This window comes from Aedes aegypti, unplaced genomic scaffold (assembly GCF_002204515.2).
Source record: "Aedes aegypti strain LVP_AGWG unplaced genomic scaffold, AaegL5.0 Primary Assembly AGWG_AaegL5_hic_scaff_1497_PBJ_arrow, whole genome shotgun sequence".
Taxonomy (NCBI): domain Eukaryota; kingdom Metazoa; phylum Arthropoda; class Insecta; order Diptera; family Culicidae; genus Aedes; species Aedes aegypti.
Window position 1 is genome coordinate 1 of NW_018734940.1, and position 72,089 is coordinate 72,089.

The 72,089-nt window shown below is 35.8% G+C and overlaps 1 protein-coding gene across 1 annotated transcript; it reads right to left on the reverse strand.

The window, feature by feature from the left end:
• Positions 1–7,996: 7,996 nt before the first annotated feature.
• Positions 7,997–57,148, reverse strand: LOC110680496 (nuclear receptor subfamily 2 group E member 1-like; the record flags this gene model as incomplete). The annotated part of the gene is made up of 6 exons (XM_021856296.1): positions 56,368–57,148; positions 31,110–31,190; positions 22,879–23,040; positions 8,459–9,225; positions 8,296–8,394; positions 7,997–8,219 (listed from the first exon to the last, which is right to left on the reverse strand). Coding segments are annotated over exons 1-6 (1,342 nt in total), but the record flags the coding sequence as incomplete, so codon positions are not given.
• Between the last annotated feature and the right edge of the window lie 14,941 nt (positions 57,149–72,089).

A 72,089-nucleotide genomic window follows, 5' to 3' on the forward strand; every position in this document is an offset into this window, starting at 1 on the left:
AAATATGTATATATTGTTTTATATTACGAAATCGTTCGTTTGAACCACGAAATTATTCGTTGTTTACTGTAACGAATCAGTTTCGTAAAATGTATGCAACAAGCTTCGTAATAAAAATTAAGCTCCAAATCAAAACAAACAATGATTGTTAGTATGTACTAAACATTTCGTAATCGAAATTCGTTTATTTCGTATTGAGAACGAATATTTATAAGCAACGCATGAATCATTCGTAAAAAGAGCTAGAGCTTTAGTACATTGAAAGAAATGGGTTCGTGCATTTCACAAAGTACACAATTTGCTGGGATATATGAAATATTTGCTTCTTGTACTTCAAGTCAAGTTGGTAAATATTGATCAAAAGATAAATTGAATTTAAAATACTTACTTATTAAAGGAGGTTTATTATTTATGAAATATTTTGCAGTCGATGTATCATTTGATAGCTTTTAAACAACTTGATGTTAAAACAGTGCACTGTACGTACTGTAGTCATTTTATAGTATTTTTTGTATTTTCTCCACCTGCATTTCGGTCTACTTGGGCATTCTTCTTGGGTTCATACAAATATTACGTAACACAAAATTTGTCAATCTCATACCCCCTCCCTCTCCCACGTAACAGCTTTTGTATGGGAAATTTTATTTTTTTGTATGGACCGTAACGCCATGCAAGACCCCCTCCCTCCCCCTGTTGCGTTACGTAATATTTGAACGATCCCCTTGGGCTTCTTTATAAGGAACTCGGGCTTCCTGCTTTCAGTGTAGTAATTCGTATTGCGGTGATATGGAGATGAGTTGATAATGTGCCATATTTTATGAAGAAGAAAGCAGAAACTGGCGACTGGAAGCCCTAGTGATGTTGATACTGAAGTAGTACTTACTGGGGATTTGTTTGAAGTTGTTAAAAGAAACTTTATTAATCTTCATACAAAATGTATGACATAATGTTTCCCGGTAATTCAAATCATGTTGTGTCTGAGAATGTAGAATAGGAATAATTTGAAGTGATGAGGATAATTCTCGATGGAAAACTAGACGTAACCATCAAGAGTTAGTACCAGATGTACAAAAGAAGTAAATTTTATGAAGCAAAATAAATACGGCAGACTTTAGTGCGCTGATCGCTTAGTGTTGAAGTCGAAAAATAAGATAATATTCAGCATTGAATGTTTCACCTGTATCGAACATAACATCATTATTATATTGAAATTTATTTCTTTGATTTATTTCTATTAAAACTAAGCTTACTGGTTTAAGTCATATAAAAACGTATTTAAGCCACTCTGGCAAGTTAAGTCAGTTGTAAATATTCAGCCATTCCATGAAGAACCGATCTAGTGGGGAAATAAGAATACACGTGTTTTTTGGATTTTTTGATTAGGGTGACCATTTCCGAAAAAGGGTGACCAGAAAAAAGTTATTTTACAAAATTTTTATTTAAAAAAATATTATAACCGATTTTCAATCTTTTGGGACAAAATGAAAGCTAAAGACTTTGGAAGTTTGTTGTTTTGTAGTGCTCTAGTGTGCTGGTTGTTGTCATTATTTCCAAGCTTCTGTAAGGGACAATAAATCTCTAATGTTTCTGTGTTTTTTTACAATCGAATCCTCCAAGCCTAAACTTTCATCTGATCATAATGGTTTTGATATATCTTATGTACTGTTGTGTAACTTGTTTGAAAATCTCAAGTTGTGTGTTTGTCCAATCCGGACCTTTTGATATGGGTCAATAGGGACCTCTTGATTTTCAACGAGCACTCGTCTATTCCAAGAGCTCCATCCCATAAAAGTCTTCTCGGCTTTGTAAATAATCATAGAAGTAGTAATATTTATCGATGATTTCTTTATTTCTGGTGCAATCAAGAAAAAGTCTCCGAAAAAAATCTAAGATCACGGTAGACCACCAACAAATAAAGAAATCAATAAACCAGTTACTTGAAAAGCTTCTCCAGCCTATTTTGGATACAGCTTCCCAAAATAGTTTGACAATACGATACAAAAAAAAAAGTTTACGAGTGCTGAAAACAATACACTCAACTTTCCCTTACTCTATATAATGTGTTTTGAGCTTGAAAATTTGGAGTTTGGCTTCGTTTTATAATTACTTTAGTATAGTTACTTTGACCCTAAAATGTAAGTCGATACTTCTTCAACTTGATGTCCCCGATGGTGTCTCTTTCAGGTTTCCGTACAAGTTCACCTTTTAAACCCAACTGTTTCATGCAAAGTTTTGATATGTGTTGAAATTTAACTACATTCAAAGCTGAAATGATTTTTTTATGTATTTTTGCCAAAGCTCCAAAAAATGTGTTATCCTTCTCCCATACACGACCATTTAAATCGAGTTACAGAGAGTTGACTGTATTTAATTTTTATCAGTTTCGGATTTCACCCTAGTTTTTTTTTTTAGAAATTCACATTTTACTTGAGCTAGTTCTGAATTGAATTATATTGAATTTTTTCACGTATTTAGTTTATTTTTTATATTTGAGCTTTCAGAAGAAGTTCAATAAGCTTCGATACCAAATAAATCGCAGTTTTTTTTTAAAACTACCATAGCAAAAACAATCAAGCACAGGGTGGTCCTAATTAGAACATGGAGGGTCCGAATTAAAATAGGTTTGGACCTTCTGCAGAAAATTTGTGCAAACATGTCCTGATAGGAAGTATCACAAAACTCTCTGAGAAAAAAGTGCGTGCGCTTAATCAGGCTTTTGGGAAAATATTTCATGCCGTTCATCGTGCTGAAAAGATGTGGTCCGAATTGAACCATGTTTCCCTAAGCATTTCAAAATTCCCGAATTTTGCACATCCCCGATTTTGTAACATAAAAATCACGCATTGTTGCCAAAATCGGAAGGCACTGTACTTATCAACGGAATCTCAAAATACTTTCGAAACTCAATAATTATTTTATTATGGGAAGTAATGCACTTCAACAGAAAAGTAATCGCCTATCTCGATGTGTGGGAAATTTCTTGCGAGAAATGCTCAAGAAAAGCATTTTTTCTTTGATTGCAGAACGCATTTGAAGAGAAATGTCAATCCAAATGGAGCTCACTGTAGAAAATTTCTTGACCATTTCTATGGCGCTCTGCACAAAAATCATTTGCTCTCTTTCACCCCTTCGTGAGATTAGTAAACAACAAGGTCACTAGACGTCAAAACCCCATACAAAATCAAAACAGTGCAGAGCTCTATACCTCATAGCAAATACCTCGAATGACATATTTCTGCCATTTGTGTGGTACTGGGGGACGATTTTCAGCCTTGTTTTTATACGATCAAAAGTGCGAAACAATTTCACCTTCAGCAAACCAGCCAAAATAAGAACCAATTCTCAAATTATCACCTAAATCCTTTGTTTTATGCCTAAGCTCAATAATCGACGCAATATATAAATATGATTTTAATTCTTTCTACAGAAACCGTCAATTCGGTTACATATCGATGTGTTGCAAGTTTCAACCCTGCACAGTGGTTTAAAACTCAAAAAACACGATCATTAGCTTTTTCAGTTCCAAAGAGTGAAAATATTGCTATACTATGTTCGGCAAAGTTACTGCATATGTTAAGCGGCAACTTTTTACATTTTTGACAATTGTCTTTATTATTTTTAAAGATGACCGTATAATTCGTAGTTGCTACTCCGTGATTGACCAGAACAATCGAAGTTGCACAGGGAATTATTAAATGGGGCTTGGGATTAGCTTACCATTTTTCAATGTGCACAAATCGAGAGCTCACATAACTCCCATACACCTAATTTGGCCAGGGCAGTCCTAGTTTTGACCACTCTCATGAGAAATCAATGCGATTGGCCAATTTAGGAACCAAAGATAAATCTCTAGCCGAAACTGGTTCCGTTGGCCTATATTGACCTACGGGATTTTCAAAGCGAAACAATGGTTATAGCTCTGATATTTACACACATAATATGGATTGAAACCTTGCATTTGACATATTTGTAGTATAATTACGGCTACCCATTTAATTTTTATTGACATTTTCTCTTAGGCTGGCCAAAACCGGTGCTTTTACGCTACCTATATTTTTTTTTCTAAATTTCTGGTATTTCAATATTTACATCATGTGCTAGCAGAGATTTGTCCTTTTAGATAGCCTTTCATTATCTTCAACGATTGTAGAGATCATCTCGTCGAATAGGTTCTGAGCAATCAAAGCAGGCCGTAGGTTCGTTAATTACAATGAAATACAGCGACTATGGGGCTCTGCACTGTTTTGATTTTGTATGGGATTTAGACGTTTACTGGCCTTGTTGTTTACAAATTTTATGTAAAAGTATAAGAGAGAGGAAGATTGTTGTGCAGTGACCCATACGTTGTACCACTGGGACCGCGTATTCGCGACTACGAAGCAAAAAGAGATTCCACAAAGCACACGCACCAACGGAAATCCTCGTAAGGAACTGTCATCGTATGCGTGAAAAAAAATATCTCTCTCTTTACATGTTTTTAATTATGAATCGTGGTTTACGGCTAATCAGCCGAGTGGAAGTTTAACAACTACCGAAGCTAAACATTACATATATTTTGCAATTGGATTTAATGGACAAATTTTTGTGAAGTTTTGCGAAAAAAATACACGTCTTCTCAGTGAGAATCGAACTCACGACTCCCTGATCTCCCTGAACGCAGAAGTTAACCTGAATTCGATTTCAGCTAAATCATCACGTGGTCTTTTTTCGCAAAGTGCACCTTTTTTGGAAGAATTAGATGCACATCCAAACACAACGCTTTCTATACATTCCCGAGGAGGAAAGAATAACTCGCCAATAACTTATGAATACCATATTTTGGTATCATACCACAATAGGGTATTGTTCAGTTATCAATACCTCATTTTGGTATTGTAGTGGTATTTGAAAAAAATATTTAAAACAATTTAAAATAATTCATTTTGGTATTCGACAGCTATTGAGGACTGCTGGAAGTATTGAACTAGTATTGGAAATTTCACTTTTATATGAAAATCCATCAAGTATTATTTAGGTATTACAATACCTGATCTAATTATCAGCTTGGTATTTGTAGAATATGCAGAAGGTATTATTTGAGGTATTTTACCTTTTATGCAGGGCTCATTCATACCTCATTCAGGTTGTAAGTATTGGAAATTATCTGGTATGGAATACCTCAATTTGGTATTCAGTAGTTATTTTCTTCTGCTCGGGTATCCAATGCCTAGTCCGAGAGTGCATTATTTTTTTAGGTGCCGTAAACCGGGGTAACATTGATCATTTTTTTGAATATTTCTTAAATATTTCGTTTGAAAATGCATATGTTGCATGTTTTATATTTTTAAAACAAGTACTGCCAGCCATAGCTCGTGACTACATACTGCATTTTGTTTTTTGAAAGATTTAATCATGTTTAAAAAAAATGTTTTAAGTAATTTTTTGGTATAGTCGATATGGGGTAACATTGATCACCTATGTTAACAATATTCGGTATTATTGAAAATGTCGTTACTTACTGAAATCATGGCTCCCGAAGCCGAATATGAAGGTCAAACGTTTACAAGTCATTTACTTTTTGAGTTATTTTAAAATTAAAAACACCCCGACCTAAAAGTAGGCAATTTCCTAAGGAAATTCTATATACTTTACAGTAATTCGTTAATGCTGCCTAATTGAGCATACTTATGATAGTTTTGACAACGGAATCGTTTTCGGCGATGCCATTTTTAGTAAGAACCGCATTTTCCTTGCTCATATCTTTTGCAGAACTTATGTAAGACATGAATCTTCGTAGTGTCATCCTTACCCATTGAATTAATTGTTTCGAAAAATTGACAAATTTACGCACAAGGTAAACGCAATTTCCGCAAAAATCTTCACTTTCATTAGCTCATGAATACAAGAAAGAGAAGCACCATTCATGATTTGGAAATGTTCCATCAATAAAAGATGATACGAACATTTTACGAGATGCGTCATTCCGATCAATGTTACTCCGCTGATCAATGATACCCCGGATTACGGTATTGAAATTGCACACTACACCAGCCAGCAACTGTGTTGGCTGAGGTTTCTATTGTGTGGGCTTCCAATGGGTCGCGAATGTGTTTACTATGTAGCAAACACTCATACACATGCAAGATAGGGAAAGTGTACCAGTTATGGCCATAGTGGTTCCCTATTTGGCGATATGTGAAATTTTGATTACTTTCACATTTTAAATCGTTTTGAATGTTTTAACATCAAGATATATCTTAAATCTAACTACTACAACGCACAAAAGTTTTCAAAATTTGAAGACATTAAAGTAATCACGTATGGCGAAATAGGGAACCACTATGTCCATAACTGGTACACTTACCCTATAGGGCGTCCCAGAAAGTATTTTTTTTCTATCTTTATTAACGAGATTTTTAGTCCTGGGCTAGTTCATCTCGGGACCAACGGCTTTACTTCCCTTCCGAAGGAAATCGTCACTGAAATTTTTAGTGACTATCTCGGGGATGGGATTCGATCCCAGGTCCTCGACGTGAAAGGCGTGTGTTCTAACCACTACACCAGGTCCGTCCCCTGAAGTATGGGCACAACTTTGATAAAGAGAATCACAATAATTTTTCAAACAAATAAATATTTTTATGTTGTTGTATTTTTTCTTGGGGCATTGCAAATGCTACCTGTTGAAGCTTTGTTTGATAAAATAACTTTTAACATTAAAATTTGTGATTTAAAAAAATCAATTCCTATCTAGCCAGTACAGACTCTATTTTTGTGTTTTGTTGGAACTTAATTAGTAATGAATGTTTTTATGAAAATCCTGCGATGTGGTGAGTTCAAGCACATTGTATCTAACATGTTCCACAAGAATTTTTTTTTATTTAGTTTGGCTTTGCTAGGAATTTTTTGATAAAATGGTAAAATTCTAAAAAAAAATCGTTAGTTTTGCTCTTCACATAAGATAACTTCACGAAATCATAGCTTTTCAGGTATTTTATGTCAAATATATAGACTCTTGGATATTGTTGCCTAGATGTTATATTTTTACATGTTTTAATGGATATATGTATAAGGACTTGGTTTTGACCCTTTTAAGAATCGACCACAGCTGATAACGGATTTGAAGTTTCTTTTCGAGTTTCATATACTAAAGTTTATCATTTTCAATAAAATAAGCGATAGTCTGATCATTTAGCGTATCGGCAATAACAAATATACTTTGTCAGATTTTTGTTGAACGTACCTAGCACAAATTTCGTACAACAAAGACACCCAGATTTAACGCGGTTTGTGAAGAACTGATAAGTGGAGCTTCCAGAGATATAACACCATCAACAAGCAGGTAGCGGAAGAAATAGTCCAAAATTTAAAATATGCTTTTGATAAGTGCCTGAATTAAAATGTGTGAAAATAAGATTTTATCTGCACTATTCTCGAAATGGCAGTATGGTAAAGTCATGCCCATACTCTATGCCCTGGGTCGACGTGATTTGAGTCCATGATCCTCTGGTTGGTTTTGCTGAATAGCTATCCGTTTAGCACTATGGCTTTTTGGGTCCCTAAGATGCATATCTGTTCTATGCTAAATAAAAACATAGATTCATGAAGTATTTATCTTTCTTCATAGTTATACATTTCCCGCGTTAAACTTCGGTCATTTGAATCTGTTTTGCTGAGCTACACAGCTAAAAATATGTTGTAAATTTAAGTTTATTTTCATGTACATATTTGGAGCATCGAAATAAACGTAAATTTCAACGACCAATCCATTATTTTTCAATTGAATTCACTTTAAATTTACACGATCATATAATTTTCAACCATTTTTAGTTGAAAATTGAATGTATATTTATTTAAATTTACATGATGCTGTAATAACACACGAATTTGATTTATATTTACAGTAGATTTCAGTTTAAATCACATTGAAAATTAAATATTTTTTTCTGTGTACGCCTTAGTATTCTGTTCAACCATCAAATTGTATATGTCTATTAAACTGAATAAAGTATATACACACCTGGAGAAAATAGTATCACTGCCTTCATGCAGCCTAGTTCGCTGAGATCCGGGGAAATCTGCCGGAAGCGACACAGTATCTCTTGCATCGTTTTCATTTCCATCTGGGTGGCAGGATCATGCGGTATTCGATCACGCACCTGTGGACTCTCGAGCAATGCACTCAGATCCCAGGGAACACTCCATTGGGCGAAATTTAGCAGAAACAGCTCCTTCCACGATTCCTGTTGGTAGATTTGAGGTAAAAGGGGAAACGTATAAATGTCCATACAAATTCATTAGTCATCGGTTCGAACAAACCTGTAGCAAAAGATGCTGATCATTCTTGGACAGCGTTTGGAAGGGGATCAAACAGCGTACCCATCGCACTGACATGAATAAAAGTCGGGCGGTGGTTTCCTGTAATTGGAATGTTGACGATAATATCTGTTCGATGGTAATTTCTTAACAATAAAGGAAATACCTGTAGAATTTCCCAAGTGGGTAATCGTATTCCGGGGCTGTCAGCAGTCAAAGGTGTGGGATGTGGAATCAGTGGTGGAGGCGGAGGAGGTGGTTGGGGAACTGTTTCACCTGTTTCCGGTGAATTGTATCCTGGGAACATCAGATTGTTATTGTGCATTTGATACTGGATGAATTCCTGGCATTTATCGGAACTCATTATGATATCTAACACCCCAGTTTGGGACAATGGTGAAGGAAGACTGAGATTACTAGCATTGATTGGGGTAGGGCTAAGGACACTGGATCCACAGTCTATCGTCGAAGGTTGTGGACTGGTTAAGCCTTCTGATGGAGAGTCTACACTTATTGAACTTTTGGAATTTGTAGGTGAAGGAGGGAGTTGCTCTAAGGGTTTGTAGAATCGATGACTCGATGGCGGGAAGTCGAACGAAGACATTTTGTTCTGTTCTAGTTTGACAGAGGGTAACAATGAGGGAGGTAACTGTCCATTGCTGGTGGGAGGAAATTCAAATTTAGTTTGTTCTAATTTTACTGGAGGCAGGAGCGTTGGAGGCATGTGGTGTCCCAATGGGGCAAAGGACAAAGGCTGTGGATGATGAAGGATCGAGCTCTGTTGCATTGCTGAATGGTGCAGGTTGGCAAAATGAGGAACGTGGCCGTAGGACGATGTGTTCACGAATGGTCCTCCCAGATGATGTGGATGATGTCCATTTGGCTGAAGGTGTTGCAGCTTGGGTTTCCGCGGACCGCGTTCGTGTTGAACAGCTGGAACGGGAAAAAATCGCAAAAAAGGCACTGTAACCAAAGCAATGAAAAATTAATTACACTCGCGTCACGGAATGGAAGCATTAGTGGAAGCAAGAGTCTACCCAGAAGCCATCGTTCGATAGATCCGCAACTATACCCCAATCGATTGGTGAATGGCAAATTAAAATTGAACTTTTCCGGCGAAAGGAATGTTGAAAAAAGATCGCCTGAGGTGGAAATGGATGCATTTTAGAGCTCGTCAGACGCGTCGTCGATTAGAGCTGGGAATTTCAATCTGCTTTACTTGCAAGGGTTGATGGGGAAATCAGGAATTGTGTTTGGGTCTAGTAGTAGTACCATAATGATGTCTCTATAGATACTGTCGGTGCTAAAGGACATGTGAAACTGAAGCTGTCAGTGGTTGGAGTTTAACACCCGTTGACGAACGGGGTTCCATTAATTGTTATGTGTGAAACTTTGCAGCCTTTATTTTATATGAAGGGGAAAATATTTTATAGTGATTTATCAAAAAAGTGACTTAAAGTGACCTTCACAAAGTCACATCCAGAGATGTAATTGAAAATAGCTATGTCATTTGTTTAGCCTAATTCAAGCTGGTTGCACTATAGATAATCATTGAACCTGTTAAAATTATTTTGTTAATAATTAATTTATTTGGTTCTTCATAAATTATCTTAATAAAACATCACCAGTTAAGTTCGAGTTGGTGGATAAGTTTGTGTACCATGGGTCATAACATTAGATGACTACTGCAGCATAGAAATTCGTAGATGTCTGATTGCCGTGCTAACTACGGACTCCACAAGTATGACAAGTAAGTATGAACTACCGGACATATTTTTTTTAAACATACAGCATTACAATAATAGTTGTTTGCTTATAAAACCATTTATTCTCGAATAACACGCTTATTTCAAGGGAAAATGCCTACATTTAGGCGTATTCTACAGATTTACAATGTTTAATTTTGCAATAAAATAATCCAATACACGAGTTGTATAAATTTTGACATTATTTTTAAATTCAGGAGACCCAAATTCAGCATACAGTGTACTTTTTTATTCCATTACCTGTTTTATTATATGTTGATCAATTTCGCCACAATGTGTCATTTACATTTTTTTATATTTAAACAAAAGTTTATGAAATGATACATGGTAATCCACAAAAAAAAACGATTTCATAAACTGATAAATATTCGGACGCTAACAGCTGCACATGTTTAAAATTTAATATTTTTGAGTAGATGAAAAACCCGAATTCAGTACTATACCATTTAATTCCACTAGAGTTTGTATCCTTTGACAATTACGCGTATTTCGACCTCAACTGTAAGGCCGTCTTCAGTGTCGTGTACTAGACTTCGAATAAATCATTTTTACCAGAAGCCGTGCAAATTCGGGTTGCAGTATATTGTTTGGCATCTTTTTTGCTTTTTTTTGGCATCCCTGGATGCAAATTCATTTTCAAGTGTCGTTAAGTTTCTAGAAAGAATGGAGCAATATCAAAGTTTTAAAAGCGGTTTTCTTCGGGTTGGTCAATAACTCAAGAAAAACAAGAACGTCCAAATACCTTGGCAAATTGAAGAAACATTGTTATTTTCTACGATTTATTGTCCATTCTGAGGAAAACTTACTGTTTCGTTTTTGCTAAGACAAAATTCTATATGAAACCTTAACTTTATCGAATAATCATTTATAGTTGTAGGTGAGTCGAATAAAACTAAGGAATCGATTGAAAAAGATTTCTCTTGCCTAAGTCTGCCGTTTACGCAACTGACTTTTCGCAGCGGAAACAGTGCGCATTTGGCTGAAGCATGAATATCATGGTGCAAAATTTGTTTGATTTTTTCAGAGTTACTCACGCTATGTCCCAACCAACAAATTATGATCTGCTGTTTTAGACATAGCGTGTTACTTACGATACTTAATAGTTCTTCTATGAAATTGAAATTTAATCAATAACTATCACTATTTTTACAAGTTATTAAAAAAGTGCACAAAGTTAGGCTCTAGGGGTGCAACCAATGATGCGTACACAGGAACTTGAATATTTTTGTCATGGGACATATTTGTCACTCAAAACGGCTGAAGTTTAGCAGTAAAATGTACGTAACATATTGAATGACACTGTCCAAAGAAGTGACTTTTCGTGCATGTATAGCAAAATTATCACTACACAACAAAATTTCGCGGAAAATTCAGAAAAATTTCGTTTTGTTTCGAAGCATTTCGTTAGGATTTGAATTTCGTATCGGGTTTTGCGGAATATTTCAATTATTCGTTTCATTTTGCTACGAACAGTTTTGAAAATTTCACATATCGTTTCGTTTTGTATCGCCGTGGAAAATATTCATTTCACATATCCTTAGTTACGAGAGTGTGGGTTGACATTGGACCCATTAACGCAAGATATGGAAGCAGAATGTTGTCAAGGTCATTGTATAATTTTAAAATCCAGCTCAATCCATTCTTGTATGTATCCATTTATATTTGCAATGTGCAATCGAAGTGTTTTTAGTTTCTGGAGATATTTATTTTAGTGAGTATATGACTTTTTTTGTTTCTAATACGTAATTGTGTTAATTCTAAAGAAGGGAAATCTTCAATATAAATACATGCACTTAAAATGCAAATGATTAACTTGAAGACAACAATCAAGAGTCATGTCAAAAATTTATGTTACGATAGGTGAAATTATTTTCAACAATATTTTTTGGTAGCGTGACAACCATCTTCTTGGCGTTGAATTCCCATTCCAAATCTGCTCTTCAATTTAATGTAGTGAAAAAAGTTCCTTTACCTCTGTGCAAACAATTTTCACCACAAAATATTTATACGTCGAGTAAAGTAAAATTTGATTGAGTAGTTATTTTAGAAACAGAAGTCAAGTTCAAATTTAACGTAGCACAATATTCAGAATTTAGCATGGCGTGCATTCAGGTTCAAAATAATATTCTCGATTTTATTGCATAGAGCGTACAACTTATTTAATTCCCAAGTTTTCCCCATAATCATTCAAGAACAAGTCGAAACGAAATTTTCAATGAAAATATTTACATTTACGATTCCAATAACCATAAGAATAGCAAATACCCAAAGAAAACATATTAATGGAAGAAGTTGATTTTCCAAACAGTCCAGTCATTGAATTAACCATACAAGTTTGAAGAATAGCCTATAAATCAAACAAGCGAAAATGTATGGTAGAAGTACTAAGAGCTAAAATTACATTGATTATTGAATTGGTATGCCCGGACGAACGGCTTATTTATAAAAGCATAAATTTTGGTTAAAATATTAGCAGCACTAATTTCAATAATTTTGTCGACATTATAACTATAAAGAACAGCCTTCAGTTTAAAGAAGAGATAATCTCTGATGAAGTTTGACAGTTATTTGTGTACAACCAAACTCAAAAGATGAGCAGCAGGTCATATACAGCTATGTTCTTATTTTTGTTTTTTTTTTTTTTTTTTTTTTTTTTTTTTTTTTTTTTTTTTTTTTTTTTTTTTTTTTTTTTTTTTTTTTAAAGGCACTTCGTGCTCGTGGCCACTACTGTGCCGGAATCAGTTTATCTGTATCTTCCTTACCGACACAATTCTATTTTTAGCTAATCTATATTTACATCTGCTTTTACTCTCTTCTGCTCTTTTGCTCTCACACCGAGCAGGTAGGAGAGTGTTCTGCTGTTGGTCCAATCGATTTCCATAAACCATAGTCAATTGCTCTTGCGGTGGTTCCTTTTGCCGTGTTCCTGAGTCGTTTGAGGCTAGCTGCCTGCGAAGTGGGTCAGTTTGTCTCAGTCACCATCTGATACTGACGGAGGATGGATGTGTTCCCCTAAGCACGGTCCTCCGTGCGGCGTCTTCTGGTGGCTAGACGGGTTATTTTTTGGAGGGGCTGGGAATTGAATCCATGACCTTCCGCTTATGAAGCGAAAGCGTTACCTCAAGGCTACGGACCCCCCTCAACTATGTTCTTATTATCCTTCTTATTCTTGGCATTAGGCCCCAGAACAAATTCTTAGTTTAGTTTTCTAGGAGTACTTTCACATTTATTAGCCAAAATTTTGCTATGCTAAAGGAGCTATTTTGCATTCTTATTTGGGCACACTGCATACTTCATGGTCAACGAAATGAAGGAAACGAAAAAATCCTGGATCGACTAGGAAACGAAAAAGTTGATACCTTCAACATGGATTTGCTTTATGGTCGCAGAAATTACCACAAAGCTAATGCAGGCCCTTTAGAGCATTATCATGCTGATCATTTATTCAAGTTTTGTCCTAGAAATTGGCCTCAAAGAATTTACAACTATATTACGACTGCAAAGCAACCGTATTTCAAAGGACATACTTTTGATCTTTGAAGCTCTTCACTTCAAATAACAAAAAATATAGCTAACTTTTCACATAGACGATATATCGAGGTTACGTTATATCGAGGCTACCTTATATCGAGGTATGACTGTATATCTGTGATTACACGTCCAATTGAAACTCTCTATTCTTCTTCTTGGCATTAACGTCCTCACTGGTACAGAGCCTGCTTCTCAGCTTAGTGTTCTTATGAACACTTCCACATTTATTAACTGAGAGCTTTCTTTGCCCAAGTTGCCATTTTCGCATTCGTATATCGTGTGGCAGGTACGATGATACTCTATGCCCAGGGAAGTCAAGGAAGTTTCCATTACGAAAAGATCCTGCACGGACCGGGAATCGAACCCAGACACCTTCCGCATGGCTTTGCTTTGTAGCCGCGGACTCTAACCACTCAACTAAGGAAGGCCCCAATGAACTCTCTATTGCGCATTCGAAAGGCAATGAGTTATTCTTACTTTGTATAAATTTCCCAAAAAACAATTTTTGAACTTAGTATACTCAATTTTAGATCAAGCTGAGGGTCGTGGGTTCGAATCCCACCGGTCGAGGATCTTTTCGGGTTGGAAATTTTCTCGACTTCCCAGGGCATAGAGTATCTTCGTACCTGCCACACGATGTACACATGCAAAAATGGTCATTGGCAAAGTAAGCTCTCAGTTAATAACTGTGGAAGTGCTCATAATAACACTAAGCTGAGTAGCAGGCTCTGTCCCAGTAGGGACGTAACGCCAGAAAGAAGAAGAAGATACTCAATTTTTACTGAAAGTTGTGACATTAAAAAAAAACACACTGAAATATTTCCAGCATATACATACAAATTGTATGAAAGCCAAAATAATCACCTAATTTTGTTATTTTTTTCTGTTGAATGGAAAACATCATCTGATAATGACATTTTCAATGTGTTTAAGTCAAAACCGACCATAATGTCACTTACACCCCTTTGCATTTAAGCAACTTATTTTTTGTAGCATAAAATTTTCTAACTTCCTATAACTTAACGGGGCCTCCCTTACCTTAGTGGTAATGTCGGCGGCTACAAAGCCATGCTGAAGGTCTGGGTCTGGGTTCAATTTCCGTTTGGTCCAGGATCTTTTCGTAATGGAAATTTCCTTTCCTTCCCTGGGTTGAGAAGCAGACTCTGTCCCATTAGAGACGTAATGCCAAGGGAAAAAAACTCAACGACAATCATCGTAAAGTCACACTAATATTATTGTTGAATAGATCGCACAAATTTTCCACGCCAAATAATAAACGTAATGAATTTTCCGTCAGCTTATTCAAGATAGTTATAACTTTAGTATTCTCTCAATTTCTTTCACTTGAAATGTTTCCATCTTCAACTCATTCCCAACTGTGCAAAAGCATTAAATCAACCACAACATTAATGCATCTGGAGCGTTAGAGTTCATCTAAAATTATAGCGCATATCGAAAACAATTTCAAACACCGTGAAGCCCATCTATTCAACATTTAGGGGTCGCAGATCGTCAACACTAGGTATGTGTAGGCTAGCCTATACAATCGTCACTCACATGTGCTTCTCGGTCGGTGGCATCAAACCAAAAGCCGACCATCAAAAGCGCGTGGGAACAGAAGCACTTGCCAGAGCCGACAGCACTCACCCCATCCATCCACCCACCCACACCAGAGCATAAATATTTACTTACACATGCTATCCACAACAGACACCTTTGGCCGAACATCCCAACTGATGGCAGCAGGATCGTATACAGCTATTTACCTTTTCACACATGGCACAGAGTTTCTCTGCTTCCCCCCATGCGCTGTTGCAGCATCAGCATCAACCCCGACCAGCCGACGGGATGGAAAAACCGGAAAATCATCATGAGTAGCGTACTTGAAACACGAAATTAGTTAATTTATAATTAATTTAACCTCGGTGGGAGAAACGAAACGTGAAACTGATATTTAGATCCCACGTTGGGTTTTGTTTCCCTTTTTTTTTCGGCGAATAGGTGAACATTTGTGGGTAAAACGAAATCAGCGGAAACATACAGCTCCTACCGCAAAAAATAAAACACAATTTATGGCAAGCGCCGCACTAGACAGCGGACTAACAATTGTTAACCAACAAAGCACTGTGACAAACAGTCGAAAAATATTACACATGAAAAGTTTCCCAGACCTAAGCGAGAATCGAACTCGCACACCAAAATTTTATTTCTTTAAAACAGCAAAATTTTTGCTTATATTTCTTGTGTTGTAAATTCAGCAATCGATCCAGTAAAATGAAATTTGCTGGATCTTTCAGCAACTCAAATTCGCATAAAAATAATAGCATGTTTACTGCCCGAGTAGGTGGAAAAAGCTAACCAATATCATAATTTGTTGTTCTACAGTAATTAATGACGATAATAATCAGCTATTGGTTTGTTGGAGATAAGAGGTAAATGATCATAAATAATATCAAAAATAATATGGAGAAGTATTGAACAATATCTTGTTAAGATATTATAAGATCAAAACAATATCTGGTAAGTTCATTGATTGACCAACAAATCAATATCAAAATATGATCTGACAGATGACGATGAATAAAAATAATCAAAAAGTCGGCAACCTAGATCGATACCTTGACCTTCGGATCTATAAATAGAGATGCTAACCAATCGGCTATGCCTACCAGTTGGAAGTTAAAAAGACACCGCATGCTTCCAGTGGGCGATTATGTCCTTTGAAGGAAGCACCACACTAGACAACGGACAAGCATGCAACGCCCAGTGGCACAGTCGAAATACGTTCTTGACGAAAAGTTTTCCGGACTGAAGCGGGAATCGAACCCACAGTTCATGAGAATGAGAGCATCGTTGTCTTCGCCTTCTGAGACTACTTTTCGCTTCTAGAGATTGTCTTGACGTCACACTGTTCAGTAGACTGATGCAAATTTTGAAGTTTTTGCTCCCCTATGCTTAAACGGTGTCAATTATGATGAAAATCATTCTCCCAAAATTTGAAGTGATTTGGAAGAAATTTGGTTGTGCACACGCCATTTGAAGTTTATATGGAAATTACTATGGAAAAGCCAAACCTTTTTTGTTCAGTCCTCTATCTGCTCGTCATAATAATATATGAAAAAGCGAACACACTCTTCCCATGTAAAATTTTCCCAGCTACAACTTTGCCGAAGACCACATTTTGTTTGGACGTAAGGATAAATTGTTATTCTTGATTTCAAAGTCTAAACCATGCTGAGATGATCATTCAATTACCTTCAGAGCAACACTGCTGTTTTGCTGTAGAACATAGTAGCCTGGATTACTTAGATCTATTCTTCCCGCCAGGAGCACCACTGTTGCCTGCCGAATAGTTGGTGAAGCTTACTGAAGGCAAACCCACTTTATGATGATGAATAACAATTTTTCCTGACGTGCAATCAAAATGTGGTCTTCGGCAAAGTTGTAGCTAGAAGAATTTCACATGAGAAGAGTGTGTTCACTTTTCCATAAAATATTATGACGAAGAGATAGAGGGCTGAACACAAAAGGCTGGCGTTTTCCATAGTAATCTCCATATAAACTTCAAATGGCGTGTGCACAGTCAAATTTCTTCCAAATTATTTCAAATTTTGGGAGGATGCTTTTTACCATAATTTAAATCGTTTAAGCATAGGGGAGCAAAAATTTTGAAATTTGCATCACTCTACTGTTCAGTCCTGCCATTTTGTTTTCGGATATGTTTTGTTTTTTTTACATGTTTTCAGATGTTGAGCTATAGCGCTGAGATTTATAAAATCTTCGAACATATTTTCAATATCAAATTGAGATATGCGATCATAATTTGTTCGTATCGAGATGTGATTGTGATTTTCCGCCTTCCCGGGTGACCATTAGGCCGTCCCTTATTTTTCTTAAATGCGAAATGTTATAAGTTCGTCATTGTGAAGTGCTCGTTTTGGTAAGAAGAAAATCAGGTAAAAATTTGAAGTCCGTACGTGGACGCTAAGTGGTCCCCCAACGACTCTAAAGGTATTAGGTGTAGATGACTCCCGTTCGCCAAATCGAGCTCGCTGCTCTAGTGTACGCAACATGAGTACGAAAAGCCACTTGTAACAAATTGATAATTAGCAAATAACTATATGTAAAACAATATTTTATACTGTGGATAGCTTCATAACACTGCACGCTGACATAAAATTCATAACTACAAAGGGATCGTTCAAATATTACGTGACGCAACAGGGGGAGGGAGGGGATCTTCCGTAGTGTTACGGTCCATACCAAAATTTTAAATCTTTCATACAAAAGCTGTGACGTGGGATAGGGAAGGGGGTCTAAAATTGGCAAATTTTGTGTCACGCAATATTTGAAAAACTTCTATGCTGATGATCAACGCGCGCAGGACAATTTGTTACTGGTGGCTCTTCGTACTCATGTTGCGTGCACTAGAGCAGCGAGCTCGATTTGGTGCACGGGGGCCATCTGCACCTAATACCTTTAAGGTCGTTGGGGGACCACTTAGCGTCCACATACGGACTTCAAATTTTTACCTGATTTTTTTCTTACCAAAACGAGCACTTTACAATGACGAACTTATAACATTTCGCATTTTAGAAAAATAAAGGACGGCCTAGTGACCATCCAGCAAAGTACATTTTAATTTGCTGAATAATCATCACTTGATTATTTATTACTCTCGTAGGATTTCTTGCTGGTTCAAAGCAATTTCAGGCCGCCAAATTTTGATTGATGCAAAATTTAAGTTAAGTTCGTAAAAAAACAAATGCTATTCCGTTGCTAAAAACATTTAATTTCACAGTAAACAAAATCCTAAATTTTCTGGGAATTGGGAGGAACCAGTAAAGCCGTTGGCCGTTCCGGTATTGTTACCCTAGAAATAAACACTTGAGTTATTTATCAATAATTAGTGTTTAATTAAATATTGTACTTACTCAGATATACAAAAAAGGACGACTAATAGATTTTTTTTCTCACGAACCTCCATGCTAATTTGCAAATGAAAGTAAGGGATTTTTTTTTAGTTCCTCGGTTGACATGTACAACTGTTGCTGGAGTTCAGTAATTATGTTCACTGGTTTACAACAAAATTTCTAATCGATTGTTGATTATCAATCACCTGTCATATAATTTCAATAATCAATAAACCTGATGATGTTAACAATTACCCAGCAAGTTAAATTGCTGAATTCAGGTAAACAATTTCAGAAGTGCTGTACATTAGTAAAATTGTGTATTGCTGAATTGGTTTCACCGAACGAAATTGCTGGAAGACTGATCGAAAATTTGGTGTGCATACTAGCACAATGCACATAAAACGGGTGCACGACGTTAGGCATAAATACGATAGACATAATGGACGTTTGGCATAATGGACGATAGGCATAATTTCCAAAATCGTAACCTCTTTATAACGTAACTCGATAAAACGTAACTTTTTTTGGTTCCCATTTATTTTTTGAATTTTTATTATAAACATAGTTTAACATTAGTTTACGCTCTCACTGGAACCAAGCCTGCTACTAACTTCAGTTTTATATGAAAATTTTTATCAATTTTTGATTTAGACTTTGCATTAAGAAACAATAGATGAAACTCAGATTAGACTTGTGTGTCATCGTCGATCCATTTAACGTTTATTTTAAAATACATTTTTTTCTAAAACTGCTTGAGAAAATATTGAAGTATAGCTTTAGGAATTTCAACAGATATTCTACAAATAATTTCTCAAAGAATTGATGTTTCTCCTGGAATTTATCCACAGATTTCAACTAGAATCAACTGGAATCAGGCACCCTAGCCTCCAGAGATTCCTCCAATAATTTTTCCATGGACTCATCTTGAACCCTTCTGATAGTCATGTATAAATATTAAGACATATTACTCAAATAATTCCGATAGGGATCTCCCAGAAAACCCACTAGTTAACCCTCCGGATATTCATATTTAAAATTTCTGAGATTTTCTTCAGAACTGTTTCTAGGGATTTCCAGATTTTTTTCCAAAGTGATTTCAGAGATTCATCCAAGAGTTTCTAGGAAAATTTGATCAATATTGGATTAACGGATTCCTGTCTTGAGGATTGCTTGAAGAAATTTATCAGAACAATCTCATTGAGTTCCGCCAAGAAATGGTTCAAATGTTTCTCCAGGAATTTCTCCAGAATATGTTCAAGGACTGTTTTTCAATGAATTCTGGATTCTAGGAATTTCATATTTAGAGATTTTGAATATTTCCAACATTTTTTTTTAATATCTCTTTAAATTCAACTGTGCCTTTGATCAAGAATTTCAACATGTAATTTCTTCAAAATATGAAGTGAATTCTTCAAATCATTTAGTCAACGATACTTTCAATACCCAAAGTTTTTGCAGGTGTTTCTATCCAGAGATTCATAAAATATTCCAGCAATTTTCCATGAATGCTTCCAGAACAATCCAGTAATAGTTTGTGGAATGCTCTTGAAATCATTCTTGAAAAATCGTATGGATTCGTCCATAAACCTGAAAAAAAAAAAATTTTCTCGGAATATCTCCAGCAATTTCATAATTCATTTCTGCAGAAATCTCCGAGGATTTATCCAAGAATCATTCAATGTACTACTGAAATTTCTTCAAGGATTCTATGTGGAACGAAACCCTTCTTTGATAACATCAGGAATTTCTTATGAAAGTTCTTTCTGATTTTTTTCAGTGAGCTCTCCAAGTTATTAAGTATTTGTTTAGAGATTTTTCCATGGATTTTTTATGACACAATTTTATGCAGATTACTCCAAAAACTGTACAATTTCCCTAGATCTTCCAGAGAATTATCCTAGAATACCGCTGATAGTCCCAACAGGTAAGAAACTTTTTCTTTGAAAATCTCTTATGGATAGTTCTACTTTTGGATGAAGATTTATAGCAATTCTTCATGAATTCTTTTATTTATTGCATTGAATAATAATTCATAAATAATAAATTTTAGAATTTAACCATGAAAATAAAATTTACAACGAAAAAATAAAATTGGCTAAATAATGAATAAAAATTGTTATAAAGACTGAAAATACCAGCTAAGTGAATAATATCAATTTTGGAATCATTTTCTCATTAAAAAATACATGCTAAACTAAATTTAGGAAAAAAATTGCTTCTCCAATCACTTTTGGGTAATCGGCAAAAAATTATAGAAGCCGTCCAACCTACTTAACTTTCAATTGCAATATTTTTAGGGCTCAGGTGCCATAGCGGTAAACGCACTGCTCTTCAGCAAGACCAAGCTGAGGGCTTGGATTCGAATTCCATCGATAGAGGAATGTTTTCGTAATGGAAACTTTCTCGACTTTTCAGGGCATGGAGTATCTTCATGCATACAAAAATGGCCAATTGGCAAAGAAAGCTCTCAGTAAATTACTGTATACGACATTAGAGTGATGCAAATTTTGAAATTTTCGCTCCCCTATGTTTAAACGACTTATATTATGGTAAATAGCACCCTCCCAAAGTTTGAAATGAATCGGAATAAATTTGACTGTGCACAGGCCATTTGAAGTTTATATGGAGATTACTATGGAAAACGCCATCCTTTTGTGTTCAGCCCTCTATCTCTTCGTCATGATATTTTATGGAAAAGTGAACACAATCTTCTCATGTGAAATCCTTTCAGCTACAACTTTGCCGAAGACCACACTTTGATTGGACGTCAGGATAAATTGCTATTCATCATCATAAACTGGGTATGCATTTTGCATGCTCAACCAACTGCCCGGCAGGCAACAGTGGTGCTCCTGGCGGGTAGAATAGATCAAAGTAATCCAGGCTACTATGTTCTACAGCCAAAAATCAGTGTTGCTCTGAAAGTAATTGAATGATTATCTCAGCATGGTTTAGACTTTGTTATCAATAATAACAAATTTTCCTTACGTCCCATCAAAATGTGGTCTACGGCAAAGTTGTAGCTGGGAAGATTTCACATGAGAAGGGTTTGTTCACTTTTCCATAGATTATTACTTCGAGCAGTTAAAGGACTGAACACAAAAGCTTTGTCTTTTCCATAGTAATTTCCATATAAACTTCAAATGGCGTGTGCACAACCAAATTTCTTCCAAATCACTTGGGAAAATGATTTTTATCATAATTGACACCGTTTAAGCATAGGGGAGCAAAATTTTCAAAATTTGTATCAGTCTAATACGACATATAAGTGCTCAATAGAACACTAAGCTGAGTAGCAGGATCTGCTCAAGTCGAGACATAATACCAGAAAGAAGTGGATGAAGAACATTTTGCAATAAGAAAAAATGAATTAAAAAGCATGAACATTGTTCACTGCATCATAAATCAAAATTAATGATGTACTAGTTTAAAGCAAATAAACGCGCTCATGGTGAGCTGTTTTATCAAAATTCCCGCTTAAGCCTTAACAGAACAACTATGATATTCCTGTGGTCACCTACACTGCTGAACCATTTCGCACCATTCCATTACACAGCAATCAACTTTCGTTGGCCAAAAGGATAAAACTTTATCTCCTGCGAGCGAGACATCAACCGTCTTAGAAGCGGAAAAGCGAAAAAGTACAACTGGAGTGAAAATGGCGTTAAAAGGGGATTATTGAACTCAAAATTTTGGTTTGTGGCGAAAGCCTCTTTCTCAGACGTGTTTGTCATTTTTCAACTCAATTTATGGTGGAGTGAGTGGAAGACGTTTCGCTTCGCCAGGAGCAGCTGCCGATGGCTTAGTTGCGAATTATGTTCTTTCCCAGCCTGAAGTTTCATACTGAGGTAGGGAGCCGGAAAGGAAGGCAGTAAAATTCCGACCGAAATTCGAGGGTGGAAACTGACTACCCAAGCATTTCATTGGCACCATAACTCAAAGATCAAAAGCGCGTTGGGTTTTGACTCGATACTAGAACGGTGTTCTCTTCTATCTGCTAAAGAACGCCTAGGTTAACGCTTCATTTGAGGTTGTTTGTACAAATATTTCAACTGTGCATGTAATCTCCAAAGTGAAAATGAGCTGTGAAATCGCTGAAGGATTTCCCGGCTGGGCGAATAAGGTGTGGAAGCTTCGTCAGCTGTGTTTGCCTCCTGTAATGTGATTTCGTTTGCACATCTCGGCTTTCGTCGAACCGCAACACAGATTGATTGGTATTCAAAATCGCGACACTCCATCCTAATGAGTGCGCATTAACCGTGAACACGCTTCAGGCTTCTTGCATGGTAATCCCTCCAATGGTTCACCTCTAGGCGAAACTTGAATCCAACAAAATGGATCCACTTAACTTCATACTACTTTTGCCCACTTACCGTCTTTGTTCATCGCGGATTGGAAGCACTTGGATAATCGACAGGCTCGACACTGGTTCCGATGGGTTTTGTCCACTGGGCACCGACCCTTCAGTTCACCAGCCGCCTTGCAGGTGTAAACTCGATTCCGATGTATACTGCGTTTGAAAAATCCAGAACAGCCTGTTGGAAGGATATAATATGAACAAATAAAATGATGATAGGATTGATTATTTTCTAAAACATATTAGTACTGCTGCAAAAATGCACTTCTTAAAATTTTTCAATTAATATGAATTGTTTTTTTAACTTCTTTAAATATTAGTATCATTCCAAACATAACATTCATTTCTTATATCTAGGTGTTCTGTGTTAGACAATACTATCATCCTAATTTGGTAAAACAAATTTTAGATTTTGTTAACATTTTGTTAACAACATATTACATTTCATTTGCCGTAGCAGTTCAGATGTTTTTACAGGTGAGTTGATTTCACCTGCTTATAAGAGAAAAAATAACACGTTTTCAATTTATTAGGGGAATTTTTTTTTATCTCCGTACGGGTTTGGGCCGAAAGGTCTCAGATTTTCATGAAACTTTTTCCACAGGCAGACCTCATCAATATATGAATAAAAAAAATGAGAAAAATTCAGGGTCGCCTATTTTCCCGGAAAACTCAGTTGGAAATTTTTTGTTTCCCCCTGACACTACTTACTTTGAAAAATCATAAGTCAAGAACGAAGCATCATAGAAAAAAAGTTTTTTTTTTGTGAAAATGAAAGCAAATTTTCTCAGGAATAAAAAAAATATATTAACTGAAAAAAGTTTTCCACAAAATTTTCCACCGTTGAGAAAATTCGTAAAGAAAATCCGGAAAAACTATGCTCCAACTCGTGGAAAATTTTCAAAAAAATATTTTTGAGAAAATAATTTCATGAGCTTTAATTGCTGAAATTTTTGAAAGGTAGGTACTTTTTTTTCGTTTTTGAGTTATGGCCAATTTTGTAAAAAATGTGCAAATGTGCAACTTTGAGCCTTTTCTTTCGAAAAATCATAACTCAAGAAAGAAGCATCGTAGAAACAAAGTTTTTTATGAAAATGAAAGCAAATTTTCTCAGGAATGAAAAAAAAAATATTAACTGGAAACAGTTTTCCACAAAATTTTCCACCGTTGAGAAATTTCGTAAAGAAAAGCCGGAAAAACTATGTTTCAATTAGTGGAAAACTTTCAAAAATATAGTTTTGAGAAGGTAATTTCATAAGCTTGAATCGCTGAAATTTTTGAAATGTATTTTTGTTTGTTTTTGAGTTATGGCCAATTTTGTGAAAAATGACCATATAACCCTTTTCTTTGAAAATCCATATTTCAATCGAAGCATCAGAAAAACAAAGATTTTTTATCAAAGCAATTGCAAATTTTCTAAAACATCTGAAAAAAAAGATATGGGATTGGTTTTAATGAAGTATAAGTCGGGATGGATGATATCTTTCATGAAAAATTACACTGCTAAGAAAAACTGAAAAAAAACTGTTTCTGCTTCAATTTTTCATTACACTGAAAAGGGATTCTTTCTTTTCTATGGAACAAATAAGATTATTATTATTATTTTTTAATTTTATTTATTCAATTATTCAGTATATAATTTACATTTTCATCTTAATGCAATGTCGGTGTAGGTGCTGAGGCTCATTTTGTTGAGACCAATGAGTTTTTGTGTTTGTTTCGAATTAATTGTGACGAATCTTTTGGACTGATTCGCATTGGAAACTGTTTTCCAATTGGATATAATTTGACTGGACAACCAGCTGTTCAGTTCAATATTTAGTGAACAGTTTGATATGCCAAAGAATGGCTCAGGACCAATGAGTGTATTGGTTAGCTCATTGGCAATTTCATTACCCTCTAGACCCGTATGCCCCGGGATGCAATATACACACTCAATCTGTTCGGTAAAAATAACTGGGTTTTTGAACTACCGAAAAAGTCAGTAAACTAAAACAAAATGTCAGAAATCGAAAAACAGAGATTTTTCACTGAAATTTTGCAGAGAGCTTTCTTTTCATATCATATATCGATAAAAAATAAAACATAATTAAATTTTCTTTTCAATTACGCGTGGCGACAGTTTTCATTTTACTGACTTTTTCGGTAGTTCCAAAACCCAGTAAAATTTTACCGACCCCAGTAATTTAATCTAAGTGTGTAGTTTAACTCGATTGCTAATGGCTAGGGTTTTTATAAGCAAGAACACATTCCCACACTAATTTTGAGTTAAAAGTGTAAGCTTTCAGAGTATGAAGAGCTGCTTGGCTGTCTGAGAAAATACGGATTGTGGCATTTCTGTAATTCCTATTTACGCTGAGCTGCACACATTCAAACTTCAGCCTGAAAAACTGTAGGCCACTGTCCGAGAGGGACAGAGATTTTAGTTCTTGCTCCGTGCACTCCAGATCCAGAACGATTGTTCATTCTCGATCCATCAGTGTAGAATTTGATTGAGCCTGGAGGATTGATCGTTTTAGCCTCAGAGCGCTTTTCTCAGCATCCATCTTTATGAATTGATCTATCCGGGGCAGATTAAGCATTGCATCTAGGGCGAATGAAGAGGTGCTGCGAACTGCACCAGTAATGGCGACGCACGTAGCGCGTTGGATTTTGTTCAGCTTGGCTCTAGCCGTAACCTCGTTTGTTTTTGGCCACCAAACTAGGGAAGCGCAGGCCGAACGATGGTTTTATATATCCACATGATCATTTTAAGTTTTCACTTCTTTCCACAGGTCTTTGAGCAGACCCACAGAGAATTGAGACCTTTATTTACCATGTTTTGAAGATGTGTGTTCCAATTTAGTTTAGAATCACGCGTAATGCCAAGGTATTTGACTTCATTTGAGTAAACCAATTGTGTTTGATTAAGGAAAAGAAGTTGCAGCTGTACCTTTCTGCGCTTTGTGAAAGGAACAATCGTAGTTTTTGAAGGATTTATCCCCAGTTTTTCTTTCAGACACGAGGAGGGCGTGTAATCGAGAGCTGATTGCATTCTTGCTAGGACAACGCTTTCAAATTTGCCGCTTACAATGCACAATGGTCGGAAAAAAGTGAAGTTTGGCCAAAACTATTTTTATCGCCTTAATCGATGAAATATGTAATCTGAATATGTTCTTTGGCGTTTTTGTTGTTTCTGAAGGGGTTATTCACAAATTACGTAACTTTGAAAAAAAGATTTTTTTCAAATTAAAATTGTTATCAAACTGAACTGAAAGCACAAATTCTGTTTATATTTGATCGAGTTTGATCAAAATGTGTATGAATAGTGGTTGTATATATTTTAATTAAACTTTGTATGTAAAATATCGTCAAAATATATGTAAAATATTGAATTATTCAAATAGCTCTAACTTGCAAATCAGCAAATTTCTGCAAAAATTTTGAAGGATTTTTGTGAGATCTAAAGATGCTTTTTGATGTGCAATATTCGAAATGGCGCCGACATGTTCATGTTCAAAATCATCAAAATTACTAAAGTGTAATATTGAATAGTATTAAAACTTCAACCAAATATTTTTTCCATCCTCTTGCTTGATAAAAGTGTTGAACCATAAGCTTTCAGATTGTGGGTAACTTTGGGGAAATATTGCATTCCTAAATTATAAATTTTGTGCTTTATTTTATAGTTACATTTTTTAATTTTTTGACTTCAGCCGGTTTGCCGTCATAAAAGTCATAGAAATTTAAATTTTAGTTCAATTTCAGTTAAGGATCATAATAATATAACACATGAGGTATATTTTAAAATTAAAAAAAATCATGAAAATCTCAAAAAAGTTTTTGGTAGTTTTGGCTGCCCCTTTATATGGAGCCCGACCATTGTGCAATGATGACAACATCATCAGCGTAGCCAACAACCTCGAATCCTCTTTTTTCCAAGCTATTAAGAAGATCATCCACCACTAGAGACCATAGCAAAGGTGAAAGTACCCCTCCCTTGTGGCCATGACAGTGGCGCACGATCCGCTCAACTCGGATGAGATTCGGCGATTTGCTAGCATAGCATGTACCCAGGTAGCAATGCATGGGTCATATTTTCTCCTATGCATTGCTGACACTATAGACGAATAGGAAGCGTTATCAAATGCACCCTAAACGTCAAGAAATGCCACGATGGTGATTTCCTTTGCATGAAAAAATTCCTCGATCTTGTTGACTAGCATATGTAGTGCTGAGATCGTAGATTTTCCACTTTGGTAAGCGAATTGGTATTTGGAAAGAGGCATTGCTTCCATAAATTTTGAATTTATTAACTCTCCTAAGACCTTTTCCATTATTTTAAGCATCACTGACGACAGACCTAGCTTCGGCTGGATATATACTAAAATTGGAACGATGCAGAGAAGATTAACATGGCCCAAAAGGGCTTAGAGCCAGGGTCCAATTGAGAAATATTATTTTCAAAATTTTTGTTTCTTTATCGTGAAAAATGTTTTTTGATTTCTTTCTGCAAATCCTGCCATATAGTTTTCATAGCAGGATCGCGAATGCGTTGAAATTGCCTTCTCCTCACGTTTTTAAGACGGATCAAGAGTTTAAGATCATTGTCTATAATCACGGTTTAAATTTTACTTCACATTTTGGAATTGCAATGCTCCTGGCTTTAACTATGGAATTTGTTTTAAGAGCATTGTCAATATCAAGTTTTGTTTGTAAAGAAATGTTAACATCAGGATTAGAGTTAATATATGTTTCATATATATTCCAGTCGGCTCGAAAATAATTGAAAGTGGAGCTGATAGGATTGAGAATCGCTTCATGGGATATTTGAAACGTAACAGGGACATAGATGACTACCCGAGCAACACACATGTTATAATTGTGTATTATCAACTGATATATGACTAGTTTTGGTCATATATCAGTTGATAATACACAATTATAACATGTGTGTTGCTGAGGTAGAGTCGGTTAAGACCAAATCATTCGAAATTAAAAAAAAAACGAACGGCTACTTGACGGAAAAAATTAGTTTGTGAATGAGCATGATTATAATCTTCTTGATGGGTATGATTTTTAATCAAGCGATCGTTAACTTAAAAATGAGCATTGTTCTACACTATACCAAGGGAATTCCGGAAACGACCGTTATCGTAACGAACATTACCGTTCATCTGTCTGGTACGAGCCTCGACGACTACGTGAAGGGCAAGCCCAAAAGTTAGACTTATGATTGCCATCGCAATTTGCGCATATGAACTTATCGGTAGCTTCCTTCATAGAACCGACGTCCTTAGCTTGAGAAAAACCTCCGCAAATCATGCAATTAGCATCCATGCGGCAATGTTTTGTTCCATGACCCCACTTTAGGCACCTACAGCACTGAGTGGGGTTTTGAAAATTTCCTCCAGGTTTCTGGAAATGTCACACGGACATCGAACATAAGTCTAGCTTTTTCTAAAGCTTAAATGTTATTTAGATCTTTTTTTTTAGTGAACTAAATAATATTCATGAGAAAGCTCTTTCAGAACAATGCCAGATTGGGTTCCCTTTTTCATAATGATTACTCACTTGAGAGACCATTCAAGACAACTTTGAACAAACGTTCAGTTTTGTCGTCATAAGTAAAAAAATTGTGCTTCTTCTCTTCAAGATGTTTGCGATCAGTTTTCCTTTCGTTGCGATTTGGAAGGAAACCTTGATTCCCCTCATGGAGTTCAAGATCTCCTGCCTAAATCCCCCAAATTCGGAACAACTGACCACGATAGGCGGCACTCTTTCTTTCCTCACTTGAATCAAAGAGCCTGGGCTAGAGGGTGCTTCGATTTGAACTTCGGAAAATTTGTCTAGAGCATCGAACTGATTGCTCATGTCGATACAATTATCAACAATATTCATTTCTCCCTTGGAAGAAAGTTCGCATTCCTGAGAAACGTCCTTTCTTCCATTCTTGCCACGTTGCGTGACAGTTTTAAATCCCACTTTTTTGGAAAAAAGTTGTGAATTCAGAGATTCATCCTTCCTTTTGTTTGTAGTTGCAACCATGTTTAGTGAATAAACGAAAGATGACGAGACCTCCCAAGAGGTTTTTTTTCCCAAGACGGTGTCCAAGAAGGATTACCACCGCTAGCTTTCGCTAACGGGTTCAATGAATAATCGAAGGCACGGGTCCAAACAAGGATCGTAAAGGGATCAATAGTAGAAAGAATAGTACTGAAAAGTACCGTTTACAATTTTAGCACTGAAAGGTACTGTTTTTGTAGCACTGAAAAGTACTGTTTTATTGTTTTAGGTAGTTAATAAAAAAATTCCAAGAGCAGAGAGAATTCGTGTACGCACAGTACGAACGTACGATGCGCACTGCGATGCATTGTTGATGACTGCTTTCATTGTACTCCAGCTGCAGCCCTCAAGTAAGGATTTATCGAGCTCACCCTCTTCCGGTAATGTAGCATCGAGTATGCAGTGGCGACATTCAATTACTTTAGCCGCTTTAAGTCATACCGAGGTGGCGCTTTTTATCCCAGGCTTTTTGAACAGATGTTTCTTTTTAAATCACTCCACGTTTGGCCACGACCCTTGATGCAACATCGGAACTATGCAACTTGATAATGCTAAAGATGAAGAAACGTTATCTTCAACCTGCACATGCTGTCGGTGTCTGGCCAGTGGCCACCACTCGATTAGCGCTTTTGCATGTCACCATCACTATAAAAACTGTATCCAGATGATGATCAGTTCTAAACGTTTGCACAATTAATCCTGTCCAGCACATTTCAGGTGGCGCTACTATGTTGAACTCGTGGACCCTCAGTACGTCGGAGAAATTCTTGTGCTCCCAATGAAGTTTGAGAGATCTACAGTTTCACAATCCGAGTTTTCAATAAAAAGTTCTTACAGGGGGAGATCATCCAGTACCGGACACTTAAGTCACTAAATTCTTAATTCGAAAAATATTGATTTTATGGGCTCGTGTTACCCATTTATGATAAATATTATCATTTTTATAGTGTACAAAAATAAATTTGAAAATATAAATATGAATTTTGACACTGCATTTTAATGATGAATTGTAGTACCAAATTGATCGATCTCGGAAAGTGGCACCCAATACCGGACACGATCTGGAAATGCCTCTAATTCTGTAAATTTAAACATCATTGAATGTGTACACTTTAGGAATAGTTTATAATTACCAATTCAATGCATTTGCAACATTTACAAGAATAATTTGAGTTTTTCTTAGTTCGCAAGATGCCTATCAAAAACCTCTTTCATATATGATGAAAAATAGTACATTTTACGATGTTGTTCTGAATGTTCATTCTTCTTGATTTTATTGCATGTTTGATACCATGATCGACGGAACCCATGAAAAATGAAAGTATTCTGAGACACTGATGTAATAATTACAAAGATATCATATAACAAATCAAGCTGTCCGAAACTGAGGGACAGGAGGTACTTAACCAAAATTGTAATTTGTCCATACATAGTTCAATTATGGTACAAAATACATTCATACTGTCAATTTAGGATTATGTTCGATCATGCTTGCGGGATCCAAAGTATTTTTTCATATTCAAAATATTTACTAAATAGGCTCAAAATTAAGTAGATACGTCAATTTTTAAAAGATTTTCAAACTTTTCTACTTTTTTAAAAAGTTATGCATATTTCAAGGATGTGTTATTCTACGTAAACATTAGTCTACATAATAGCTTTCTTTTCTACTAATACACCATCTTGATTGGACCATGATTTCTCAATGTTTTGATTTTGTCCGGTATTGGGTGCTGTCCGGCACTGGGGGATCTCCCCCTACGTCCCTGTGGTCTTCGCAGATTATTTCGGTCCGTAATTTCGTGTTGATGTTTCTGTGTAAGTGCTTTTTGAGGACTGGTTTGCAAAGCCTGACACCAACCTTCTGGATTACCGACTATGATGCGCAGTTGGATGAAGAATAGCCGGAGTTTGCATGGGGAACAGAGGCTGTTGTAACTTACTCAAAACATAGGAAATAGACGCTTCAGGATTGCATAAGCCATTCCGCTCTTCCCTTTCAGCATACGACGTTTTTGAAACGGTCAGCCGATACCATTTAATTAGGTGGTTTGCAAAGAGAAATTCCCTTTTGTTTATATACAGCCACTACTGGGTATCAAGGGTTTATTTGTAAGATGTAAGTGATTTTCTTTACATAGTGATAATTAAAGATTAGATGATTTCTGAAAATTATAATATTATAATGATTTCAACTCTTACCGTCACAACTGTAGATGCCATAGTGTTTTCCTGAGCTACGATCCCCACACACCTTGCATGGGATGTCGAGTAATCTGTCACCTCAATAATGGAGGAAAAAAGGAATGAAAAAGAAAACAGATTAATGAATTGCCTGCCTGATCAGTTTTTGATCAGGCTCAAAAAAAGCTGCTCAAAACCATTGATATTAGGATATTATGGATCTAATCTCTGCTAATTTTGTTTTTAAACCCTTCCCGCTGGCTATTTTCCGATCCTTTTCGAGAATATACGCAAACGAAATTGAACAAAAATAAAGCATTTACCCTCTTAGACCTAACAACCCCTTTCAATTAAAAATGTACACATCCTCGATCAGAGTGGGCACATTTTTCACCACTTCAAATGAGCCTACATATTTTCCCTCCTAGTCTAGTTGGAAGTTAGAAGGCTTTCTTGACTACTCGACACAGTTGTCTGCAGGGCCTTGGACCTTTTTAGATTGGGCGTTGTTGTTCGTGAATTTTGCCAGTGTAATCCTCTGCCGATGGTGTGTGTTTTCATGTGCTTCAGTTTTTTCCTCATTATACTGTGATACAGTATCAGCTCGCATATTGTGTGGCAGCCAGGAATTTCCCATGCCAAAAACTCGAATTGGCGGTGAAAATGCAAAAAGCGTTAAAGCGAAAAAGTGAGAAAAGGGATTGTTGATCTTTTCTTGCTTTGTTACTTCTTGGCATTAAATGTGGGGTGATTGGAGAAGATGATTTTTTGGCAAGATGATTTCAATTAAATGAAATCAATACTGTACCCGATTTTTTTACATTGATAGTAGATTGTACGTAGCTCAATTACTGAATTATCATGAGGTAAGTTTTACTTGGAAATCGGTGTTACTGAATTGAGGCTAACTTTACATGTTGACTCGATTCATCGATTATACCAAATTCTTTGTATCGATGTGTTCGAAACTAATTATTTGCTGAGATTTTTTAGTTAGAATATTTATAAAAACAAACGATTTTAAAAAAACAAACGATGAAGAATATGATGAAAACCATTTGCATTTCATTTTTTAACACCTCGTATAAAATCATGTTTAAAATTCAAAATAATTCATTGAATGTTTTAATGCTTGTTCAATGCTTAGTTTATTTTTCATAACTCAGTTTCAAAGGGCTTCTTTTCAGGAATGGTTACGAATTGTGGTCAATAAATCTTATACCGATTGATTCATATTACGGACATTTAAGGCCTCAGTGAAGTAGGTATAACTCATCAGAAAGCATATAAACCGAATCATTCTGTATGATTCCTCCGCGTTATCGAGCCTTCAAAACAATTGATTTTCGAATGGTGGATGAAGATGTTGATTCCGCAACACGAATAATTTTAAATAAATAGAAATGTGTGGGCTTTTCATGATTCTTATTCCGGACGCTTCCTTACTTTTGCCTCATATTGCGGACACTTTGATTCGAATTCCGGACAGCTCTTTAAAATCAAAGATAGAAAAGTCAAATCATTATTTGAGATAGGCAAATCACTAAAGAGGCGTCTAAGACAGTTGAGCATTATAAATACTCATAGATATCAATGGAAAATGTTGACTAAAACGAGCCTCGAAAGTGAGAACTTTTGAAAGGAAAAAATTGAAACATTTCGTGTGTAATTTTTCCCATACAAAGTACAGTGTCCGGAATTTTTATTTAAAGAAAAAATTAGGTGCCCAAGCGCAAAGAGATGCAAGTGACATTGTTGTCGGTTTGGAGTTGAGCATGTTCAAAATGTGTATGTTCACTGTTTCGGCTGTTCAAGCTTTAGGTTTTTTTTTCATTAAACTGATAAGTTATACCATGACCCCACAGTTATGGATCAAATAGTGTGGAGTCCAACCTATAAAATTCAATAAAACGACATGGAAAATGTAAAATTGTAATTCTAAATCACGAATCGTATCGTTTCAAATTGGAACTTCGATTAGTAAACTGTTTTGAGTGTAATATTTACATAGAATTACATAAAAATTAAAAATTGTATCGGTTCCTGAAAACCATATTTTGGATCAATTTTCATATTATGGATCAAATTGTGACATGTTACGGATCAGTGAACAAATTCAAGAGATTTTCAACTCAATGCAACTGTATTGCATGATTTGGCGAAAGTTAACAATGCGTCACATATTACTGCAAAAAATAGCAGTGTTAGAGCTGGAAACAAGGGTCAAATGCTCTTTTTTTGTGATACTGCATTGTATCAGGTATCAGGTATCAGAAGGCCGGCTCCAAAGGCACGTTCCCCACCAGTTGGGAGATTCGTGCCATCGCCATATTTGAGCCTATTTCATCATCTACCCGATTGGAGAGGAAAGGGAAGGGAAAGATGGGAGGAAATAGGAGTGGGGTCCCTTGAAGAGGGAAGATCGCATAAGCGAAATGAGAGCATGTAGCTCCATACCACAATGGGTTCGAACAGCGCCCTATAAAGGGCACTGCAAAACGCATGAGCGTAGAGAGCCTATAGCTCATTACCACAGCGGGTTAAGAATAACAGAATGTCCTGAAGATTCAAGCTTCTGAATTCAGTTTCACTTAACCCTCTAATACCCAACCCCGCCTTTAGACGGGGTACACTTTGAAATTTTGTGTATTTTTTCGTAGCTCGGAAATCAAAATGATTTTATTTTTGGCTTATACCTTGACTCATAACACGCATATAAGAAAGGTTTTTTATGACTTTTGAAACTTTTTTGTATTTTTGGAAATTGTTTGAAAAATTGCATTCTTATATAACCTACAAATGCCTGGGCTTCATTTAACGTGTAATATAAAAAATCGTACCTTTTATATTTTTCTACGATTAACCTATCACAAAAGAAGAGCCTGGTGGTATTAAAATCATTTCAAACCTGTTTTTCCGTTAGTTACACGGAAAATAAAATACGCTCCGAAAAAAAATAAAAATTTAATATTTTTAAAAATACCGTAACAATTTAAATTTTTATTATTGCCAAAAATCAACAACTAGAAAAGGCTTCAAGAAAAAATGAAAAAAGCTAGGGATGTTCAAAAATAAAAATTATAAAAATCAAAAACCAAAATTTAAAAATTTGCGAATAAAAATAAATAAATGCCCAAAACGTGTTTAGAACGATTTTAAATAACGAAAAATAATACTTAAATCGAAAATAAAAATTTGGGTATGAGAGGGTTAATAAGTGTTTACCAAGTAATTGGAATCGCATTTGCGCAAAAACTGGACAGTTACATATCAGGTGATACGAAGTTCCATAATCGGAGTCACAACTATCACACACAAATGAGTCAACACGCTGAATATTTGCCATGTGATAGTTGAGTCGGCAGTGTCCTGTCAACGCTCTGACCAAGAGACTGCAATTCTGCTTTGACAGATTTGTTAAATACTTCGCCACCTTTGGAGATGGCTCAGTAATGTACAATTTTGTTTGACGACATGACTCCAAACTATTCCAATATTGCTTGTGCTGAGTTGCCGCCCAAGAATGTATCTGAAGCTTCACCCAGCACTTCGAAATTGGAATAGCCGGCTCAGGGCCAATGAAGTCATGCGATGCTCCATCGCGAGCTAGCTCATCAGCCAATTCATTTCCAACGATGGAAGAATGGCCAGGTACCCATACAAGGTTTACAGAGTTGACTGAATTCAGTTACTCAATTTGAGTTCGACATGCGATAACAAGCTTCGACCTTGAGTTGGCCGAAGCGAGAGCTTTTATAGCAGCTTGACTATCTGAACAGAAGTATATGACTTTACCCATTACGCGCTGTTGAAGTGCTGATTGCACTCCACACATAAGGGCAAATATTTCCGCCTGAAAAACGGTGCAGTTTCTACCAAGCGAGTAAAACTGATTCAGCCTTAGCTCACGAGAATATACTCCTGCACCAGCTCTACCTTCAAGAAGGGAGCCATCAGTGTAACATACTATATTGTTTGATATACTTCTTTCCAAATAGCCAGACGTCCACTCTTCCCGTGAAGGGAATTGTGTGATAAATGTCCTGTAAGGAAAGTGACAAGCAATTGTGAGATCACTTGGAGCAAGGACAATTTTGTCCCAATTCACTAAAAGTGGAAACAACGAAGTGTGTGTAGATCTACGATTCACTGGATTTTTCCCCAGTAGATCCAGTACCCATAAACGGTAAGAGCAAGAAAGTGCTCAGTGTTGTGAAAAACTCAATTTCTCACAACTCACGCTTGAGATTTTTCATGCGTGAGTTGTCAATCATGCAACTCAGCAGTCAAAAAATCATGGATGAGTTGGCTCACCTTTTTAACTCATTGTCTCGTATTTCCACAGTTTACTCACACACGGCAATAATTTCTTGTTAGTCTGGTAAAACTATGTTAATCCTTTCTAACGTAAACAACAACATTCGGGTTTCACGAGTTTTTGTCGGGTTTTGCGACTGAATCATTTTTTACGGTTTGAGTTGATTGAGTTGATTTTGCATCAAAATTTCAAGCGTGAGATTTGCGAAGCAGATCTCTAATGAGTTTGCTCTCACGGGAGAGCGTATTGATTGAGATTTTGAGTGTGAGTCTATCAACACTGAAAGTGCTTCTTGTTTAAGATATATGTGTAGTGGCGCAACGTCGAAAAGGGCCTCGAGCGCTGCTGTGGGAGTTGTAGAGAACGCACCAGACATCGCCATCAAGCACATCCTTTGGAGATGGCCCAATTTTGATTGGATTGTTCTCACTTTGCCCTTTTGCCACCACACAAGACATCCATATGCCAATATTGGTCGAACAACTGTTGTGTAAATCCATTTGATATATTTGGGTTTGAGGCCCCAAGTTTTACCAAAGGTTCGCCGGCATTGACCGAAGGCCATGCAAGCTTTTTTGACTCTGAAATCAATGTGAGGTGTCCATGAAAGTTTGGAATCTAGAATGACTCCGACATACTTTACTTGATCAGTCACATTAATCTCAGTGCCAAAAAGACGTAAAGGTCGAATTCCATCGCGGTTTCGTCTTTCCGTAAAAAGAACAATAGATGTTTTATTCGGGTTAACCGAAAGGCCATATTGGCGACACCAACTCTCGACTCCCTGAAGAGCACTTTGCATTAGGTCGAATAGGGTGCTTATGCACATACCAACTATCAGAGCTAGATAGTCGTCGGCAAATCCATAAGTTGGAAAACCGCTATTATTGAGTTGCCTCAATAGCGTATCTGCTACGAGATTCCACAAAAGTGGTGATAAGACTCCCCTTGGGGGCATCCGCAAACACTCAATTTTCGAATCGCTGCTTGACGCAATGTCGAGAAGAGATGTCGGTTTTTGAGCATTTGATGAATCCAATTTGTGATCAATGTAGGTAGCCCATGGTTTCGTGCTGCTTCCAATATGGCATCGAAAGACACGTTATCAAAGGCACCCTCAATATCCAAGAAAACACCCAAGCAGGATTGCTTCTGAGCGAATGCTTTCTCGATATCGTATACAACTTTGTGTAAAAGAGTCACAGTGGACTTTCCAGATTGGTAAGCATGTTGATTCACATGAAGAGGCATGTTTGCCAAATAAACATCACGGATTGGATGATCGATAATGCGTTCCAGACATTTCAGAAGAAAAGAGGTCAGACTGATTGGTCTAAAACTCTTCGCTTCCTCATACGACGAACGTCCTCCTTTCGGGATAAACTTTACAGTAATATCACGCCAGGATCTGGGAATGTACCCGGTAGCAAAACTGCTTACAAGTAGCTTTTTCAAAACATGTTTGATAAACTCAAACCCCTTTTGGAGCAGAACAGGATAAATCCCATCCGCTCCTGGAGATTTGAAAGGAGCAAAACTATTAAGTGCCCATTGAATCGATTCAGTAGTTACGATACTGCGAGCCGAGGCCAGAGACTCGTAACTACATGAAAATCGGTATCGGTTCCTGAAAACCATATTTTGGATCAATTTTCATATTATGGATCAAATTGTGACATGTTACGGATCAGTGAACAAATTCAAGAGATTTTCAACTCAATGCAACTGTATTGCATGATTTGGCGAAAGTTAACAATGCGTCACATATTACTGCAAAAAATAGCAGTGTTAGAGCTGGAAACAAGGGTCAAATGCTCTTTTTTTGTGATACTGCATTGTAGTAACTGAGACATGAACTGTTTTCGCTCCACACCAAGTTTTCCACCCATGTTTGTCTGCTAAAAAAGGAAATTTACAAACCTTGATGTTTTATTAGTTTTATCCTTAGTGCTATTGTCTGAAAATGTCGAATCCAAAGCTTAAAATAGCAGAAATCTACATTCTTTGGAAGTGATCGATAACAGTGGTAAACAATCATTTCCTGGTCCATATTATAAATCAATGCTGCTAATATTGGGTATTTAGAACCAACAATCAAGAAAAATGTTTTCCGAAGATAAATTCATACTAAATCGAAGCGAACTAACATAATACATGCTACAGCATTTGAATGTTACCACCTGTGGGAGCTTATGAATGCTGACGGTACTTCTTACAGAAAACGATCAGATAATGACAGCTGTGTGGTACCAACTAAACATTTGACAAATACACCGTTATTTAACGGTTGAATGTTGTGGTTCACATTACAAATAGTAGAAGACAAATCGTATAACATGGGAAAAATATGTTTTACGTCAACGTTTATGTTTTGAGCGAGTTATCCGATGTTGAACGCCAAAGTGATCCGTAACTGTGTGGGCAAGGTACGAGACATTTAATTTTTTGCGTGAGTGAGTCTTTCTCGACCACAGCTTCTTTTAGAGTCTATAGTAGGACTTCCACAGATGATGCACATTCGTATAAACGTTTAGTTTGGTGTTTTGCAGAAGATTACTGAACTATACTGCCACTCACGTTTTCAGCATATATTTGTTATTTGAACGACAATTAACTAATACCGTCACCCCACAGTTATGGATCAAGAGTCATTTTAATGAATCAAACATGATTAAAAATCATAATGACGCTGTAAAAAACATAGTTTAGCGTTTTTATTAACACTTCCATAGTTATTAGCGGTGAGATGTCTTTAATCCAGGGTAACACTGATCAATCTTTTGGATATTTCTTAAATATTTCAGTTGAAAAAGCAAATGTTTTATATTTTTAAAACAAGTATAGCTCGTGACTTTATACTGTATTTTGTTTCTTGTATGATTTAAGCATGTTTAAAATAATGTTTAGGCATTTTTTTTATTTAGCTGATATGGGGTAACATTAATCAACTATAAGTCATATCGTTTTTGAATTATTTCAAAATTTAAGACACCTAGAACCGCGGAATACGCCTAAAGCTAGGCAATTTCCTAATTACATTCTTCATTGTTAACAGTAATTCGTTAATGTTGCCTAATTGAACATTCTCATGAAAGTTCTGATAACGGAATCGTTTTCGGCGATACCATTTTTAGTAAGAATCACATTTTCCTTGCTTTTATCGCTTGCAGAACTTATGTGAGGCATGAATCTTTGGTAGTGTCATCCTTACTCTACTATTGATACATAGCAAAATTATATCAGCTTATGTTATTATGATATGGAGATTTTCTGTCTAATTTTCAGCGATGTATGTTTTTTAGTTTTTGAGATATATTTGTTTGAAAATAAAAAAAAAAACAGTTATTTTTCATCGGCACACACTGTAGGTCTCAGCGCATTAGATTTTTTTATCTTCAAAAAATCATAACTTTTGAACAGCTCAACCGATTACCATTTTTTTTTTATAGAATTAAAGCTTAAGATTTCAACTTTTGAGAAAAAATATAAAACTCTGAAAAATAAATCTTTTAAATGAAAAAATATAAAAATTTCCAGTTTTTTTTATATTTGCTCACGTCAAATTTTTTTTAAGGGATTTTATATTTTTTCTGAAAAGTTGAAATTCTAAGCTTTCATTCCTTAAAAAAAAGATTGAAAATCGGTTGAGCTGTTCAAAAGTAGGGACAATGTACCAATAGCCGCATAGCTAAGGATAAATATGTATGTATGTATGTATGTATGATGCCACCATCCTTGCTTGAGTCTTGCTCTGCTTGTGGTTCCACTCAACAGTAAGGTCAAATTTCATTACCTATCTGAATTCAACATACCATTGTATAAAGGGCCAAAAGGGGGGTGGCGGACCCGTAAGCAGAGACACTTACGCGAAACCCGCGGGAAGAAGAGAATCTCCTTCCAACAGTATGATCCAGCAGATTGAATATTGAAATATGCAGTACTTATCGAGCTTTCCACGGGATGGTTTGTTAGAAGAAGGGCGCGTCAAATCTTTTACAACTGTTGGAGAGAAAAGTATTAGCCGCGAACAATTAACATTTTTCCTCCTGACTCCGATTGGCACTCCACTTCATTGTCCAGTTGTAATTTCAATGATGCCCTGATGCTCCCTCCCTTCCCAATATATGTTTCATATAAAACAATATGATATAATATAATGAAGAATTTAGAATAATAAAATATATAATATAATGAAGAATATAGAATAATAAATTATATAAAATAATATAATAAAATGTAATACAATACAGTCAGCTCTCCTTTAACCTATAATTACTGAACTTAGGAAGGTATCGATTTATTAGGAGTTGCAAGCATTGATTGCAGCAAGATTGATTCGCCAATTTCATTAAGTTTAGGGATATCGATAAAGGAGAGTTGATTGTACTATAATATGATATAACACAGCACAATATACTCTAACACAATATAATATGGTATATCACAATAAAATGTCCATCCAGCTAGCGTCCTGCGGTTGAATGTTTATTATAGATTATTTTTTCAAATTTAACATGGTGCATTTTGTACATACCGTAAAACGAGATGAATAGAAAAAGTGAGGCGAATAGAAACAAAGCGGCTTACAGTGAGAGATGCGACTATTTTGTAATGATAAACTTATTTAATAGTTTTATTTGTTTTCTTCACAAAATAAAAACTTTTTTATATTTCATAAAGATGCACTTTACTGAACAGTGTCCCATAATGGGGCGAATAGACACCATTTTCATAAATCTTTGCATGATATAATTTTTATTATTTTAACAGCAATTGCGATCTGAGCCAAGGAAGATGCGACCCATATTTGAAATTAATAAAATTGGGTTTTATCCAGACGGTTTAATTTGTACACATTCGAACATGTCGGACAGTGTTTCTATTCGCCCCATTTTACGGCACTTTCAAAAAAGAAGCTATGGTCTTCGTTTGGTATCCTATTCGTCCATGTTCCACCTATCCTGAAGAAAAATTTATTATAAGTGATAAATTATTCATTATAAATGTATAATTTCAATAATGTCACGAACGATAAACATTTTTACCCCTAACTCCGATTGGCACTCCACTCCTTTGTGCGGTGGTAACGGATGCTTCCTCCTTTCCCATTACATGGTTCATATGCATAATATAATATAATATAATATAAAACAATGTAATATAATAAACAATAATATAATATAAAGCAACATAATATAATGTAATATAACACAATACAGTCAACTCTCCCTTGACGGACATCGAAAGTTTCATAGAGCTGTGAGGTATTAAGATTTTGACCCTAGGCTAGTTCAGTCTTATATCCATACCTTCGAAAGAAAAGTTTAAGTTGGCTATCATGTTCATCGTTGTTTCACCTATCCTGAAGCGAAATATATTATAAGTTATACAATTAATCATTATTTATGCGTCATCCAATGAAGTAAATAGAATTTCAATCATCATCTCTGAACAATATCCTCGATGTAAGAGGTCCTATTCACCAATATCATAAAACTTCAGGAGCTGGGTGGGTTTCCTTCAGATGTTACAGCTCATACAAAATTCATAGAACACTGAAAAAAAAACATTACAAGGGAATAGGTTGTGCCGAAAGTGGTGGACTTCTGGAATTAAATTGTTTATTTCAATTTCATCATACTGCCCATAAAGGAATAACTGTCCCATATACAAAAGAAGGCTTTGAGAAAATCGCACAGTTTGTCTTTTCAAACAAATGTTCATTTAACACAACCAGGTTTTGCAGTTCCTATTTGGGTTGCTAAGTTCATCTATAGACTATTTTTTAAATGGACTACAACAACTTAGTATATTCCCACAACATTTTAAAAGAAAGTATGTTAATTATTATATGCATAGTAAATTATATAGTAAAACATGATGTTACGATGAAAAAAGGTGTTGGTTCTAAAATCCATATGGGACAATTATGCCTTTAAGGGTAAATATCTTATTAAATTATTTGCGAATGTTGGTTCAGTGATTTTAGATCTGCGTATTAGCGCATCGCATAGTTCCTCATGCATTCTATTGGAGATCTACTAGGGTAAATCGCCAAATGTTGAACGGTTAAGATAGACGTTTTTATGCTATTTGATTTTAATGGAAATTCTGATAGAAAGGTTGCTAAAAAAAAGCATTCAATACTGTAGGCGATTGTTTAACATTATTCCTGTTACATTTTTGGCACTTTAATGTCCATTTTGAATTAAAAAAATATATATTTAGAAAGATAGTTCTATACCCAATTGTTGAACGCATACATAACCCATCTTATCCTAATGTTGAACGATTGTCGCCAAATGTTGACCGCTTTACTCCCGCATTCATTCAACTTTCAAGTTCGCGCTCCTCGTCGGTTGTGAGGACAGGGTAAGGTCCGCGAAGCACTTTCCCTGACTACTCTGGGCTGAGACGGAAGTGAATCGTCCCCTTCGGCACTCCATAGACTTAAGCGGCTTCTCCTAATGTATATTACCTTCGACATTACAGCATCAATCGCGAGATTGAGGTTATACTCCGGATAAATTGGCAGCAGATGCGTAATTTCAATCATGATGTAAACAAACAAACGGTGATGGCATTGCCCGGATAAAAACGTATCATTCAGTGAATAGAATAAACCATTAATGTACAATATAACGTATTGGATACAATACAGCGTATTGTAATTGAATGTCGAAGCAATATTATTCATGTTTGGATATACAATTCAAAAACAATATAATATGTTGTAACAGAACATTGTATTGTTTTTAATTGGTTTTATACCTTACAATTTTGGTCAAATTTCTATTTTCGCGTAAAACAACTGTTGCTTTTTTCTATGTAGCTTTGCTGAAAGAAATAAACAAAACAAGTTCAAAAAGCAAGAAATGTTGGGTGGAAAATATTCAAAAAGTCAAAATAAGTAGTTTTTTAGAAGTCACTTGACATTAGCTGACATGCAACCATGATACAGTTTGTTGAATTGTTTTTGTATTGTACAACAATACACGAATTGCTTATCAAGACAATACATGAACAATATATCATATTGTGTTTTCAAAATATTTGTATAAGAAAATATCTATATTTGTATTGTTACGATACTTAACCACCCATACATTATATTGCAAAAATCTCATATACCATACAGTGAACTGTTGAAAACAATATATTGTACTGTGATTGTATTGTCATTTCACAAAATACTGTATTGTATTTCCAATATATTGAATGGTACTGTTTCAATACGTTATATTGTTTTTGTATTGTATTTTTTATCCGGGTGATGCCATAGTGAAGATAGCGAAATTCGAAAAAGATTCAGGATATAGCCAGGGATGCCATTAATTATACTTTACTGAATTGCGTTTTTCATCATTGAAACAGACAGCGTTATAGGATTTTTTATAATAATTATTCAACAGATATTTAAAGCAATAACCAATACTATATTGTGTAATGCAACATTCCATTTGAATATAGGTATTTGCTACGAAAATTGAAAATCTGGCAATACTGTTGATGAAACCAAGACGGTCATGTTATGCTAGTGTTCAACAATTGGAAAATGTGCAATTGAAAATGTTTTTATGTGATTAATAGGTACGAGTAAATTGTACGGATGTTTAGAAAATAACTATAGTAGACTTTTACTGATATCGTGAATAGGTGCTTAACCCAATAAGCAGCCCCAGCTTAAGTTTTTTTCTAAGAGAATTGCAATTTTCGTTTCACCTACCGATAAAAAATTTCAATCAATATTTCGTTTAATAAATTAATGTGCTAATTAAATTTATTGTGTCCAATAGTACAGCTAACTTACAAAATAATATGTATAATTTATTGAAACTGTTTGAAAATGGTTCAATTTCCTGTTTTAACATGGTTTTTACAGATCGTTCAACATTTGGGTACCGTTCAACAATTAGCGAATTACCCTATCTGGAATTTGAAAACAAGATGTTTTTATGGTATATAATAAGCACAGACAAACAGACGTAACACTTAGAACAAATCTCTATAAAAATCATAGTCACGAGGACATCTAAAATCGATATGTTTGGCCGACGGACCAACAGATGGCACTAGTGTGTAAACGTCAAACGCGAACAAAAACGATACGAGCGCATAGCTAAGGATAAATATTCGTATAAAATCGAAAAATAACGCTAGTATTATTATTTTTACATCATCTGAAAGCTTTTTATCTTGGTTTTGTGGGAAAAATATGAAAACTACGAAAACTCATATGTTTGTATTTATTATCGTTTGTGCCACTTTAGGAATACATGTACCTATAGAAGCACTATTTCTAATTTCTGTTCCTATAGTAACACCAGCACCACGGCGTTGGCAAAATACTAATCAAAACTGTATTTTTACAAAACTTTTATATTTTTCCTACAAAGTGTGGATTAAAAGCTTTTGTTTAGTGTAAAAAAGTTCTTAATTCATCAATTATTTCGTATAATAAAAAATAGTTTCTATCAGTAGTGCTACTATAGGAACAATAGGTTTACTCTAGGCCATAGTTTCCCAAACTGTGGGTCGCGACCCCCAGGGGGGTCGTGAGCTAGTGTTTGGTGGGTCGCGAAAAAAAAATCTTTCTTTATCTATTTTCTAAGTTTTGAATGTTTCCTCGATCTTTAGCCACTTCATAACAGACATTATCTTCATTAATTAAAAAAATAAATCTTGTGGTGATGAACTATGCAGGTCAGAGAATACTAAATAATGATCACAATTTGATTTGAACATTTATCTTAATCTTAACTGTCAAAGTCGTTAGGTAGTAACAAATTCCTGATGAACAATGTTGCTGTAGTTTGAGTTTCCGTAAGAGAAGAATGAAAACTAATGACTTTCAAATATTTAATTTTCCTCAAACACTGAAAGTTTCAATTGATTTTGAGTATGATTTTCACGCCTTGTCATTGATCATAGACAAAGTATCGAAATACCATGCAAGTTACAATAAAGAATTCATTTTTTCAATAATTTATACCTGGTGGGTCGCGAAAAAGACGCCTGATGGCTAGGTGGGTCGCGCACCTAAAAAGTTTGGGAACCTATGCTCTAGGCGCTAGGGAGCTCAAATTTTAAGCAAAACAAATTATTTAGATTATTTTTTGAACAAAATTAAGCTGTGTATCAATGGTGCTTAGATAAATAGCTCCTGACCGTCATGTCAAAAAATATTTTGAAAAGATTTATAGCAAAACGGGCGTAAAAAGCCACTAGTGCGACTATAGGGAACTGTCCACTAAGGGAACACCGACCCTACTGATTTTTTTATAATAAAAAATATAATGCGCCGAGACCTACAGTGTGTGCCGATGAAAAATGACCGATTTTTATTTTCAAAAAAATATATCTCAAAAACTAAGATTGTATGTTACTTTCTATCGCAGAAAATTTGACAGTAAACGTAATATTTTCTGAACTTTCAAGAAAAAATAAAAAGAGCAATAGCTTGTTTTGTCCCGAGGCCTTCAAAACACGAAAAAACGGATTTTTTTTTGTATTTTTTTATGTTAAAAAAACAATGTGCGTGAAATTTTATATTTTTCTTGAAAAGTCAAAATCTTTAGCTTTCATTTCGTCACGTGTATCCTTATTTCGTATAAAGAACAAAAGAGCAAATTTTCGGAATTCGGTCACCCACTAGATCGGTGTTTCATGGAATGGCTGAATATAGATTTATTTTGTGCAAATGTTGAAATTACGGAGAATGGTTTTCAGAAACAAACAAAAAAACATATTTCGCTTTGTAAATCAAACATTGAAGTTGATTAAAATAAACTTGATGAAAATTATCGTTAGAATAGAAGAAAAGGCAAATATAACACATTATGTTATATTTTTGGTCAAATATTTTTTATATATAGCGGTTCCCACAAAATTCTATCATAATATGATATGTACATCGGTTGTATGACATTTGCCAGAAAGTCGTTTGCCAGAATCAATTTGCCAGAATGGATCATTTGCCAGAAAACCATTTGCCAGAAAGGACCATTCCCCAAAAAGTCATTCCCCAGAAAGACCATTTCCCAGAAAAAAATACTTCCTTACTTTGCTTTGTATAGCAATACTTAGGCATGTAAAATCCTTCGAATTATTATGCTTTTCAGCGTACGATATATTTGGAAATTATTGTTATCTTATATATTTGTTTTGTAAGATTTTTAGATTTTTGTTTGATCAGATGTAGCTATTCAATAAGACCAAGCTGAGGGACGTGGGTTCAAATACCACCGGTCGATGATCTTTTCGGATTAGAAATTTTCTCGATTCCCCAGGGCATTGAGTATAATATTTATAACTGCTATACGATAAGCACATGAAAATGATCAAGTGGCAATAAAAGCCCTCAGTTAATAACTGTGTAAGTGCTCGTTAGAACACTTAGCTGAAAAGTAGGCTCTGTCGCAGTTGAGACGTAACGTCAGATAAGAAGTTAAACTTCCGAAGTTTTCATAGTTTCTAAGAAATAACTATTTTGTAATGTTATTATGATCATTTTCCATACTATTTCATTCAAGCTATTATAGGCAACTGTATTTTCAACATTGTCATTATGATTTTCCCTACTTTAAATGTTATGTTGTTCTTCAGGGCTAACAAATACAAGGACTTATATGGTTCATAGGAGATTTACCCTTCTTTATATCATTGACTGTTCTTTATATTTGTACTGAAAAGGTGTTTTGCTGCCTGCAGCTAACAGTTATATAAACAATATTATGTCAACTCAATTTTCAACAACTAGACTGCTGTGAATCGCAAGTCAATCCCATCTCTAAAATGTAGGCATTGAGAAAATGGGCTGTGAAGTTTTCAAACTCGTTTTCCATACGAATATTCAAAAAATTCCAGGGGATTGAAACATGTTCCAATCTTAATGAAACTTTCACAACTTGATTTTAACCATGACGTTTATCTAATTTGTAATCTTCAAAGGCTTAAGTGATTACTAAAACATAAATCTTCATAACTGACTTGTTTCGTTACAGCAAGAGACTGAATAAATAAAAAAAAATCTGTGAATTTTTCGGTTTCCACCGTGCATCATGGCCACGTACCAACCCCTCAAGGGATTTCTGAATATCCCAGGTACCAGATAGCAGAAATACTGAAGATTGAAGGGTTTTTTGGTAGCCTGTTGCAAATTGTGTAAAATTATTTTAAAACAAAAACACACGTGGGTCAAATTAAGATTTAAAAAGTTTAACTTATTTTTCAATGTTTGAATCATGTATATAAATTTAAAACCAAAAGAACGTTGGGCTGAGTCATTAGATTTATACTGTTATAATTATTATTATTATTTATAATTTTCCATTCTTTCAATAAGAGGCTTTTTTTTTAGTTTTTTTGCGATATTTCGTAAAGATACATTTCAACAATATTCATTCGACTAAAATTATTCATGCTAAACGTCTCAGCTCTTTTTTCTCAGGTCAGCTATATAATAATCTTACATCAGTTCTGCGACACACCTTGGATGTTGTAAAAACTGCATAAAATTGTATGCGAAGGATTGTAACAAAATAAACTAAATTACATGAATCGATCAATCGCGTTGTTTTATATTTGTTATTACATTACAATGATATGAATATTATTTGGCGCAACATTTGCGACGCGATTTATGTACTGCAGAAGTGACGTTAAATTTCAATTCATTTTTCGCTGTAACTGTGCAGTACTATATACTTTGCTATACAATGTTTCATGACCTAAGTACAAATAATATGAATAAATTCAAGATACCAAAATAGCAAGTATCGAAAAAATTTGGTAGTCTCAAATTTTCTATAAATTTGTGGATCAATAGATATCAAGGTTGAAAATAAATTTAAAAAAATGATTCTGGGGAATGGTTTTCTGGCAAATGGTCCATTCTGGGGAATGGCTTTCTGGTGAATGGTACATTCTGGCAAATGGTTTTCTGGAAAAAATCATTCTGGCGAATTGTTTCTGGCAAATGGTTTTCTGGCAAATGTCACACAATCATGTACATCATATTCTAATATAAATAAATAAATAAATATGAAGTTTTTTACGAGATGAGTAATTCCGATCAATGTTACCCCTCTACTCAATGATACCCCGGACTACGGTACGAAGATACACTATACCAGGCCTGCTTAAGTTTTTTGAGCCACAGGCCAAATCTCAGCAACACAACTTGGTGGCAACCCAATTTTTGTTGTTGTCCTCAAATAAATCCATTTTCATAAAATCGAAAAAATGTCAGTCAATTAAAAAACTTATTTTGTGAGAATTTAAACAAACTACTTGCTGCTGAGCACCTTTACCGATGGTTTTTTGAGCATTGGTTAGGCCCAGTTATTTTTTTTTATTTTTAAATTCTTTCCCCAAAAAAACCAGAACCGATACTGGATTCCCAGGATCTACTCTGTAATCCAACAATTCACACCGGAATCCTAGGATCCACATGGAATTCCAGGATTCACCATCGAAATCAATAATCTAATTTGCATTCCCAGGATCCACACTGAAATCGCAAGATCCACACTGGAATCCCAGGGTACACTTTTGAATCTCAAGATCCTCACTAAAATTTCAGGTTACGTACTGGAATTCAAAGATCCACAATGACTCAGTACCATCCACAACACAGTTCCAGGAGCCGCACTGAAATACAAAAAAAAAAAACACTGGAATCCCAATTTACATTTAAGAAGCCTAGAATGTACTATGAAGTAAAGCAATCCACACTAGAATCCTAGGATCTAAACTGAAACCCAAAGATTCAGACTAAAACACCAGGATTCCGCACTGGATTCCCCGGATCCATACTGGAAACCCAGAATCCACACTGAAATAACAGTATCCACATCTATACTGAAATGTTAGGGTCACCAATGGAATTCCAGGATCTACACTGAAAACCTAGTATTCAAACTGTAATAAAAAAAAATCCACACTGGAATCTCAAGTTCTACACTGGAATCTCAGCATCCACACTGGAACCCCAGAATCAATACTAAAATCCCGGAATCCACACTAGAATACCAGGATTCACAAAGGAATACGAAGATCCACACTGGAATCCCAGAATCCACACTAAAATGTCAGAATCTACACTAGAATATCAGAATCCATACTGGAAACCCAAGGATCCACAGTGGAATTCCACTATCAACTCTCCAATCTTAGGATCCATATTGAAATACCAGGATCCATACTGTTACACCAGGATCCACACTTGAATCCCAATGTTGTAACTGAAATCCTAGCATCCACACTGAATTTCCAACATTCACATTAGAGTCCTAGAATCCACAAAGCATTCTCTGGATCCATACTGAAATCCTGGGATCCACATTCGAATATCAGTATCCACACAGGAATCCCAGAATCCACACATAAAATCCAGGATCTACACTTGAATACCAGGTGCTCCACTGGAACACGAGGATTTACAGGATTCCCATAATCCACACCGGTATACCACGATCTATACGGGAATCTAAGAATCTACACTGGAAACCTAGGATCCCTGCCGAAATCCATTGAAATTTTGCGTTTCAAATTACATTCACAGGATTCACATATAAATCCTACGGTCCTCGCTACAATCCCTGGATCCACACATGAAACCCAGGATCTACAGTGAAAATCGGAGCTCTACACTGAAATCACAGGATACACACTGGAATCCCAGAATTCATATTGAAATCCAAATCAAAATTCCACATTTTGATCCCAAGATTTACATTGTTATTAAAGGATACACACTGAAATATCGGAATTCAGGTTGGAATCTCAGAATTCATGCTGTGATTCCAAGATTCACACTGAAATTTCAAGATTAAGACTTTAATCCTAAGATTTACACTCTTACCAAAGGGTTCACACAGAAATACCAAAATACATTCAGGAAGTTCAGGATCCACACTGGATTCCCAGGATCTACACGGAGATCTCAAGAACTACACTGGAAGACTTGGATTCACACTGGAATTCCAATACCCACACTGGAATTCCAATACCCACTCTGGGATCCAAGGATCAACTCTAAAATCCTTCAATCTACACTACAATCCCAGGAAAAAAAGGTATTCACACTGAAATACCAGAATCCACACTGTTGTTCTGGGATCCAAACTGGTATCCCAAGACCCACATTGAAATCCTGCAATCCTCATTATTATCTACATTGTTCCACAAAGGATTGTTCCAGGATTCATATTTTTATCAATGGATTCACACTGAAATACCAATATTTACACTGGAGTTTCAGCATCCACACTAGAATCCCTAGTCCCACAATGATTTTCACCGATTCACACAACAATCCTAACTGGAATACTGAAATACCAGGATCCATATTGGAATCCCAGGATTGCACTGAAAACCTGCGATCCACAATACAATCCCAGAATCCACACGTAATTCCTACTATCTAAATTACAATCCCAGGATCCAAAATGTAATCGCAGGATCCACACTAGAATCCATGATCTGCACTGAAATCCCAGGATCCATTCTAAACTCTCAGAATTAACATTGGAATCTTGGAATCCTCACCGGCTTCTAGAATCCATTCCACAATCTTTCATCTCAATTATTGTAACATAAGACGAGCGTATTAATGCCAACAAAAGCTGCTGACAAAACAAATCAACAAAAATTAAATATTTTGTGTTTACATCGCAACCTAGTGGAAGAAACCTGAATTTAAAATCCTGTCATTAGACTACCCTTGAGCTTTTTACAACTTTGCCGAAGATACCATCCATCCATTCTGTCTAAAAACTTTACTGTTTACATAAAAGTAACTGATCCCAAAATAGATCACTGGGCGTTATTGGGCTAATTAGACTACGATTTCTGCAGTTTTCGACAATGTCTAGTATTGGGTGCTGTCCTATACTGGGGGATTTCTCCTAATTCTCTAAAGCTTCTTACTTCACAAGTGATACATTTCCGTTTGCTACAGTGATTTCAAATCTAAATTCAAGCGAATTAGATAAAAAATCTTCCATAATAATCAACAAATCTAAAAGTAAGCACTAAATAACAGTGGTTAAATATTCAAAACAATCTTTTTCGCATTTTTTAAGTTTTTTTTTTAATTTCCTTAGAAAAATGGTTAAAGTACTACAAAGTAAAGCTATGCTGAAAGTGTCTGGGTTCGATTCCCGGTCGATCCAGGATCTTTTGTAATGGAAAATTCGTATCGTATACACGATATACGAAAGCGAAAATGGCAACTTTGGCAAAGTAAGCTCTCAGTAAATAACTGTGGAAATGTACATTGGAAACTAAGCTGGGAGGCAGGCTCTGTCCCAGTGAGAACGTAATGCTAAGAAGAAGAAGATAGACGATGCATCAAATATATCTATCGATTTGTCAAGCTTCACCTAGACAAAAGCTTGCAAGGATACCACATAGGCATTCATCTCACAACAGTTGTATGTGAAGCGTACTGCTGGCTACTCCCGCAATGTATACCCAATCTGTACATAAACCCATTTTCCCCCAACAACTATCATGGTGACCCACCCCACAGCAAAAAGCCGAATTTGTCAATTCAATGATTTTAGATCGTGACTTCCTTTCGGTGTCGTCCTGCTTGTGTAAATATAGAAAATAGCTATATCAATCCATTCGAGAGGGCTTCTACCTCAACACGTTCACCACTCACTCAACGATTGAGTCACACAATCCTGCAACACGTTGAAAAGTGTTAAAATCAACAAAAATTAATCAAAATTTTTATTTATCTTCCGCTTTCGGTACACCATCCGCATCGTTTTAAAATGGCTTTCTTGTGTTTATTCTGTATACAGAAAGCATATTGTGCCACGCATCCGGACCAGTTTTCAGGCACGCGCAAAACCATCAATCCAGAGGTAAAAAAGGGGTGAATGGGCGTTGAGCCCAAAAGTGAGCATTAGAGTTGCAGCCGCTTTGAAGTGCCAAAAGTTTTCCAATCAAAACACCGTGAAACGGGTTGACGCGTGCATGCGATTTCCATTTCAATGCTACGCTGACGGGGAAAGAATAACAAGCTCAAGTGTTTATTCTTTAAAATCGGCTTTCGGTAGATTAGCCGCGTTTTACACTTCACCGTGACGAAAATTTCATTTATTATGTCAATGAGAGTAACGACAATCTTTTCATAAGTTTATTTTGTTGTAAACGTGGAAAAAATTAAAGTTTAGCTTTACTTTTTATAAATTTTCTGATTTTTAAAACCAGAGAGACTCAAATTTGAAACTGAAATTCTTGGCTAATTTCCCAACCTACTCTTCCCGCTTCCTTATAAAAATATTAAGTAGTAACAGTTTAATTTAGCTTGCAGAAGTGACAATTCATCTGTGCTGAAAACAAAAAGAGATGGCAAACGGTATAGTTATTTTTGCAATTTCTCATCGTAATAGGCTGTTTTTATCACGCCAATCTGTCATGAAACGGCCTACTTTCCTGCACTGAATTATGCAGTGCTTCAATTATCATTACGCATCTGAAACCAGTGCTGTAATGATTCATTACGCAACGCTTTCTCATTACACAATTATTTTGAGTTGCGTAATAAATCATTACACTACAATATTTCAAAAATTGTAAAATAATGGTGAACGCATTCCGATATAATTTGTGATACACTACGAGTTGTACGTAACTCGTTGCAGAACTCGATTTTTACAGCACTCGTCGTAATTATCCTACTCGGCAAGCAATTTACGACTCGTGCTGTAAAAATTATCATTCTGCAACTTGTTTCGTTAACTACTATTATGTAACAAGTTGCAAAATGATGATTTTTTCAGCATGAGTCGTACATTTATCAAACGAGGCTTGCCGATTGAAGTTCGATTTCAAAATTAACTTTGTTATTCCAGTGAAAGTTTAGTTTCAACATTTCGCATTGCAAAATACAACAATATTTTTAATTCTCGTTTTTGAAAAAAAAAAAAAAAAGGAACGGTACATCTTTTTGAGTTGTTGCAATATTATGGATTGGAGACCCAAAATAACTATGCAGTTCTAAAATAATATGGTAAAGTGGTGGAGAGGGGTGGTTCGGTTTGTTTTTTTTTATTTTTTAAAACCGAATTAAAAAGTAGTAGTACCTTTAATTTCCGCCCTAATTGCTTATCTTTTGACAGATAGGATAAGGTGGGGCAAATGATTGACCTTAGTGGAATAACCAATATTTCCAGAAAATTTACAGCGGTTATCCAAGAAACCAATCAAATTTCTTCAGTGCTGTGCGTAGGGTAGAAGCACCGGTTTTGGCCATACACCGGTTGTAGCCATAGTGGATTATACACCGTTTTACATAGCCAATCAGCATGGAACCTTTTGTGTTCAGTAGATCACATTCATATGATAGAGCTATATTCATTTACTCGTCCAAATTGATTTAAAACATAAGAAAAACAATTCATTTTCCTTATAATTTAAACTTCCATACACCTAATTTGGCCAGGGCACTCCTAATTTGGCCACTCTCATGAGAAATCAATACAATTGGCCAATTTAGGAACCGAAGTTAAATCTCTGGCCGAAACTGGTTCCGTTGGCCTATATTGACCAACGGGATTTCCATAGCGAAAAAATGGTTTAAGCTCAGTTTTATTATTTTACACACATAGGGTAGATGTACCAATAGTGGAGGTACTAAGCACTATTGAACTTCATTTAACCTCCTAAATTCAAGAAGCGCAATTAATGTACATGTTAATGTTGTAACGGGAAGTAACGACCATTCATTCAATGAGAAAAATGATTTCATCACAGTAATCCACGGCATGTCAGTGAAAAATAATACCTCCACTATTGGTACACTGTTCCTTTAGTTGCGGTATATTTTTAATTTGTGTTCCTATAGTTGCGGTATCCGTGGTTTTCTTATGAGATCCTCCACTATAGGAACACTTTACCACAACTATTGGTACAAGCAAGAACAGTTTTAGAAATTTAAGTGACATTTCATCAGTTTAAAGCACGTTTTTTCAACTATTCCGTGTATCAACAAGCCAACACGTCGATTGGCAGTGTCAGTTCTGTGGCTAATGTAATAAAATCAGTGAAAACGGCACTACCGCAACTATAGGAACACCCACAACTAAGGGAACACTTACCCTAATATGGATTGAAAGCTTGCATATGACATATTTGTAGTATTAATACGGCTTGCAATTTAATTTTTATTGAAATTTTCTCTTAGGCTGGCCAAAACCGGTGCTTTTACCCTACACGAATTCTCTCTGCTCATGGATGTTTTTTTAACTACCTAAACCAATAAAACAGTACTTCTCAATGCTACAGCATCAGTGCTTTTCAGTGCTAAAATAAAAAAAACGGTACTTGTCAGTGCTACTAAAACAGTACTTTTCAGTACTATTTTTTCTACTATTGTTCGCTTTACGATCCTTGTTTGGACCCGTGCCTTCGATTTTTCGTTAGACCCATTGGCGAAAGCTAGCGGTGGTAATCCTTCTTGGACACCGTCTTGGGAAAAAACCTCTCGAAGGTCACGTCTTCTTTCGTTCATTCACTAAACACGGTTGTAACTACATACAACTGGAAGGGTGAATCTCTGAATTCATAACTTCCTTCCAAAAAAGAGGGGTTTAAAACTGTCACTAAACGTGGCACGAATGGAAGAAAGGACGTTTCTCAGGAATGCGAACTTTCTTCCAAGGGTGAAATGGATAATGTTGATAATTGCATCGAAAAGAGCCAGTAGTTCGATGCTCTAGACAAATTTTCCGAACACCAGATCGAATCCCAGGCTTTTTGATTCAAGTGAGGAAGCAAAGAGTGTCGCCTATCGTGGTCAGTTGTTCCGAATTTGGGGGATTTAGACAAGAGGTATTGAACTCTATTACGAGAATCAAGGTTTCCTCCCAAATCGCAAAGAAAGGAGACTGTCGCGTTTTGCCGGAAACTCTTAAAGATAGCGAACTTCTTCTCAAACATCTTGAAGAGAAGAAGCACAATATTTTACTTATGACGACAAAACTGAACGTTTGTTCAAAGTCGTCTTGAAAGGTCTCTCAAGTGACTATAAGTCACCTGAAGAGATCAAAAATGGAATAAATGATTTACTTGGATTTTCCCCAGTCCAAGTAATTATTATGAAAAAGAGAACCCAATCTGGCATTCTTCGGAAACGGCTTTCTCAAGAATATTATTAATTCTGTTCCGTACAGAATAAGCCGTAAACATGTGCGACTTCAAACGCATCCGAATGTGGTCCCTTATCCAGCCACCGTGACTTCGCCACTGAGTTCACGAGTATCAATAGTGAGCGTGAGTACCATGCACACTGGGCCAGGAGCAGAATTTAGCCAGACAAAACCTCAGCTTTAGAGGTGCATTTCTCCGGGATGGTGTCAAAGGAGACTTATCTTGAATTTATTTTTATCCTTGAAATTGATGATAAAAGTTAGTTGGAAATTTCGTCGCATAGGTGGCGCTGCGATGCAATCTTTTTTACTTCGTGCAAAGTTGTAGAACGTGTAAAAATAAGACAAGTTGTCGAAGACACCAAAGTTCTAGGACTTTAAATAACAAATGTTAGAAAATGTAAAAATCACTTAAATCTTACGTTTTTTACATTTTATACGTTGAAATCGTAAAATGTTTCATTTTAAACACATAGCAGGGTGCAAAATTAATTACAGTAGGCCTCAGCGGAGTTAATTCGGCTATTGCTGGGGAAGACAAAGGAGCCTCACAACAATAGAAAATTTCAAGACACTTTAGTACATGACTAACAAAAAGTATTTGATTAACAAATCTTAATTGACGCAATGGGCCAGAAATTTAGTAGTATAATGGTCAAATTAATTACAAATCTATTCTATGATTATTTTGAATTCAGATTTCTCAAACATATCAAAATATACATCCGGTAAACATTGACATTTGGTAGAACATTTCGGAACATCATTAAGTTTTTGCCAAAACTTGCAACTTTTAACCAAAACTTGAAATACAACTTTTAATCTGCATATAGGTCCCGTCGCAAATGTGCTGTATAACTAGGAGATCGACCAGTACAAGACAGTACTCAATATCGGACATTGTTCAAAATTTAAGATTTCATAATCCTAACAAGATGCTGTATTAGAAGCAACGTATGTTTACCTTGGATAACATCTCATTGAAATATGCTATTTTTAGAAGTTTAAAATGTTAGGAATCTAAAAATAAGCAACGTAGCGTCTTTTATATGAACATATTAAACAATCTTTTTGAATGAAAAGGAAAAACTTTGGGGGATATGGACTGCATGGTGAAATAAGGTATTCGGGGAGATTACATTCGGGGAGCTGGCGTTTGGAGAAAAAAGTGCAACCTTGAGCGGAATACTGTTGTAAAGTTGATGTGATCGGATTTACGGATTTTAGTACACAGCAAAATATAAGGTAATCTCTGATATCGTAATTTTTGGCTATGTATGAATAATCTAATATAACCGAATTCAATCATATCCATTTTACAACAATATTCCCCTCAAAAAGTAATCAGTTTCGATCGACGAAAATGCTAAGAAACCCATTATGTGTAGCATCACAAAACTTTTGACAAACTGAACTCACTCCCTTCAACGTGGTGAGATGACTGAAAGATATGAGACGCGTCTCTTACTCGCTAGTTCAGGGTTCGAATCCCTGTCAATGTTTTACATCTATTTTGTTACCTTATCAACCTATGAATTGCTAGACCCCGATTTTCAGCAATCGTCGGCTGGTTTTTACGTTTGAATGATGTAATTGTACACCATATTTGCGACGGGACTGATGTACACTGATGACAATTGCAAAGAGGTAGGCACCTATCCCACAAAATATTTATTCCTCATAAAAACAACGGGAAATTTGTAATGAAATTCGTCTGATATCCGTTGAAAATCTGTAGATTATTTCCACAATGTTTTGAGCAGCAAAACTAATATCCTTCTAAATGCGCTACCTGTTCCCATTCTTCGTGGTTGCCAAACGTATTTGAAATCCAACTTGAATTATTCTATTGACGATTTGTCATCAACTGTTTAGAAGAACTAATAATGAACACTGTCACTTTGAAAATTTGAACAAATTTTCACGAGATCCCTAGAAATGCACTCCTAAACGGTACTCTTCAGTGAAGAACACTAAACATCTAATTTCATCAAGTGATAGTATGTTTCACCAACGACGTTTCACTAAAATCCCGACGCAACTGTTTCGACCCGATGTTTCCACTCTAGACGGTAGGAACCGATTGATGTCACTTGCTCGATTGTTCCTGATAAACTGACTCCGGCTGTCCAGATTTCCCGCAATGGCACAGCCAGAAACGGTAGAAGCTGATTACCGACTGATGCTGTATTGACTTCATCACAATTCACATTTGCTACAGTTACCACTGGCATCAGCAACTCACTTCAACCGGAACGGCAGGCTCTCTTCCCATTTCCCTCTAGTTTCCAACAACACCCCATAAACCGCTTTTCACCTCATCATGTCGACTTTATCATTTGCCGTAGAGCGAGGAGCATTTTCCCCCTCTCCTTCAGCGGCAGTCAGAGCTGTATCCTTGCTCTCGAATCCTTATGTTCATGCTCACATCCCGCGTCATCGCTTTGGCTCTGACTGGCGCATCTACACAAAATCCAACACCAGTCAGTCATTTTCGTTTTTCCACCCGTTCAACCCACCGCACCGGCGATGTCACATTTCCCATTTCCCATTCCTAATGGCAAACGAGCGCACTCTGGCTCACTCTGAAGCTGTTCAAGCCAACCGCAGCATCCGACCAGCCAAACTCGGCAGCCCGTGATAAGATACTACTTCCAACTTTTTCTTTTTTACCACTCAAAATTGCAACTTTGCAACATATATAAAATAAAACATGTGACATTCATGTTGTATATATTGGCAGGAGGCGTGGCCACGGCGGTTGATATTCTCCATACTGTGATTTCCACCTGGCAAGGATATTGCCACTCTCTCGCAGAGGCGGAGCATGTTCTCTTCAATTTTACGTTACTACGCTCATTCATTCATTCATTCATAGCGATATTCAATCGTAAAGGACTCACCCATACCGTCGCACTTCCATAAAGGATCACACATACTTTCCCAAAAAGGACATCATAGGTCCATGGCAGCTCAATATGCTTTGGGATGAACGGGACCGTACGAAAACAATCTGGTCAATTTTTTGGCTTTCGACATTCCATTGTGTAGCTTTTGGGTGCCTTTCCAAAGAAGGGTATGATTGCAGTAGATTGTTGCCACTGATGAACGGTCAAACTGTACATACGCAGATCCAAAAGGTCAAAGCTAAGCAGAACGGACATGTAATTACGGGTGAGGAAGGTGAGTTTCCTTTTTGAAAATGAAAATGTTTTTGTGTAAAGAAAAGCACGTAGTTTAACAACAATGCAATCAAAATAAAATCGTGATCATAAATTTGATTAAAATATACTCGCTGAAAATTTTCTGAACAAATATCATTTAATGTTTATTTATATGAGACAGACAAAATTTCCATCAGAAAATCCTGCAGGATATTATTCAGAGTTTCGATTGATTCCTTTTTTTCAATCATCCTAACTAGATTAGCCTAGATTGAAGAACTAGACCAAAACTAGATTAGCCTAGATTGAAGAACTAGATCCTAACTAGATTCAATCATCCTAATCAACTAGACTAGTAACCCTTATTAATTTTGTGTGACTTAAGAACTTACACAAGTTTCATCTAAAGTTACTTCAAAATAAGCTTGAGAAATATTTCATGATTTTTTAAAAACATTTTCTCATCAACTTTCTGGGAAATTTTAAGTCACATATTTATGGAAAAAAATCGTGGAACGCTTGGACACATCTTTAAAGACTTCGTTGATAAATCTCAAGGAATTGAGTTATTCCTGGAGATATCTTCAGAAAAATTCCTAATTAGAATCTTAAAGAAATTCTAAAAGTCCATTTTGTAAGAAATTTCTCAAGCCACTTTTGGAGATTTTTCTTGTTGATTTTTCGAAGAAGTTCTAAGAGTCTTAAAGAATGTCTTAGGGAAATCAATGGAAAATCCTGGATGACTTAGAACTTCCTGGAAAACTATCTGAGACAATCTTTAAGAAATTCCTTATGATCTCGTAGTTAATTTAAGTGGTTATATTTGGAATAATTAAGGTTGTAATCCTGAAATATACAAAAAAAAATCTTTGATGAACTCCTTAGGAAAATTATTGAAAATATTCCATGGGAAATAATCACTGAAGGAACTTCTGAAGACGAGTTCACGGACTGTAAATTTCTCAAATAAATACATCTTTCCTATCCTTTGGGCAAATATAAGAAATAATTTCTGATGAAATTCCTTGAGAAAATTATTGAAAATGCATACCGTAATACGAGCAGTATTATTTATCGTAATGATACGAGGAATTAAAAAAAATATCAGAGAAATCTTTGGTCTCATTTCATGAGTAATCTCTTGACTCTTATCTCCTAGGTATTGTTTCGATGTTTTTTTTGTATTACTGTTAGGTCTCTATTTCGTTTCTTATTTCTCAGGCAGTAGATCTGTTCCTATTTTCACGATACTCAGTCGCTATCCATACAAAAAATAAATAATCTTTCGGTTATTTAAAAGTTGTATGGATTAATAGTTGTGTTTCCTTAGATAGATACCTAGATAGATTCAAATATGTAGTAGATTATTTTTTTAAACATTAACACATTTCAATGAAGTAATCAGGCTTTTTGCAGGAAATATGATTACAATTTTATGATTACAATTTAGAAAACAGCGGTAAACGTAATTCTTATTGTAAAAAATTGTCAGACGCAGAAGTCAATTTATTTCATTTTTACGCCCATTGACCTGTCTCAAGTATCCAAACGGCCCACAGTGCGTTGAAAGATCAAGCCATTTGAACACCTTGGTATGGAAGAGAAAGTGGTTTCTGGTCAAAAGAGCTACAATTTGCATAAATGACATATAACATACGCATAATCGCAAAAGTGTCCCAAACGCCAATTTCATTATTTTCCAAGAAAATCTTTGCAATTTGTTCTTTTATTGTTCATAATGATGTAAAAACTTATTTGCAAACATGTCTTTTCTCACTCGTTGCTGCAAAAGTGACTTATACGCCTTTATGCAAAAAAATTTCTTTTTTTATATATTTTTTAAGTTTTTCATATAAAATTTGAATAAAATCTTGGAAACTACATTCCAAATATATAATTCAAGCATAGACTTGCTCTGGTGTAATTTCTGATTGTGTAGATACCACATAGTGTTGCAAGATTTTCGGATTTTCTATCACAAACAACTCATTTTCATACTTGTGCTTATTAAGGAGTATACCTAAAAATACTCTGAATCGATACCCAAAGTTACTTATTAGTATTTCATAAGTTTGATTCCATAGCCAACTCAACGTGCCGATTTCTCATATTCAAAGCTAAAATTTGTGTTCTTATCCCATCAAACATACTTTAACAACCTTCAGAAATGTTCTCTTTCAAATTTGGATTGAATAGATTGGTTTCAACTGTTTCCGTACTAGTGGAAAGGAATGATGAAAACATGCGACAAAATTTAGTTTTTCTGCTACTCCGACGACTGTCACTTTCGACGCTTGTTGTAGTAGTTTTTGTGCTTTGTATAGCTTATCAATACTTGTTTCAATAACGGATGGTATCTACAAACAATCGTGGATGCTTATCATCGCCGGATAAAATAACTTGAAATTTGATTTTTGTCTATGGAGCAACGCACTGTGGCGGCCCATGGATACCATACGAGGTTTCTCTACTATAAACGGACCAAAAATGAATAGTCCATGATCTGTTTTCGCGCGACTACGCAGTAATTAAAAAACTTTAAGGATGAAGCATAAAGATGCACTTGAAAACTCCAGCTTCAGTTTACAATTATGATCAGATCTCTTACAAACGATATATGTGGGCTTCGTAGCCGTGCGGTTGGTGTCACCAGGGCATTTAGCCGCATCGCGCTAAGGATTGTGGGTTCGATTCCCGCCTCAGGCCGAAAAACTTTTCGACATGAATGTTTTCCGACTGTGCCACTGGGCGTTGCATACTAGTCCGTCGTCTAGTGTGGTGCTTCCTTCAAAGGGCAAATAGCCCACTGGAAGCCTTAACGTGTAGCGTCTTTTTCAAAAAAATGATGGAGTCTCACTATCAAATAGAATTCAGTGAAGCTTTGATATTTTTCCATCTTGAAATAGTTTCAAAATGTGTGTTAAAAAATTGGTAGCTTGACAAACTATAATCAAAAAAATGTTGTCATTAATTTTTTATCCATATAGAATTATTGTATTTATCGAGCCTGAAAATGTTTTGCAAAACCTGGAAATATCATGAAATTTAATTTCTGTAAACGAGTAGACACCCCGTTGTATTCGGAATATGATCAAATCAGTTCCCGTAAAACTAAAAAATAAAATATTTATCATTATTTCGTATTTTTATGGTTAAAGGCATCTTCAGAGTTACAAATCGTATGGCGAATTATAAAAGTAATATAACTCGACATACAATTGCAACGATGCTGAAGATGGATAATTTAAACAGAATTTCCGGATAAGACATTCTTGCTAAAATGTTGGCGTTTCAATGAACCTCCATGAGTCATATTGGAGGAACCATCAATTCATAGAAATATCGATTCATGGAACAAAAATCCTTTGGATAGCTGTTTCGATGGACCATAGCAGTAACTAGAACAGGCATCGGAGTTCAATTCCAAACCTTCGCTAAAGTAAAGTGACACAGATTTTAGTACGGCCCACACAAAATTGTATTCTTCTATCCAAACACATGTGTGGATTTTCTTGAAAATTCTTGGAAAAATTGTTTGGGTACCCACGACGAAACATTTGAAAGTATGTATTCGGTATATTATCCTAATAGAGAATTCACCAGATATTCCTGCGAGACTCTTCCACAAGTTCTTCTTATTCAGCTATCTCTTCTTCGAGGCAGAGCTATCCCACAGGAATTTCCCGAAAATTCTCCAAATGAACTATCTGAGGATCATCAGAGAATATCTTCCATTTCTTCCCTGCCGTTTTCTGAAACATTCCTTCTGGTTTCGCTCCAAAAATAAAACAGGTATCAGAGAGTTATGGATTTTTTGTCATCAACGAAATTCCATGAGTCAGAAAAGAGCAATCTTTCGTTAGTTATTTCTCACGACAAAAATATATCATATATTTTAATAATATTTTCGATAATCTGTCATAATTGCTGATATGGTTTCAGACACAAAGCGTACAGATGTTTCGGGAAACATCTAAAAATATTATAAGAGTAATTGCTGCGTAAACGTTTAAAATGAAATTAAACGTTCTAAAAGTAAAAATTCGAGTTGGTTAAGAGCGGAACGTGTAGAATTTCGTCTGAGGAACACATAGGATTGATAAAATAAGCTTTTCTGACATGATTCTGTTTGAATAAGTTTTCGAGAAATGTTGATGAAATTGTTAAAGAATTTTATGGAAGTTTATGGAAAATCGTTTGAGTAGCCAAGATCAAATATTTCTAAGTATGTATTCGTGAAAGTGTCCTGATAGAAAATTATTACGTTAATCCTAGAGACTTCAGATATTCCTGCGAGTCTCTCCCACAAATTCTGCAGCCATTTCTTCTCGGAGGAAAAGCTTTGTTGCAGGGATTGCTCGGAAAATTTTCCAAGTGAACCTACCAGGATTATTACGGTTGTCCACCAATTTATCTAGTTGTAATAAAATTTCTTTAAAGATTGCTACTGGAATTTTTCTAGGAAATCCGCAGATATACGATTTCTCAAGCAGACTTTTCATGGATCCTTCAAAAATGTCTCTTGGGTTTTCACAAATGATAAAGCAATAATTACAATTTCCTAAGATTACTCCTGTATATTACCTCTGTGTATCGTGTGGCAGGTACACCTATGTTCAGGTAAGCCAAGGATATCTATTATGAAAAGATTATGGACCGTCCGGAAATAAAACCCAGGCACTTTCAGCATAGCTTTGCTCTGTAGCTTCAGACGTGGTCGTGTTAACTTGGTTGTGGAAGGCCAGTAATATTTTTTCCAATAATTATTTCATCAGTTTATCCAAATAATCCTTCTAGACTTCCTCAAATGTGCTGAAATTCCTTCAGAGAAGCTGGCAAGCTTCTGAACTATTTCATCAGGAGTAGTGTTTGATCCTTCGACCTTGACGCTTGCTCCAGCGGGGGCGGGTGATGAGGGCAGGATCAAACATATCGCGCATCGGTAGCGAAGTAGTGAAAAAGTGATCGGTTCGTTAGTAGTGTTTGATCTATTGATCGCGTCGCTTGGGCGAGTGACGAACACTTGTTCGGCGTACAATACGATTATCGATTATCGTTTCGCGAATCCGGTTAGGCGTGATTATACCATGGATCGCATCACCAAACATTGGTGACTCTACCTTATCCCACTAACCCAATATCCTTTCCATGACAACCGTGGAGATGCAGAGGTGATCTCAGTCTCTAGTAACAACGGTAGTCACACTAACATTCCTTCCCTTCTCCGATGACCGTAAGGACGTGGCCGGCGCCGTTATTGACTTTTGAATTTGAGCTCTTGATTTGTGCACATTGAAGAATGGTAAGCTTTCATTAATTCCCTGTGCAGCTTCGATTGTTCTGGTCAATCACGGAGTAGCAACTTTGAATTGTACGGTCATCTATGCTTATGCTTATTAATATTAGACAGACAAATTTTAAAGTTTTGAATCTTCGATGTTTCAACGGTGTCACTTACGAAAAATATTATCCTCCCAAAGATCGATATTTTTCGGAAAAAAAAATTGGCAGTGCACATCTAAAATTTTTATGAAGATTAATATGGAAAAGACCAACTTATTGTTTCGTCATAAATTCTGCGGAAAATGTTTTGTAAAATGATACTTTTTCCCGCTACCGTTTTACCGAACTCTACATTTGGTTGGACGACGGGATTATTGTTCAGCACACATTGAAATAAAATTGTTGCGTGAAACACCTGTTCGCCATCACTACTCCTATAATTCCTACGAAAGTTGTGAAATAACATTAATGTCGGCTAACCTTTCATTAGGGTAAAGATGATTGAAAGCCGAACATGAAATTTTTAAAAACAGTTTGTAGAACCAAACTTTCGTTGAAGCTGAAAAATCGATCGATTGGCCACTAGCTATTTATGATCAATCACTCAAACGGATTTTCGGTTCTCCAAATTTGTGCTCGGAAGAATTTGAGGTTTGGCTGCGATGAATCTTCACCTTCATTTTGTTTCTTTTTTACTTTGAATTTTTATCTGAAAGGATTTGTTTTATTTAATTGAGAAAGCTTTTTACTTTAGGTTTAAATTGTGATAATTAGGCATGTACATGAAACTTTAAGGTAGCCCGGGGCAAGTGAGAATCCGGGATAAGTGGGACCTTCCGTCATAGCTCATTTAGGAAAAGTTTTTCAATGGGGTATTCTTCTAGAATATTGAAGATACAATTATACGGGATGTGTTTAGTACTGTTATTTTCTATACCATGTGCTCCAAGCAACAATCGTCAATTCAGCGCCATTATCAACTTGCTCGATACATTGTGAAACATTTCACAACTTGCTTTGGCTTGCAACAAATAATTGTGTTATAAATCGAATTTCCATCAGTAAGCTACCCAGGCAACAAGAAATCGTATGAAAGTTCACGTTACAAATCGATGATTCATACTAATTACATCAAACCCGCAAAACACTGTGGATAAACTCGTCAGATTGATGAGTTTTCTCGCATAAAACACTTCTTTTCTGAGTTCATTTGTACATTTTGCTTCGTCCTGTACACTCGTACAAAGTAAGTCAAATCAATCCGTAGCAGCTGTCAAATCAACATTTGTTAGGGAGTCGGATCCTATTCTTGGCACTTTTGATTCACTTCGGCAGTGGGGTTTTTCGAAAGCCACAGAGCTCATTTTTGGCCACAATATGCGTCGTAAATTTTGGTCGTCTGGGTACAATTTTAAGTATTTTAATAAGCTGCTTACGATATTCATTTATATAGTTAATAACTAAACAGATAACACTAAACCAACAACTCTCCATCTTCGGTTCTGCCCCACGCTCGCCAAATCGATACGCACTGATCCGCCCACCTAGATCGCTGCGCTCCACGCCTTCTTGTACCAACCGGATCTGACACGAACGTAAGAATTGAAAACATGATTATAGAAGAACAACTTTTCTCATGGCTAATTCTACTTTGAATCAATAAAACATCATAGTAAGAGTATACTAGGGTAGGTGATACTTACAGCAAAAATGTACAAAATTAAACAAATACACAACTTGCTTCTTGTTAACACAAAAAGCAACAAAGTTATAAAAATACATTTGAATATTGTGTGAGACAACCCTAATGTCACATAACTATAATAAATGAGATTTTAACTCAATAAAACTCAAACAAACATAGTCATACAAGTTTTGAGTCAAACGAATGGTTTTTGAAGAACTCATCTGAATATTAGCCTTTTTATCTACAAGCGTAGCCAGTTACCTATCTGATTTTAATGAATCAGATTTACACCTAAATACGCTCAAATATGTTAGATCAAGTTTTGAGTTCAAATATTTGTTTATGTTTAGGGTAACTGATCCATTAGTTGTGGGTGTTCCTATAGTTGCGGTAGTACCATTTTCACTGATTTTATTACATTAGCCACAAAACCGACACTGCCAATCGACGTATTGGCTTGTTAATACACGGAATAGTTGAAAAGACCGTTCCAATTGCTTTAAAACTGATGAAATATCAATAAAATTGCGAAAACTTTTCTTACTTGTACCAAAACTTGCGGTAAAGTGTTCCTATAGTGGAGGATCCCATAAGAAGACCACGGATACCGCAACTATAGGAACACAAATTAAAAATATACCACAACAAATGGAACAGTGTACCAACAGTGGAGGTATTATTTTTCACTGACATGACGTAGGTTACTGCGATGAAATTATTTTTCTCATTAAGACAATGGTCGTTACTTCCCGTTACAATATTAACATGTACATTAATAGCGATTCTTGAATTTAGGTGGTTGAATGAAGTTCAATCGTGCTTAGTACCTCCACTATTGGTACATCTACCCTATCCAAAAACTCTCTTGCCAAATCGGTATGATGTCCGTTACTATCAGAAAAAATCTCCATCAAATCTGTGCTCACCAGTTGATTTCTATAGCTAAGCTGCATGTCTGGGCAAAATTTAAAAAAAAATTGTAGGGCCCGTTTTGAAGTTACGCCCTTTTGAATGTGTAGTGTTCAAAGGAAATCTGAGATATCTAAACGAGTTTTCATTTGCCGTCATTATCAGAATAGATATAGTATAAAAATGTGAATCAAAGTTGGTTTATATAGTTATTTGTAACTTCTGAGAGGAGTTTTTAATGAGAAGATAGACGAAATTTGGAGTTACGTCCTTTTGGAAGCGTAACCATTGAAAACACTGATTTCCAATAGATTAAATAGGAATCTTTTTAAGCAGGCATTCCGTTAAGCATGTTCAAATGTTTTCAATGACACATTGCACTTACATATCACCAAAATTTTTCACAGTAGATTTTTTTTTCAAAGGCTTAAGCACTGCAAGGCATTACGGAGCAATTTTTGTGTCGCGGTTACAAAGCAAAGCCATGCTGAAGATGTTTGGATTCAATTTCCAGTCGGTCCAGGATCTTTTCGTAACGGAAATTTCCTTGACTTCCCTGGGCATAGAGTATGATATAGTGTTTTGTTCTACTTCGTCGTAAGCGCTCGTCGTATTCGTCGTATCAAACTTTAAATGTTCCACTACGGCGGATATTCAAACTTACCTGCAACATAGATTCATTATCCAAGTGTAATTTTGTGAAAGCTGTTATGGTTTGTTCACTTGTACACCAAAAATGCAATAAAACTACTGTATTTCGGTAAATAGCTTCAGTTCAATTATCCACTTTGCACTTTTTCACCGAAATCGCATGGACGAACACGATGTGAGAGAAATGCTTAGCGATCGACTGAGCCACACCACTTTCCAACACAAGTTTCTTCCCGCCCCCGTGGGTGACTTACTTCGCCGGGCACTTGTTTTCACTATGGAAAACCTTCGTACTTCTTCACTGAAGGATTTCATTCCAATCACACGCCGTAAAACTTCAATATGTCACCAAATTTTACGAAATTTCCTCAACCGCCGCGTATAATTGAGAATGTAAACAAAGTTCAATCCGTCGTACTGAGTAGAAAAAGCTTGTGCGCATCAATGTGTGCGCGACGCTCGACGTAAAAATACGGTTCCTTTGATTGTGTTGTTTTCGCTGTACTGTGAGCAAATGCCAAAATTGTTCGGTCAAAAGGAATTGTGTTCGTATGTTTGGGCTGAATTTAAATGACGAACAATCATGAATCATGAATATATTCTAGTAAAACATTTTATTATAGCGTTGATATGTTGTGTTTTAACCACTCAATAGATCACAGTGAGCCGTAAGTTGTGAGACGAATCTAGAAACTGATTGCGACGGAGTTGAAAACGATACGACGGATTGAGAATACGGTAAGATGCATTTTCTTTGCATTATTGCCAAAAAGAGATCAAGATTTATCAAAATGTTATTGTACAATGCTAAAGCCGTTTAGATAAGGAATTGTTTGGCATCGGTTTGTATCAGCATCATTCACTGCAATACTGAGAAAATTGCAGTTCTCACTGATCAATGCTTAATACGATGGATACTAGCACATCACCCTACTATGCAAAAATGACAACTTTGACAAAGAAAGCTCTCAGTTAATAATTGTTGAAGTGCCTATTTGCGTTGCGTTGCGTGGTAACGGAGTATTTCGTAGATTGCCTACTGAAAACTGTCATGTTATTTACTTTGCCCCTTTTATTCCAATTACTTATGAAAAGCTATTTCTATTGCCGGCCACGCCCATCTTCTCCGTTACAAGGAAAGAGAAGGATAATGGTGGTATGACACCTACTTAAAGAGAGGCCAGCGGCTCACTGACACCCTCATGGATGTCAAGGAGTTGGATAATAGGGAAGGAAATGGTCTAGAAATCATAATAGGCGAGTAATATGACCGGATTCAAATTCAGTGTAAGTGTAATTTAGCATATTTTTTGTAATTGTGATAATTGTTGAACTGCTCATTGAAGTGGAGAAGCAGGCTCTGTCCCAGTGTGGACGTAATGCCAATAAGAAAAAGCAGAAGCTATCGGCTATTGCGGCTAATTTCGTACTGCCTCAGAACATAAATTTCAATTGCTGAGTAATGCACAATTGGTCAAACTATAGTACTCTAGACCACTGTCAATACTTTTGTGATCATTTTTAGCATACATTAGTACATTTATATTTTTCAAAAATCTACAATTTTACCATTGGGTTTCTCAGTCTTTTCGATTACACAAACACGTAAGAGCTCTGTATAAATACAATGTATAAAGTGAATGAATTGTATAAATCAATCAATCCATTTTCATGCTCAGCCTCAGCCTCAGTACAGTCACCCCACAGTTATGAATAGCACACAGATATGGAACAGAGTTGGATTTAACGGAGAATATCTCATCAAATAAAGTTGCAATTACGCAGAACACATTTTACCTACGTGAACCATAAATCTAAACAGCATCGCAATCAATTATAATGGACGTTTACGCATTTTCCCTGTTTCTAGAAGCGTTGATTCATATTTGTGGAGTAGTGAAAACCATGCCACATTTATGAATCAAAGATAAGGCGATTCCAAAAGAAACGCCAAAAAGTATACTTTCACTAACACTCCATTCATTTACCTCGCAGATAAGTTGCTGTTATAGTGTGTTGATCCATAATATGAGTCGGTTTGATCCATAATAAGGAATCACCTCTCCCACTGTTCCACATCTGTGGGATGGACAACGGTTGAAATTTATATCGAAATCGACAATTTTTCGTAAATGAACGCAAATGCTGTGGTGTATTTCTTAAAACAACTATATTCCGCAGTGCCAGGGAGGTAATCCGGTTTTGTACAGCGTCAACATGATTTTTAATCACATTTTGTTGTGAAAAATGACCCTTAGGTCGGTTTCACCGGTCGTGGTCTATTCTAAATATTGACAGTTAAATAGACCAAACCAAAGTTTTGCATCTCCACCGGGGCGTTCTAAATTTGATTTTCGGACAGTTCTGGTTCAAATAAATGAAACTGTCATACGGTTTCGTTTCATTCTGCACAACATTTGGAACGGCAACCAGCCCGTTCCAAATTTTGTAAACCCTACAAAAGCAAATTGAAATTTGCTCTGTTTGGCGACGTTTGTGTTGAAGATGTGATTCTGGTTTTGATTTCAGAATCGATGTTGTGGGCGGAAACGTATGCTGCGTTGTATCTGCGGTTTTGTTAAAAAGCGTTAACTGTGCTGCCACAGTACATTTATCAAATAACTTATTTTCACGCCCTACTAGCCATTGGTAGCGTAGCAATTATCTCGTTGTGTTTTAACAAATCATTGGACCAAGATAAATATTATCACCACTGGGAGATAGAGGAGTATTTTCTCTTCATCGTAGCATTGTTAATTAACATGTATCCATTCGTTTGCCCAATAACAAGAAGATACACACATGGTTACCAATGGCTTTTAGGGCGAAATCATAAACTAACCAAGATTTGCCCTAGTAGTTCCTCCTACGTCGTTGTTGAACACACTGTTGAAATGGCTGTAGGATTCCACATAGTTCTCCAGAACGATTGTTCAAGAAATTCTGGGGGGAGGATTTCCTAGAATAATTTCTGAAACGATTTTTCGAAGGAACTTCTGTGGTATTGGCTTCAAGAATAACAGAAAAAAGACATGAAATCCTGGAGGAACTCTTGTAGAATTTTAATGCATCATTGTGAGTTATCCTGTCAGAATTTCTATTGGAATCTTGGGAAAGTCTCCTACAGTAACTACTGCAGAAAACTGCGGAAAATCCCTGGAGGAAATTTATTAGGCTTTCCTCGAAAAATTACTGGAGTAGTCCCTGCAAAACTGGCTGGATGAGTTTTTGAGGATTTTAAGCGGAAATCCGCGAAACTCTATAGCCTTTTGAATTTTTGGCCAAGATTCTCCATGAATTCTTGCAGAAATTTCGTCTCAATCTTAAATTAAAGATAAAATGAAAATTCTAACATTTTTTGTTAATTCTTAATTCTAACATTCTTCTTAATTCTTAATGATTTCTTGAAGAAATCCATAAACATAACAAATTTACTGCTTTTTCATTATTTTCTTTGAGTTAGATCTGTGCGTCGTTATCTTGAGCTTTACATTTACCTATACAATATGTGCTTATATTGATTTTGCAATGGTCAACTCTCTGACTTTTGGCAACAATGGTTGCGTTATCTTGTAGCCTTTCAAAATAGAATCAAATTTTACGAAAATTAAAAAAAAAGTTTAATTTATGATTTTAAGTGGACATATTCCACTGGTGAATAAAATAAAATTTAGTTGAATTTTCTTCGTGAACTGTAGTAGCTTTAAAGTAAACTGAAAGATACAATTAGTGCTGTTTTCAACAAACACATTTTTGAATTTATGATTTTTTTTTCCGTAAAAAATGATTCTAAACATTAGAAGAACACTTAAATAATGGAGATGAACCATTCTGACAAGATTTTCATTGTAAGTTTAGATACAGGATTTTTTAATAAGAGTTTCTCGATTCATGTAAGTTCCCTAAATATATCCAGGCGCAAATGGTTGCATTATGAAAAAATCGATAATTAATGTTTCTTGATATCTGTTTGGTCATGTTTGTCATAACAAATCATAAGTGTTTATCTGATAATACCAGTTGTCTAATATCTAATACAATATTGTAAGGAATGAATAATAAAATTAGCCAAAACACTAAAAGTCATATAAAACATCATTGAAAATAAGTCATTTTATTTATTTCTCCCTTCTGGATTTTCTCTTAATTTAATGGACGAGGTGACAAAAGAAAAATTTTGAATTTGTTCCGGCCTTATTTTCAAATTAAAATCAAATTAAGAAAATTGGGTATTCTTTGTAATAATGCATTGATTTTGCTAAATTGAATATACTTATAAAAAAAATTGACAACGGAATCGTTTTCAGTGATATTATTTTTAGTAAAACATGATTTTTGTTAATTATTTGCAGCATTCATGTGAGGCATGAATCTTCAATTGTGTCATGAGCTTCTAAGAACTAAGGTTTTTGCCAAAAATGAGTTTTGTTTTTGAGTAAATTTATTTAATTCGAAACAATGATTGCAATTTTTTGACGATGAAATGCATTTCGAACAATGTTACCCCGGTGATTGATCGGAAACGGATATGTATATTTACCTCTAGCATAAATATTTGAATTATTTGTTTTTCGAGGGATCTGAAGAGAAATTGAAGAAGAAACTTCTAAATGATCATAGAAGAAACAGTTTGAAGAATTTCTCTTAAGTGTAATGCCTCCATGTATTTTTCGTGGGATTTTTTTTTCCAGTGTTGTTTATTAATTTTTCCAATGAATTCCCCAGACAACCAAAATGTACGTATAACCAAATCACCTTTTGCTTTATGCGATGCTTATATGTGCAAAGTATCACGCATAACGATCAACGCTCCGTCATCGTAATCATCGTCATCATCGAAACTTCAAAAGCAGTTTTTCTGTTCAAAACTAAAAACAATTCCATGAAAATGTGTTCCCTGTGTTTCGGTTGGAGAATAGAATACAGTGAACACATTTTCCTGTAAACATACTTGATTTTGAACGAAAAAACTGCTGTTGAAAATTCCGAAATCAATGACGGATCCTGCCCCCATAAGATGTCGCGAAAAGACCTTATGCGTACAAAAGTGGAGGCGATTTACGTACATATTTTATATGATGAAACATAACATGCAATGCGAGTGTGTAGATTTTCTTGCGAATTGGTCTATACTCTTATGCGACTTTATTTATGATAACAAAGTTTATTTGACAGCTGCTACGGATTGATCCGACTTACTTTGTAAAACTATGCGGAACGAAACGAAATGTACATATGAACTCATAAAATAGCGTTTTATGCGAGGAAACTCATCGATCAAACGATTTCACCCACCATTTAGTGCGGGAGTGATGCAGTTTGTACACATAAATGACTTTCGTCGTATACTGCTATGCGACTTCTGGTTGTCTGGGTCTTAGTGATTTTTTTTAAAGATTCTTCCATGCCTTCTTTCTGCCAAAGGATCTTCAAAGACTCTCGTCATCGATTCATCTTAGGATTCCTGTAGGAGTTATACAAGAAAACAGCCATGCATTCTTGCTCTGATCGCTCCTTATGCAGTATTTACCTCCGGAATTGCTGATAAAAATTCCTTGATGACTTCCTGAGCAACAACTTGGGAAATTCCCGAAGAATTGCCTACAGGAATTAATGTGGGAATTTCAAAGATAGTTCTTGAAGAAAACATTGAAGGTACTTTTAAAGGAATATCAGAAATTTCTGAAGAATTTCAGTAGTTACAACTTCAAGATTTCCTGGCAGAATTTTTTAAGTATAACGTCTGGTAGGAAATTGGGCTCTAGCCGAGACTGTGATATGGTAAAAAGATACAAAATAAAACATGCATCTGCTCGGGTA